Raw genomic sequence first — 70,779 nt, 5'->3', positions numbered from 1 at the left:
TCTTCAGACTAAAGTTTTATACTTTTCAGTTAATAATACAAGAGCCTGTGATTCAATTGACTGTAAGCGGTTTCTAGCCCCATGTGCCACTACCGATTAGTGCGCTACAGTAAGCTCTACGTACAAGCTGAGAAAGGTTTTTAATTTGCAAAATTTGAGTGTCCTGGACACGCTGTATATATCCCCCCCCCCCCCCAAACAAAAAAAAAACGACCTAAATTCATACCGGGAAACTCCTCCCACCAGCAGTGACCGCCATATTGGATGCTCGCGTGCCGTCACAAGAGCGTAACACAGTGCAGTGTCGTCTGCTGTCGTTTCTGCAATGCGCGCAACGAGGTCTTACTTGCGTGTGCGATCGAAATAGCAGTCGTTGCTGTGCGATGTCAGGGCACGTTAAAGAACGACAGGTGGTAGAAATTGACGGAGCCCTTCACTACGGCGTTTCTCAAAGCTTGAGTCGCTTTGGGACGTTAAACCCCAATAAACCAAAATCAAACCCTCATATGAGTGACTCGTGTCGCAATATCGACAACAGTAACGTAGATTTCCGTCGGGATACTAGGGTCCGGTCCCGCCAGGCAGATGCGACGCCGATCTACCCTCGGTGGGCTGTTCGGTACGCAGATAGACGCTGACGCACCGGTCTGCAACACTGGACCGACGACGACGTCAGCATGACCAACTACCCCGTAACGTTGTAAAACGTCACACCGTAAAACAGCGCGCTTACACGGGACGAAGAAAGAAGACACGCACACACACAGCGCTGAACTGCATGGTTTATTGCATTGCTCGCAATAAATACCGGAAAGGAAAACAAAAAACAACCAAAGGAAGGCGAGGAGATATCCTCCTGTCGCATCATGTCGTCAAAGGTTATTCAAGATATTTAATCTCTTTTCTTGTCAGTGCCATCGATGGAGTGCTAACGCATGACGCGCCTTTCCTGTCTATGATGAATGCTTCATATAGTTCACGTTTGTGCTGATGATTGTACCGCCTCAAAATCTGGCTTCGTCCAAGGTTAGGTGTGCAATGACAGGCAGATACGTGTTTTGCCAGCGTGCTGCCGTATCCCGTGCGGATGTTAATGGCGTGCTCTCGTAGACGGTCGTTTATGCAGCGTCCACTTTGGCCCACTTTGGCGTGTCTCTTCGTCCCGTGTAAGCGCGCTGTTTTACGGTGTGATCATGTACCAACTGGCCCGGCAACTATCCTTAATTGTAAAAGGTGTGCGTAACGGGACCTAAGAGCGTGCGATGAGGGACTAGTTGGCATGACATTCTCTAAAGTTAAATATTTTAAAATTTAATCGGAAACCACGACCACATGCTAGCCAAGGTTACACACGAGATGTACGAGCGCCAGCGAAGATGTGCTTTCATCGGGTGCCGGCGCATGGAACCAAGCTGCGAGGCAAGCGACACGGGCAAAACACAGCGCGAAGGCGCTGCTCGTCACTTGCCGCCGTCGCTAGGCCCGCTGCCGAGCGAAGGCATCACTCCCGGTGAGGCGACGGCCTAAAAGACTGCGCCTGAGTCTGCCTTATCCGTGTAGAAAAAAAAATGGCAGTGGCTTAGCTCTGCTATGCCACGATATACGTAATGTGAGCGGCCAACTGTCAACGACAACCTCGGGGTCTGAGGAACTCAGGGTTTCCAGTTTTCTCCGCCGACTGTCAGCGGCTCGACACTCTTTAACTTCCATGAAGAGCGCATTGCATCAACCATATGCCCCGCGTGTTATAAACGCAAGGTGCGCCCTTACCGCGCATGCGCAGTAGCGCGCAGAGCGGCAGTCGTAAACATAGCGGCGGGCGCACGCCGTCTGCCGAGACGGTGACGTCACGCTTCTGGAATGCGTCGACCGGCGGAGCGTCGGAGAGGAGCGCGGCGGCGGCGAGGGGGACGTTGCGCCTCTCGTGACGTCAGGCGGCTTCCGCGTCTGCGCAGTATGGTCGGCGCAGACGGCCCGCGAAGCTCCTGCCATCCCGCGTAGTGTAGCTTACGCTACAAAAAGCTGAACGAGCCACTGCGTTTCATACCTTCACACTTTAACAGTAATCAGCGATTAACTTTTGCCAGATTCTTAAATATCAGTCGGCGGCGTACTGCCGGCCCCTTTAGTAAAGGGCCCGATAGCGAGTACGTAGAATACGTGCGTATGATTTCGGCGATTGCGAAGAACGATTTCACAAGCCTTGGCGCATGCAAATGGCCGTCGAGCGTATAGTTCTGTCTACAGTAACCTCGAACCGACGATTGCTTACATCGCAGGATGCGCGTACAATACTGGAGAAGTGCCGATGTAGCCCTCTCCTCAGAGCTTACGCGGAAGCTAGGCAGCCGGCAGCAGTCGTCGCCGTGCGCTGTGGCCAAAAATAATTGAGCTGTTTTCATTAATTGAAACGGTCGCCGAAAGATTTTCTAAATAAAGTGATTTAAAATCAAGAATTGGTGACATCGGAGGAAGCAGATGCAATAAGGCGGAAGCGGCACGGTGTAATGCAAAGTGTTTGCTAAAAATGATCGCATCACTGGCGCTTATTTCAGTGTTATCGTAGCGTGCAAAGGAGTGAAACTACAAACAAGAGTAGATATTTAGATAGGGACAGCCCATCTTGCTTTTTATGGCATGGAAACGGAGAGTACTGTTTGTCTGAAAATACCGCGGCGCAGCGCGATGACAACACAAGAAAGAAAAAGGCACTTCAAGTGTACACTACCAGCTGTGTACTCGAAGAAAAGGGACATATTTATAACCCTCACTCACCATGTCACAACGCTGTCTCAGCACAGCCAGTAACAAGTAATCTGCAAGTGACAAGGCTAAATAGTTTCGTTTATGGGGTTTAACGTCCCAAAGCGCTATGAGAGACGCCGTAGTGGAGGGCTCTGGAAATTTCGACCACCTGGGGTTCTTCAACGCGCACTGACATCGCACAGTACACGGGTCTCTAGAATTTCTCCTCCAAAGAAATTCAACCTCCGCGGCCGGGATCGAACCCGCGTCTTTTCGGTCAGCAGCCGAACACCATAACCACTGAGGCACCCCGGCGGCGACAAGGCTAAATAAAAATCGCAGAACGCTTCTTCCCTGCACTTAAAGCACTAGCTTATAACAAGCGTTACAAAAAAAAAGAAGATAAGAAGTAAATAAATTTATTTTTTAAACGATGAGTAATTGTGACGTCCAATTCAAGATTGAACTTTTGTTTTCGCACGCCAACTAGGTTTAACTACGTACAACCACTACCCAATTTTTTCTTACGTGTTTGGTGGTCTCGTCTAGTAACCGCATTTTTTTGTAGTAGTAGTTTTGAGCCGTGCTTTTGTTTCACCCTGCCTTCGTTTCTCCTCCAGGTTTATTGCTGGAACGACGTCCATGGCTGCCAGTACGTGGGTTCCCTGCCAAGTTTGCTCCGGCACTACGAGGACGAATGCACCTTCCATGCAGTCGAGTGCCCGCGCTGTGGCAACAGTGTTCCGCATGTGGCCTTAGCGACGCACTACGTGAACGGATGCAGTGACGCCGCCCGCGCTGTTTCCACAACCGACAATCCGCACTCAAGAGGCGACCGCGTCTTAAGAACAAATGACGTCATCGCATCCCTGGAGGAATTCAAGGCGCTCCTTATGGAACCGTTCCAGAACCAGCTGCCCGCAATGGAGAGCCAGGTTAACCGACTCTCAGAGGACATGGCAAACCACGCTGTCCTCATGCGGGAAATCGTGGAAACACTCAGAAGTACGAACGGTAGTTTTAACTTCGGGCGCACACAACCTTCCGAAGGACCTTCAGTGGCAGTGAGGGAACAGGTACAGTCGCAGCCCGAAGACCTCACCCCTCAACTGAGTGTCGGATCCAACGAAGAAGAGCGCGCAGAGGGCGAAGCACCTTTGGAGTGGAGCTTGGAGAAGAGGCACAACCTGCGAAGACTGGAAGTGTTGGCCAGCCAATCACTCGCTTACCTCGAGGACGGGTACCCGACAGTTGTCCAGCATGTGAAGCGGCCTGTTGCTTGGTGGGAAGACATTCCTGATTCATGCAGTAGCAATATCGACGAAGTCTTACATGTCTACTCTTTTGAGAGAAGTGAGGAGAATAGGCGTGTCCTTTACTCCTTGAAAGTGAAAAATGCTCAAGGCCTTTACACCCAGACTCCTGAGTTTAAAACGGTCCTGACAGTGAACAAGTGGCACTGGAAAGACGTTTACCTCAGAGTCGCTGTGGGGGCGTGTGATGAATTCTTGGACCTCCGTTTTAGCTTCGAAGGCACCCTCGATACTTCTCGTTTAGCGTCACATGTCGAGGGCGTTAAAATCTGGAATAAAGACCGGAATAAGAGTGTTTGTTTCTTCGAAGAGGTAGACGTTCGAGAGCTCCTTGTTGAGGGATGGCAGCAAGAATTCTTCCGCAGTTGGTCACACCTCGAATCGAATGGCTTTACCAGTGAGAGCGAGATCAGCTTCGATGTCTTCGTGGTGGACACTTAACACCTATGACCTCGTTAGCACTATATCCACAATCGATGTCTTGAACAACGTGGAACCGTATATGTTTACAAATATTTGTGTTACGTCGGGTTTATAGAGTTATTTACGCGTGCTTGTGCATGTTTCCGTAACTTACGAATATGCCATGTGCGAGGGTCAGCTGGCGACGAATGTATCAAGGGTCCTGCCCCTAAATATCTTCAGCCGTCGCTACATGCTGGAAGAAAAGCAAATAAAGGCAAAGTATTCTGCAAGAACTACTCCAGACAGAGAGCGCGTGAGTTGTTTCACCTGCTAGCGTCTTTTTATTCTGTTTTATGTACACATAAATAGTAAATATGGCCTATCATTACGGCTTGAGGACTTCGTCACGAGTTTTCATTTCACTGTAAAATATCGCTTCTGTTCTGTCTCTTCATCAGTGTGTTGGTGTACAAAGTGGCCTTCTAGAGTTGTGTTCTCTCCGCCTTTCTGATATTTCTCTTTTGTATTTCGAGTATTTCGAGGCTTTGAATTCGTTCTCGCTTCCAAGGCCGATTACCGGTGCATCAGCTCGCCTTGAATTACGCTATCGTAGAAGGAAATAGCCTTTTGTGTATGCTAAATTGTGCCCGTTTATTTTATTATTCTAACCAATGTGACTGCATCTTTTTTCCTGTTGATGATGGTTTTTGCTCTTGTGTTTTAGTGTGATGTTTAAGGTTACGCTTTAGTCTCGACACTGCTTTTGCTACGAGCGTTTGACTCTGCTTTTGATATGATCTTTCTTGAGCAAACATCCCGACTGTGGCGGTTCGGCCTCGGCTTCTTGTGTGTCTGATATACTGGCATGTGCGCGTACGTATCACGTGGTTTCCTTTGACCACGTCATTTTCCATACTGTTGGTGGATGCGCGGTCGGATTTTGCGTTCCCGCGTTTCGTCAAGTGATGTTCTTACCTTGTACAGATTCCGGTCTGTTTGCTGCAATAAAGCACACATCATTGTCAGCGCTGCTCCTATCTTCTGTTTCTTCGTCGCTCTTTATTTAGGGCTGCTTATTTTTCTGGATGAGTTACACCTAGCCCACAAGAAGATATTAATACAACTTGAGATAATACAATTATTTTTTCACGCTGATTGTGGCTGCGGTGAGTAGCCTTATTGGCGAGGACCAGGAAAAGAAACTCGTGGAACGCCTCTGAGCGCGTTCGTTGTGGCTGAGGGGGTTCGGCGCTCTGCTGTTGACTGGTCACGGGCTCCATCGAGCACGCATCGACCGTACATCGATGGAGGTGAACTAAAAAAGCGCCTGTTTTCTGAGCGATGTCTGCGCACGTAATTAATCCCAGGGGGGTCTAAATGTATCCGGAGCCACTGCTACGGCGACTCTCAAAGCCAATGAGTCTCTCCGGGACGATAAACGCCACAATTTACTACCATACAAAGAAACCACGCTTTAAAAGCACGACGATGAAGGCAAATCCTGCCATGCCAAATTGCCTCCTGTGCTGCCCTCCTTTTCAACCTACTTTACTGTTTTTTAGCAGAAGCCAACAGCCACTGAAACCAAGGGGTACAGGAGATTTTTTTTAATTAATACATTTATTTTGTGGTGTTGATCAATTTAGAATATTACTGAATATACTATCGCTTAAAGCTAATTGATTAGAAAAGCAGAAGAAAAAACAATCGCATGCCGCCGGTGGGATCCGAACCCACGACCTCCGAATTACGCGTCCGGTGCTCTACCTCTGAGCTACGGCGACGGCTGTCAAACCTTCTGCTTTCGGGGGTATTTATGTTTACAAGCAACCTAACCTTGAGAGTGTACATCAGCGCCACCCACATTCATGAACACTCTCAAGGTTAGGTTACTTGTAAACATATATACCCGCGAAAGCAGAAGGTTTGAGAGCCGTCGCCGTAGCTCAGAGGTAGAGCACCGGACGCTTAATTCGGAGGTCGTGGGTTCGGATCCCACCGGCGGCATGTGGTTGTTTTTTCTTCTGCTTTTCTATCAATTAGCTTTAAGCGATAACATATTCAGTAATATTCTAAATTGATCAACACCACAAAATGAATATATTAATTAAAAAAATCTCCTGTGCCCCTTGGTTTCTGTGGCTGTTGGCTTCTGCTATACTTATAACGAGCCCCTCATTCCCCTTCCGTTGTTTGCTTATTTACTGTTTTTTAGTCATTTAGTCACCTATATATTGGTGCATGACCATGAAAACTGCCCTGAAATCAGATTTCAGCTGCCAGCTTTTGATCGAGGCTGTAAGGTTACATCACTTCATCTACGATAATAGCTTTCAAAGCCCAAGCAGACGACAAACAGATCATTCCTGCTGCTTCCACCTACGCCGCCACCGCGAAAGCAGACGGCAAAAAGAACCCGTGGCTCATCGTCACGTGACACCAGAGTGATTGGCTAAGCTGGATCACCGGCTGCACGGGCAGACGTTGAATAGATGAAATGCTGATTGTCTTGCCGTGAATACCCTAGCTTTCACCTGGTAATTACTTGCACAATAGTGCGGACGAAACTGAAAAATCTGTATCGACGACGTCATCATACAAACTTTCACAGTCCATATTTTCAAGTAAATATCACCCAATATATAATATTGGAAAAGTTATCAGAATCTAGCCGTCTAGTTATGAGCCGTCTTGATCGTGGTAAGAACAGAAAACTACAACAATGGTCTGTAGTGTTCATCTTACTAGCATCGACGCAGGCGTTCATATCAAGGCTAGAAAAAACGTCATTCTTCCTGACTGATAAGCTAATCCACCAGGTGCACTGATAATGATGTTTTTGATAAAGAAGGATTCGAACAAAATTATTTAACCGTGACCGTCTTGCCTTTCAGATCAATAATGAAGTGCGTAAGAATTTTGGTGCGGAATCACTGAGCTCTTTATGACTTACGCTGCTTTAAATGCGAGTGGCGCAGCAACCTGGAGGGACGCTATCTTTTGGCAATGGTACCCTAGTGTAGCCAGGTATGCAGGGGAAGTCACCTTACTTTATCCAGGTCTCCATTACAGCAGTAAGATCATATTGTAGAGAAGAAGGCTAGGAACTGCCAGAAAGAAAGAGGACAGGAGGTAAAGAAACGAATACGACACCATGGGAGCACCATTGTTTCTGTTTCCCTCTTTGTCGAAAATGAATCAGCTAGCCCGCAAGAATGTTCTTCTAAATGGAAACACTGTTGCCATAAATGTACACGTGCACTAAGCTCGTTTAAATTTTCATTTATGGATTAGATATTTCAATGAAAACGGAAAGGTTATCGCTTTCCTGCCACTGGGCGTTGATTCCTTCTACTGAAGAAAGCCGTGATTCTGGATTAGCTGAGCGAAATCAACGTCACTGATAACACGCAGCACACGCGAGTGTTCCGTCTTTCGCATCAAGATTTCGCTGTCTGACTGCCTCGTGAAATTTTGGTGCTTTTTTTTTCCTTTTTGGCTGTCAACGCTTTACACTGTCGGACCTTGCAACAGTGACAGCGACCACGTCGGCAGTTACCGATACCCAACCCTTCACTCTGCCATGCACTGCACCATGTCGGACGCTAAAACAGGAACGCTGCTGCGGCTGAGTGCCGGAGATTTCATCGGCGTCAAATGGAGGCTAACCCGATCAACCAAGCAAACATTGCATCCTTACGCGTGCTCCTTGTGCGGTCTGATTCCCGAAAGCACCCTGCTACTACCTTGCTGCCACTCCCTTTGCGAAACCTGCAAGAAGGGCAGTGTCCAAGATGGCGTCGGCGGTGTCTGTCCTATGGACCAGGAACGCTTCGACGAAAACGTGTGCCCGAACATTCCTTTGCCGCCGAATGAAGTCCAGAAGCTGAAGGTGAGTGTGCTGCGCCTAATCATTTCTTTCCTTATGATTAAACGTTTCATTTACGAAGCATGTATTCATACGAGCATGAGTCTGAAGGCGTGTTTGTGCGCGGCGTAAGTTCTTTTACCCTAATGTGTACGATGCCTGCAGCCGTAACGTAGAGTATATACGAAGCCTTTTCTTAATTTTTCGGCTTTCACGTCGATTAATTAGGCACTGGTCGAGGTTCGAGCTTTGGTAAGCAGCGCTGTTGCGGCATATTGGTGGCTCGAACCCACGTTATAGCGGCCGCAATGTTGGCGAACAGCTCCACTGTGAAAGTCTGCGCGCACGTTTTATTCGCTTAACAACTGCTACTCCGATGCGCTTTGTGGCAATAGCCCTTGGTTCAGCATAGTGGTGCGCGTAATGTCCTGTGGAATTCATCTATTGATCGATTCATTCACCTATTTTGTTTGTGCAAATTCGGGGTATCTAAAGTGTGCGCGACAGTGAGCCATAGAAAGACAATGAAAAGTACTTGGGCAGGACTTTTCTGTTTCTACTGTTTTCAAACATCGTCAGGTCTTTTTCGGTGCTTAATTTCGAGCCCGATTTTGGTTCTTTTTCGGTTAATATTATCTTTGGCGGATAAATTACTGCTATCCTTCAGCGCTATAACTGTTGTATCCCTGCGCGGTCAACAGTAATGAGGGTTTTTTTTTTGTGTGTGTGCTAGCGGTTGCTTTCCCAGTAGTTAACTCAGAAATAGTGATACTTAGTGAGGTGCAGCGGAAGACTACATTTCCGCTCCCACAAAATGAAACAATGGGAAATCAAATTACCAAACCCTCCCGCAAGAACGTGAGTAGAAGTTCAGTTCCAGAAAAATGGTTTTTCATGTTCACATTGCGCTCTAGGTTGAGCGCAACGTGAACAAGGTCTGCCTTCGTAAAGTGGTCTACCTTGTTCTTTGATGCTCACCTATCTTGGGCACAGTCACAGCTTACGTTTCTCGTAGGAATAATGTTGCGTGGTTTATCATCAAGTAACACAACCTTCAGCAACCGTTGCTGAAAAACTCGTGTCATGATCTATCAGAGGTTGAGGCTCAGAAATATGGCTGCGAATCGGCAACGTCGCCAGATTTGGTGGTACCTGCGTGTATGCCGAGGAAGTTGACAAATCCAGAATAACGATGATTAGAAACATGAACTACAGTCACAGCAGCGTAACCCTCTGCAAGGAGTAATCCGTACGTTGGCTCCTGCCCGGAGTTCTGGAGGCGTACTTCAAGCAAATCAATTCACAATATCGCATTCCCTTACCTACATAAAGCCGCGCTGTTGTGACTTGCGTATGTCATTCGCTGATACATTACGGCACCTTAGGCGCTTGTAAAAAATCCCGATAATGTCATTGCGCAATGATTACCGAATACTTCTTTAGGTCTTCATGTCGTGTTCGCAGTAAATAGAAATTACATAAAAAACAATCTGTTATAAAGAGTACATAGAATGTAAGTGGCGGGTTTATGATTCGGAATGCATGTGGTGTTTTGAAATCCGTTCTTTCCTTTCACATTAAGGCCTCTGATACACTGGTCTTTGTGCGATTATCTCCTTCTGCAGTGTGCTGGTCTTCTTCGTCTCTGGTGGCTTCAACTAGAAATCACCTTTAATTGCAGTGCTGAGGGCTGTATTTAAACCTCGCCTTTTCTATTCTTTTCGAGGTTTACTGCTGGAACCAAGTCCATGGCTGCCGCTTCACGGGCTCCATGCCAAGTGTCCTCTGGCACTACGAGCTTGAGTGCACCTTCCACGCAGTTGAGTGTCACCGCTGTGGCGCCACCGTCCAGCATACGGGCTTCGTGACGCACTACATGACAGCATGTCGCGGCATCCCGTGCCCCGTTTCCACAACCAGCCGTCCGGAATCACGAGACAGCGGGTCTATCGAGGAGACGACGTCAATGCCGCGCTGAAGCAATGGAAGGCACTCCTGCTGGGGTCATACTGCTGGGGTCACACTCCTGCTGGGGTCGTAGGTAGGGGGAGGGGAGGTACAGCGTCAATTCATTGTTCTCAACTCCTCAGCTCCTTGCGTGTCTCTGGCATGTGCGCGCGTGTGCCACCTGGTTTCCATTGGCCGTACCAGTTTTCATGCTGTGGCTGGATGCTGCTCAGGTTTTAACCTGGCCGCGTTTGCTCAAGTGATGTTTCTACCTTGATGAAATTTTGTGCTGCTTGCTCTAGTAAACCAGTTGGCAGTATGCGCTGGTGCTGTCATCTGGTTTCTTCGTCGCTCTCATTTTTAGGGCTGCTTACTGTTTCAAGATATTAGTCAGTTCATTCTGAGCTAAACCTACAGTTCTTTCACGGTGATGGTGGCGGCGAACTTTATAAAGAGAGTGAGATTAGTTAAATGGCATTGTAATTCACTGCAGTCTAGAAATTATATTTATATACAATGTTTACATGTAGCGGTGGTCATTGCATATACTGCCCATCATCAGATGTCCAAAAATTTTATTTTCCTTTGGTACTGTTGCTATAGGAGCTCCGGCTCTCCGAAAGCATGTTTCATGCGTCACATGCGGTATATTCTTTTACATGCACTGAGTACCCGCTACAACTTTCTATTCTCAACCAAACGCATAACACTTGTAAACAAAAACTCTATACACAGCTAGATTTCAGTTAGCTGCTACTAATTAACGCATCTAACCTGTTTTATGACGCACAGCTGCGTCGCCATCATGTTAGTTAAATTTATCATGTTTAAACGCCGATTTGTTTCAAGCACCTGATTTTCCTTTGAACGCTATTCGTCAAAGCGTATGAGACATGCGGTGATATTCACATTTCCCATTTTCACCGTGACGTTCATACGTCGACTGCAGCACAGCCTTAGAGGCGATCACGTATAGATCTTTTATTTTTCGGTTTTGATCATTTCCGCGCGTGAGGCCTCTCTTAGGGAATCTAGCCGAGTCGATTCTGGCTTTGCACTCTCTAAACTTTGATTTTGGGTACGTTTACGATGTTTATTGCAAGAATAAAAACCACTCCTCCGCTACATTGGTGCCTTGTCTTGTGTTCTGCGACATTTTGGAATAAGTGTGCGCCTTCTTCGTGCAGTTGAATGACCGCATTGTGGCGACAACGTCCTCCAAGCAGCATTGGCATTCCACAATTCGACCGGGAATTCAGGGCACTCCATCTTCTATTCCAGCAGTGAAGAGTTCGTGGTCACATCAGCGTCGACATCACCACTGCTTTGAAATAAACGAAGGAATTCCTCTGGGAAATGTTCCGGGATAAGTAGCCAGCTGCCAGCTATTTAGAACCAGGTAAATAAACTCACGGAACGAGTGAGAATTCACGCGCCGTGGTGGCCGAGTGGGTTTGGCGTTCTGCTGCTGACTGGGCGCGGGTTCGGTGGTGTCCGCGGTGGCCATATTTCGATTGAGGTGAAATACAAAAGCGCTTTGTATTGTGCAATGTCGGAATAATCCCAGCTGGTCTAAATTTATCCAGAGCCTCCGCTACGGTGCCTCTCATAACCGTGAGTCGCTCCGGGACGTTAAATCCTTCAATAGACAACCATACATCAACGTGTTTAGCCAATACGTCGACGCAAGCCAACACGTCATCGCAAGCTAGTCGTAGGCTCACGCTGTAACCAAGGGAAAGAAGCGCGTTTGACGAAGCCGTTGAGGGTACTGGTGTTGCGAAACATCAGCTTACGCAGCTTACGCAGAAACTAATGATTTTTTTTTTTCTGGCAAACGTTCGTCTCGTTTATGCTTCTTTGTCACACAAACAACACTGGCTACTGGGTGTATTTCAGGTTCTAATTCTTACCCGCGACTACTGCTTTCTTGCAGTTCAACGTAAAGAAAAAAGTTGTGAATAATCGAACGCTAAATTATGCTACTCCACCATGCAAGCTTTTGTTAACGTATTGCAGAACATGATTTTAACGCGAGAGCCTTCCCACGCAGCACAGGTAGTCGGCCCAATATTGGGAATGTATTGTATTGCATTGTATTGCATTGCATTGCATTGCATTGGCTGGTCCTATAAAGGACCGGAGTAAAAGCATCCACTTGCAATATTGGGTCCGATTACATGTGCTTCTGGGGTTAGTACCCCTATGCCGGAAAAAATGTTCGGCGTCGGCGTCGCCGTTAGGCACCCCTATAATTCGTAACACATTTTTATTGTACGCAAGACGGGGAATTTTCGTCATCTTTGTGGTACGCGTTGAACTTATGAACGTCGCTAGTCCTACCGGACAAACAGACCTAACAAATAAAAATCTCCTTAGTTTCGATTCCCGGGGAAACCCCTGGTCACAAGTGGCTAACGGAGATAGGTCGAGTGGACATAGGCAAGGAATGTTATCGGCCACACACGCGCCTCTAACTGTTCAAAGTTGATGTCGCTTTTATCGCGGCCCAACTGACTGATGGGGACGCAGTTTTTAGGAGCGCATTGAAGCACTTCAAGGGCCTCCTGGGCAGTGTCGGTAGCCTTTGGGCTTACTGCACACTTGCGTATATCACCTAGTCAGGGATCCTTAGAAGAGCACGTCGGAACATCAGAACTATGAAAAATCGGAGTGCACCTTGGAAGCTGCTTGCCGAGCATTCGGTATCCGCCAGCCAGAATACACGGACGTGGGTTTGCAAAGGAAATTAACAATGCATCACGGATCTACCTCTAGCTCCTTATTTTACCGACATCAGCGCATGCGCTCATTAACAACCATGGAAATCTGCCTCCAGTTCACGAAATATGTCCGGGTTGTGTCATGCCCCGTGCTTATGCGACGCTACAGTGTTTAGCCTTGTTTTGAACGCGAGCAGAAAGGTAATTTCAGTTTCGTTGTTGTACGGGCTGTTTATACAGCCATTCTTTTCATCATGAAGTGTTCTTTGTAGAATGGCGATGACCAATATCGATATCGCTTCGCGCATCAGGAAGTGAATGATACCAGTGGGGAGAAGGTGTTGAGCATTCGAGAACTCGGGGTTTAAAGACACGGGATTTTCCATTGCCGTGAATTTCAATTCCATTTCCTTCAGGTTAGCTGGTATCTCCTCCTCCGCATGTCACGTGAGCGTTGTTTCCTCTCCCAGTGGGAGAGGGCGTCCTGGTACGACGTCAGCGTCCACCCTCAACGTAGCCGTGGGAAGTTTCGAAATGCCACTGCGGGTACCGGGTATATAAGGCGCATGCTTTCTCCGCTACGTATTTTTGCCGAGGACACGCCTTTCTTTGCATATCATTGTGAGCGCAGCTCCAGTACTCACAGGCAGATCAGCGATCACCTGTGGTCACTTTGTTCCCTGCTCAGCACTACACATGCAAGGATTCTCTACCTGTTCATCGTTACGCGTAGTTTGTTGTTCTGTGTTTACTCTTCTCTGTGTGAGACTCTAGCTGCTGACAAAAAAAAACGCAATGGTCCGCGCTTCAAGTTCTCAGCAAGAAGTACTCGAGAGCAAAGCTGTTATCCATTTGAGGACCTCTCAGCCCTGGTGCTCCCGGAGCATTGCGGACGCCACCGACGTGACAGACACTCGGCCCGGGTTCGGAATCATATTCAAGTTAGCAGACGACCAATTCGTGCATCGCATTCGAGACGCCATTGCACCTGGAATCATGGTCCTGAAAACAAAGGACAGCGCCATGCACGTCACAGTTTTCCATTCGGTGATTTACTTCGACAAGGCAAAGTACAATCCCGCTTCGCTGCCGAACACGTTGCTGTATTCATTGCGCGAGGAACTCACGGATACTCTTGGCGGAGTCCTCAAGGAGGCGAACGCGGCCTTTCGCCAGGGGACGGTGGCGATGAAAGTGCCTGAGAATCCGTGGATCTTGCTTGGGCACGGCTACCCGTCACACGTGGGCATCGAGGTGAATTACGAGGAGACCGGCGAGATACTGAAAGAGATGCGGAAGGTCGTCGACAAACAGCACATAAGAAAATGGTTCTCCCAGGCTGTCACTGTGATCAGGGATCGTGGATTTAAAGCCACCATCGAAAGAGACGAGCAAGGACTGCAGCTGGTGGGCGAAGGATGGACGCTACGCATAGCTTTTACAGGGAACGCCGACTACAAGTCCCACATCACGCTGGGAATGTTATGCACCAGTGTGCGGATGGACGAGATGATTCGGCAACTCGTACCGAAATTCCCGCAGCGCATCGACTCGGTGCTTTCCAGGAGAAGTCCTAGCAACTGGCTGCCCGAAATCGAAATTCTGGAAAATCTGAAATGGGAGTACGCTGCGAAGTGCTACAACGAAACATCCGACGTGTTCGACCGCCCTGTGGACGCCGTGCGCAACGGACAAGAGGCCCGCACGTTGATTCCACCGTCCTTCGTGTTCAAGTGGGGCTCCTACCTGCTGGAGACAAAGCTGATGAAGATGTTTGAGCAACGACTGCACGACTGCGGTGTTACCATGGGCACTAGAGTCCGGTTGTCAGCGGTGCGCTCGGACGTAGTGGACTTTAACCGCACCCCAAACTACGAACTGGTATAACCGTTCATCGTGTAATTCCTTCCGAGTGAGTGTGAAATGAACAAAAAATGATACACCCACTTTACTACGCGGAGAATAAACTTTACTATAAGTTAAAGTTTTCACATTGCAAAAGGATGTTTTTCGTTTCTATTTTGCTTAGTGTTCGTATTATTGTAATAGTTAATTCCATCTACACTTCCGCTTTGTTTTCCTCATATCTTCCTTTGTGTAACACCCTGTAAACAATTAGCGATCATTATTTCTTCACGTGCTCTAATGTTATACTGCGGAGGTCCCGGTACAGTCATTTTTAAGGCGAAAGCCTTTAATGTCTCATCGTTGTAAGCAGCAGTTGTCGACAGAAATGTCCCGCTTTTCAATTGATCGAAACGGTCGTGACGTCACAGTGCGCGAATTTCAAACGGGGCCAATTGTACTTTCGCTAGTAACCATGCAACCAATTTAAGGGATCATATAGTGATGCTCCAAGTAAGTGGGACTGAGCTTAGTTAATTGCTTAAGTACCCAATTAGCCTAATTAACTTTTCTAGTCAGGTCATATAAATAAATAAAACCGAGTAGGAAATTGGTCGAGCTCGGGAATCGAACCCCGGTCTTCGGAGTGCGAGACGAGCATGCTATCCACTCCGCCATGCCAGCTTTTTTTTTCTTTATTGCCTGGCTTTTGCAAACAGCTCGATGGTTTGGAATGAACAAAGGCGCGTCTAGTGAATACGGTGTCTTCGCTCACTCCCATCCTCCTCCCTTCCCTTCCGGCGAGGTTTAGGTGTCCACCGAGATATGAGAGACAGATACATTTCCTTTCCTCAAAAACGAATTTACCGACGAGCGAGGCGTAGAACCGAATGGGCGATGGCGTTCTATGGACTCCCTGGCAGCGTTGCAAGACGTTGTCGCGTTCCACTCTTAAGAGGCGAAGCTTAACATCTTAACCACACATCAGTGACCGCACTTTAGGTCAAAAAAGTGGCTGAGGCTTAACTTGGTTAAGCCTGGAGAATGCGAAGCATCATCGTGTCGCGTAATTTAGAGGCGCACAACCACAGCGACGGCGCGAGGTGGGCCTCCGTTTCTTAACTGTCGTGACGTCATCGTGTCACGTGGTGTGACGTCATGTATCACGTGATTTGGAGGCGCACAACCACAGCGACGGCGCGAGGTGGGCCCCCGTTTCTCTACTGTTGTGACGTCATCGTGTCACGTGGTGTGACGTCATGTATCACGTGATATGGAGGCGCACAACCACAGCGACGGCGCGAGGTGGGCCCCCGTTTCTCTACTGTCGTGACGTCATCGTGTCACGTGGTGTGACATCATGTATCACGTGATTTGGAGGCGCATAGCCACGGTGAAGGGCTGAAGTGGTAGCTAAAGTAGTATGCTTCGCATAAAAACTGCACCCCCCCCCCCCGGAATTTTGACGGGTGTCCACCGAGATATGTGAGACAGTTACTGCGTAATTTCCTTTCCTCTAGTACAATGTTCAGTTTCTTCATTACGTGCCATCTTTGTCTTTCTTCTTTCACTCCCACTTCCTCCCTTCCTCTACGGTGCGGTTCAGGTGTCCACCGAGATGATAGAGAATTACTTTGCCATTTCCTTTCCTCAAAAAGCGTTGCGTTCAAAGGGCAAGGCATCGCGCCGAACGGGTGGTGGCGTTCCGTGGACTCCCTGGCAGCGCTACAACACGCTGTCCCGTTCCACTCGTAAAGGCGAAGCTTAAGCGTCATTAATTAGCAGTTAATTAGTATTCAGGCATTAATCAGTAATTAACCATTAATTAGTGATTTGCCATCACTTAGTAATCAGTACTCAATTACATGTGACGCTACCAGTGCCACAGAGGCAGTCAAAGCGGTGTGGAAAACGCTTTCGCCTCTACGCACTTTAGACAGTCAAAGTGCCCCCTGAATTTTTCTGTGAGGGCCTTGTCTGTATATATAATATTTTTTATATAGTTTCGGAACCATTTCAGGTTCGCACAAGTCAGAGCCAAAACAGCTGATGGCATTCCTAACGCTTTCTTCCTTCGGTAATCTAAGATAATATCCCATTACGTTCATTCATTTTCAACGCCTCTTTTGAGCACACGTACCTACCTAGTTAATGGTTATCGCCTAAAATATGTACTTGTGTCCAAATCTCCCGAAACATCAGATGCTGGTAACTACTCACCTATTTCGCTAATAAATACGTGTTGCAAGTTGCTCGAGCCCGTAATAGGGTACCATGTATCCAACCACCTTGAATGAGTCAACTTGGTAAGATTTCAGAACCACAGCACAGCTGTTAGCCGTAGTTCATGGCTTTTGCTGGCCGTTGGTAATCGCGAGCATGTGGATGCTGGTTTCTTGGGTTTATAACAGGCTTCCGATTTTAGACCCCGCTAATTCCATATTGGTGAACTGAAAGAAACTGAGACTTTAGACATGCTTATCTGCTTGTTGCTGCCGTGCCTACTAAATGACAGACAGTTGAAAAATGCGAAGGAATTTGGTATAATAATTAGCCCGTTATTTCCAGTGTCCTGTAGGGTCAGTGCTGAGGCTGCTACTGTAAACTGTATATTTTGGGGTTGAACGCCCCGAAGCCACACATGGGATATGAGGGACGCCGTAGCGGAGGGCTCTGTATTTGGAGAGTTTGGGTGCACGCGGACGTTTTGGTTGGTTGGTTTATGGGGTTTAACGTCCCAAAGCGACTAAGGCTATGAGAGACGCCGTAGTGGAGGGCTCCGGAAATTTCGACCGGAGCCCTCCACTACGGCGTCTCTCATAGCCTTAGTCGCTTTGGGACGTTAAACCCCATAAACCAACCAACCAAAACGTCCGCGTGCACCCAAACTCTCCAAATACAGAGCCCTCCACTACGGCGTCCCTCATATCCCATGTGTGGCTTCGGGGCGTTCAACCCCAAAATATACAGTTTACAGTAGCAGCCTCAGCACTGACCCTACAGGACACTGGAAATAACGGGCTAATTATTATACCAAATTCCTTCGCATTTTTCAACTGTCTGTCATTTAGTAGGCACGGCAGCAACAAGCAGATAAGCATGTCTAAAGTCTCAGTTTCTTTCAGTTCACCAATATGGAATTAGCGGGGTCTAAAATCGGAAGCCTGTTATAAACCCAAGGTATTTCACCAGCATTGGATTACATCCACCATGGCCGGGAGTGAACCCACGAACTTCAGATCAGAAGGTGAACGACAAAGCCACGGGGTTACCCGGCGGGGCCCGCTGCTGCTTCTGATTTATGTCAAGGATATCGCTGAACTTGTGTTAATCTGAACTTTTTCACTCACGACTGTGTTGTTTAACTCTGTCACTATATAAAGCTTCTAGCCAGCGATTACACAATATCACTCTTTGAAAGCTCCCGAAGCGGCGCTAACAAAGGGCGAGGAAAATTAGCTTTTCAAAGATGATGCAAATAGTGTTGACCAAATATTTAGGGGAATCCCCCAAGGTGGAGTAGATTTTTAATAAAGGAGTAATTACTCATTGATGCAAATAGCTTTCTACAAAGCAGTATTCGTTACATCATGTTTATAATATTGATGAGGAGCGCATAAAACCATTTCCGCCCAATAAATACACTGGGCTATAGCAACTTCTCGTAATGTGTTGCTCATTCTAATATACATCGACGAAATCATTAATCAAATTATGCTATTTGCCGCCGCGGTGGCTCAGTGGCTATGGCGCTCGGCTGCTGACCCAAAAGACGCGGGTTCGATCCCGGCCGCGGCGGCTGGAATTTCTTTGGAGGAGAAATTCTAGATGCCCGTGTACTGTGCGATGTCAGTGCACGTTAGAGATCCCCAGGTGGTCGAAATTTCCGGAGCCCTCCACTACGGCGTCTCTCATAGCCTTAGTCACTTTGGGACGTTAAACCCCATAAACCAACCAACCAACCAACCAATCAACCAACCAACCAACCAACCAACCAAGTTATGCTATTTCCAGAAGAAATTAAAAACTTCTCCTTCTAGCATGAATCGGGAGCCATACCGCTTTTTCAACCGGCCCTATAATGCGCCTCTGCAGTGTGTGATCCTGCCATGTGAAACAAACGGCGAACAATGCTGTCACAGCCGAAGCTGCAGCCGCTCTAGTTGTGCCTTAATATCGCGAGGTTAAAGATCTTGCTCATGTATGCCCCATCAAAGGAGGGTTCCCGTGTGAATCATACTTATGGTCTCCACCTCACCGCTCATGAAACCTGAACTATAGGAATGTAAAGCGGAAATATTTTGGAAATCTATACAATTTCAATTGTTGTTTCTCTTACGCAATAGAACAATAGAGCCGCCTACCTGCTTTTAAAGTTGGGTGCATTGACGCCAACACTTTCAAGCGTTCTTTGCTTCCTTATTTTTTTTTATTTCCTTCCGCCTAGACCGTATGCTGCCTTTAAGAATTTAGAAATAAGTAATAAAATAAAATTATTCAAGTCTCATATTCCGCTGTGTCGAGTTGATAGATATTCGATGAAATCTTGCTGCACGTACACCGGTGAACGCGGGATTTCAACAAGTGTCCGCGAATAAAGTGGCACCTTTGTTTGTTGGTAAGAAAAGTACGCCAATATTTTTTTATACTCACACGAAATATGAACAAAACTCTATTTTTAATTTTTAATTTTTCCTTTCATTATAAGGGGTAGATGAGGGAAGAGTTTGGATTCTTTGAAGGAGCCCTCAACTCCAGTCTAAAATCCTCAAGACAGTTGTAAAAAATGGCGCTTCTACCTATCGGTTCAGTCAAAATACAGTTGAGTAAAAGGGGGGACGTTTATCTAGATGAAAACATACTGCTGAACCAAAGCACCAAGACGTTATACAACACTAGCTTTTCTGCATAGAGTTCACATAACCTACAACACAATCACAATGTAATCGCAATACGTAGTCACCAAATAAATAAAGCTGGAAAATTCGTCGAACTCGCCCAGCATATGTGAGGAAATCACAGGTGCAATGACTGGAAGTTGAATATTGATACTTCTAGATATTTTTAGTGTTCTAATTGAATCTCCTTGCGGAATAATTAAAATAATTATATGAATATAAATTATTATACGATTTAGGTACCCTGTATCTTAATGTGTGTTTATCGTAACTAGGCCGAAATTAGGCACTAACATTCGTGTATGTCCAACTGGTACGATGTGGAAGAATACTTAAGAGGGGTGGTGTATAGTCTGTTTTCGCGAATATGTTAAAACAATCGAAACAAATACATTCAATCTGTCTTGAGGATGAATAGAGTCAATGTTCGTCGGCTTTTTTCAAGCTGGACGGGATGCTGATGCACGGAGAGCTGTCGGCCATCAGGCTGGAGGCGGCATGGTGCATCCTCGTCCCCGCCGCCCTGGCCGTGAGCTTCGGTCGGATGACTGGTCGGACCTCTGCAGACAGTTCCTCCTCCTCCGCAGGTGAGCATGGCTACGAGCCTGGTGTCCGGCTGCAGCTCCTTCCGCCTGGGCCCCATCCAGTTCCCGGTGCACGTGTGCTACGTCGGCTGGAGCCTCGTCATCGTCGCAGCCCTGCAGGTTCCTCTGTGGGCGGTGCTCGAGGCCATCTGGAGCCAGGCTGTACGTTATCCGCCTCACTGACTTCATTTCGGCCGGCACGCCCTTAGAAAAATTTTATGCAGTCCATAGACTGTCCATAGACTTCTGTCTACAAAGTCCATAGACTCTCTATAGACAAATCCTAAAGAAGTCTATAAACAATACAACTGTTACAGACAGTCTAAAGACAATCTGTAGATTTATGGCCATGTACTTTTAGTATACTTTTGTTTATAGACAGTCTATACGAATGCACAAAAAAATATCTATAGGAAGGCAATATAGTCTATAAGAAGTCTCTAGACTGTCTATAGACCATTTTTATAAGGGCGAAGCACCGGTCGAGTCTTCTCATCCTTTTAGAGCGCAGCTCATTAAACGCCCGTTCCTGCGCTCCGCGTCGTAGTCGGCGTCGGCGTAGTCTTCGGCGTAGTCTTCGGCGTAGTCTTCGGTGTAGTCTTCGGCATTGTCGGCGTAGCCGGTTGTCTAAGTACCAGAGCGAAACGCCACGTGGAAGGTGGCTGCCACGGGTAAGATCCCGGAGGGTGGCTTCCAGCCCAACGCACCAACTGCTAGCGGTGGCGGGTGGCGTGTGAAGAGCTGTGCTCAAATTTCGCATTATCCACTACCGTAATTGTCTGTCAATGTTTTTTCAGTGATTTCAATAGACGTCTTATTGTGCACAGTGCGCTTAGATGCGGAAGTCTCTACCTGCACATATTTTGGTGCATTGCTTTCTCGTAACTGCGAAGAAGGATGTAGAGACTATTATTATTAATAATTTAGAGATTGCTCAGAAGCAAATTTTTGGTTTACCAGTTAAGTCACAATAGATTCCAAGGGAAGGTGTAATCAGATTAGTTGAGCTAGCGTAGCTGCCGCTGACCCTGAACAGAGGTATTCGGATATAATCACTAGAGGCGTTCATTCTGCATTGGACGTAATCCGGCTTTGCGATAATGGCTATCCGTCTATCAGCCAGGGGTCTCTCTTCCCATCAGACAAGTACCACTCACCATTCAAGACACACCCGGACCTGGAAGCATGGGAAGAGGGGGCACCTCAAGATACCGCTAGAGTTGTAGGTGGTCAAGCTCCGGAATTGTTGAAATTAATTACGCTTTTTCTCTCTGTGTATGCCTCCTGCACACTCTTCGGGCGTGCTGACATGTTCTTCCTATACTCTCTTTTTACCACCTTAGAAACTAGACCGGTGCCTGGTTCCCGCCTCCACAGTCGAACTGGGCCTAGAGGCCATGTCTAGCTCGGAACCCCAGCAGCCGATGGTCCCCGCACACCACAGCGTTTGACCTCTACTGCGTATACAAATGTGCACGGCGGAGGCGTACTGGAAAGGGCTGCAGACATTGGGGGTAATTGAGAGAACAACTTTATTTCTTCAGTGTGGACGCTGATCGTGTAATCTTTTTATGTTCCCAAAGTGTTTTTATCACGCGTGATGACAACGCCGTCTCTCTTGAAAGATACCAAGGACGCCAGGATCACGGCTTTCGGTGGCGTCTCACAAGCTGCTGAAAAATGCTGTGCGCATGGACCTTCCGAGAACTGGCGGCTTAAAGTGCGCAAACTGAAGCCAGAACTTTTTGAACTCACGGAAATGTAGACAGCGCGTGGTCACGCCGTCTCGGCATGCCTACACTTAACCTGCTGATTATTATGATGGTCACGGTGTAACACCTCAGTGCAGCTGCGAAGGATGCGTGCAGCGGGGAGGCAGATAAAACCTGCCGAGTAATTTTGTATCGCTCTTTTGGAGTCGCTGAGGACTGTGCGCGTACGTGGGTCAGCGATGGCCAGCGCGATGGCGGTTTCTTCTGCCGCTGTCGGAGAGTGAGCTACTACTGTGGCGGCGGTGACGAGAGTAGATTGTGGCGTGGTTGCACAAGCCACGTATGTGTTTGCACTTTGCCGTGCAGCATCTACGTATATTGCGCGTTCGTCGGCAAGGACTCGAACCCGACCGCGGCGGCCGCGTTTCGATGGAGGTGATACGTAAAGGCGCGCGTGTGCTGTGCAATGCCAGTGCGTGTTAAAGATCCCCAGGTGCTCGAAATTATTCCGGAGCCCTCCACTATGGTACCTCTTTCTGTCTCTCTTCTTTCGCTCCCACCTTCCTTCCCTTACGGCGCAGTTCGGGTGTTCACTGAGATGTGAGGCACTTGCTGCGATTTCCTTTCCTCAAAAACAAATTTTCAGTTTTCAAAAACCAATTTCTAACTCAGAAGCCTATTTTTAATATTTTCATATCATCTTAGGTTAAACGCCCGGCATGGCCTCTCCACCTGTATATACCTCTTGCGAAAGAGCATGCGCTGAGGGAGAGAGGGGTGATAGAGAGAGAAACGAAGGAAAAGGAGAAAAGATACTGAGTAGGCTCCAGCCTCCCCCCCCTCACCCCCCCCCCCCCCTTCCGGCAGATTGAAAACTCGGCGCCTATGGCAAGCGGAGAGACCCTGCAAATCGAATATTGCATTTCACTAACCGTGAGGATATACTATGCAACGGCACACACATTGAACACTGTATAAGGACACAAAATAGGATCCCCACTGCGGCCGCCGCATTTCCATGGAAGTGAAATGCGTAAACTCGTGTGTGCATGCGATGTCAGCGCATGTGCGCTTTTCAATTGGTCGTGACGTCACAGTGCACGAACTTCAAACGGGGCCAATTGTACTTTGGCTAATAACCATGCAACCAATTAAAGGGATATTATAGTGATGCTCCAAGTAAATAAATAAATAAAAACGAGCAGAAATTGGTCGATTTGGGGAATCGAACCAGGGTCTCCGGCGTGCTAGACAAGCATGCTAACCACTCCACCATACCAGCTTTTTTTTCTTTATTGCATGGAAGAATTTCCGTAAAAAGGAGGAAAACTTCAATCAAACTTGTTCGCGTCTCAAGTTACCGGGCTGCTTAATACGAGCCCGCCATAGCCCTAACTCAACACTGCATCCCCATCAAAATATCAAAATTCAGGGAGGCACACACATGCATCTAGGCACGGCAGCCAGCTTGGAGGTTCTTCGCGTGCAGCATATACACTCCTCACCAAAGCACACTGTTCACGAAACACAGATTTGGACGATCTTGGTGGCCCGGCATGTCTGTCCATCGTACCATACCAGCTCGATGGTTTGGAATGAACAAAGGCGCGTCTTCTTCTTCTTCACCATATGAAAATGGCACATACCCACGCGGGGGGGTACGGTGTCTTCTTTCACTCCCATCTTCCTTCCTTCCAGTTACGGCGAAATTCAGGTGTCCACCGAGATATGCGAAACAGATACATCTTTCCTCAAAAAAAACCAATTTACCGACGAGCAAGGCGTACAGCCGAACGGGCGCTGGCGTTCAGTAGAGAGACTGGCAGCTTGGCGGAATGATCACGTGACCAAATATGGCGGCGCCCATGCTCCCGCGCTGTAAAGCGTCTATAAATGCGCGCTTGCCTTGGCGTAAATACATATCTGTGGCATTCGGCTCGCAGCCTTCGGGCTGCGGCCGTGTATCTGTTTTAAGCATGAAATGCTTTTAGACCCCGTTGTCGGCAGTGTGGTGACGTCACGCCGAGACCTAGAGCCATCATCCGGGCACTGAAATCCACTCATTCGGGCACTGAAATCCACTCATCCGGGCACTGAATTCCCGTCATCCGGGCACTGAAATCCACTCATCCGGGCACTGAATTCCAGTCATCCAGGCACTGAAATCCACTCATCCGGGCACTGAATTCCAGTCATCCGGGCTCTGAAACGAGAACATCCGGGCACCGTACGAGACTCAACGAGATTTAACGAGACTCTCTAAGCCCTCCTACGCGACCGGCATGCAAGCACCGGTTGGTCTCCAAACGAGACAAAAAATAACTGCTGCCAGTGCCTTCTCAATGTTTATCAGGATATCAGTGGAGCTGTGGGTTTGATAATGCACAGAATTATAATTTCCGATTTCTAATAAGGCGTGCAAAAAGCACATAAATGCCACGTTACACTTCGTTGTCATACGTGATCCGGGGGAGAAGCGCTGCGTTCAAAGGGCAAGGCATCGCGCCGAACGGGTGGTGGCGTTCCTCCCTTCCTTTACGGTGCGGTTCGGGTGTCCACCGAGATGGCAGAGAATTACTGCGCCATTTCCTTTCCTCAAAAAACCTTGCGTTCAAACGGCAAGGCATCGCGCTGAACGGGTGGTGGCGTTCCTCCCTTCCTGTACGGTGCGGTTCGGGTGTCCACCGAGATGACATTAGGCCCGTAAATATTTCATGCTTACTCTACTCTCGTTTACGGGAGAGGCAGAGATTTTAAGCATGAAATGCTTTTAGCTCCCGTTGTCGGCAGTGTGGTGACGTCACGCCGAGACCCATCATCCGGGCACTGAAACCCACTCATCCGGGCACTAAAATCCACTCATCCGGGCACTAAAATCCACTCATCCGGGCACTGATTTCCAGTCATCCGGGCACTGAAATCCACTCATCCGGGCACTGAATTCCAGTCATCCGGGCTCTGAAACGAGAACATCCGGGCACCGTACGAGACTTAACGAGATTTAACGAGACTCTCTAAGCCCTCCTACGCGACCGGCATGCAAGCGCCGGTTGGTCCCCAAACGAGACAAAAAATAACTGCTGCCAGTGCCTTCTCAATGTTTATCAAGGTATCAGTGGAGCTGTGGGTTTGATAATGCACGGAATTATAATTTCCGATTTCTAATAACGCGTGCAAAAAGCACATAAATGCCACGTTACACTTCGTTGTCATACGTGATCTCTTAGGGGCTTCGCGCATCGAAGCAAAGCCGCGCAGGCGCACAGGGGCCCGGGGGAGAAGCGCTGCGTTCAAAGGGCAAGGCATCGCGCCGAACGGGTGGTGACGTTCCTCCCTTCCTTTACGGTGCGGTTCGGGTGTCCACCGAGATGGCAGAGAATTACTGCGCCATTTCTTTTCCTCAAAAAACCTTGCGTTCAAATGGCAAGGCATCGCGCTGAACGGGTGGTGGCGTTCCTCCCTTCCTGTACGGTGCGGTTCGGGTGTCCACCGAGATGACATTAGGCCCGTAAACATTTCATGCTTACTCTACTCTCGGTTACGGGAGAGGCAGAGATTTTTTAAGCATGAAATGCTTTTAGCCCCCGTTGTCGGCAGTGTGGTGACGTCACGCCGAGACCGAGAGCCATCATCCGGGCACTGAAATCCACTCATCCGGGCACTGAAATCCAGTCATCCGGGCACTGAAATCCAGTCATCCGGGTACTGAAATCCAGTCATCCGGGTACTGAAATCCAGTCATCCGGGCACTGAATTCCAGTCATCCGGGCACTGAAATCCACTCATCCGGGCACTGAATTCCAGTCATCCGGGCTCTGAAACGAGAACATCCGGGCACCGTACGAGACTTAACGAGATTTAACGAGACTCCTACGCGACCGGCATGCAAGCGCCGGTTGGTCTCCAAACGAGACAAAAAATAACTACTGCCAGTGCCTTCTCAATGTTTATCAAGATATCAGTGGAGCTGTGGGTTTGATAATGCACAGAATTATAATTTCCGATTTCTAATAACGCGTGCAAAAAGCACATAAATGCCACGTTACACTTCGTTGTCATACGTGATCTCTTAGGGGCTTCGCGCATCGAAGCAAAGCCGCGCAGGCGCACAGGGGCCCGGGGGAGAAGCGCTGCGTTCAAAGGGCAAGGCATCGCGCCGAACGGGTGGTGGCGTTCCTCCCTTCCTTTACGGTGCGGTTCGGGTGTCCACCGAGATGGCACAGAATTACTGCGCCATTTCCTTTCCTCAAAAAACCTTGCGGTCAAATGGCAAGGCATCGCGCTGAACGGGTGGTGGCGTTCCTCCCTTCGTGTACGGTGCGGTTCGGGTGTCCACCGAGATGACATTAGGCCCGTAAACATTTCATGCTTACTCTACTCTCGTTTACGGGAGAGGCAGAGATTTTTTTAAGCATGAAATGCTTTTAGCTCCCGTTGTCGGCAGTGTGGTGACGTCACGCCGAGACCCATCATCCGGGCACTGAAACCCACTCATCCGGGCACTAAAATCCACTCATCCGGGCACTAAAATCCACTCATCCGGGCACTAAAATCCACTCATCCGGGCACTGATTTCCAGTCATCCGGGCACTGAAATCCACTCATCCGGGCACTGAATTCCAGTCATCCGGGCTCTGAAACGAGAACATCCGGGCACCGTACGAGACTTAACGAGATTTAACGAGACTCTCTAAGCCCTCCTACGCGACCGGCATGCAAGCGCCGGTTGGTCTCCAAACGAGACAAAAAATAACTGCTGCCAGTGCCTTCTCAATGTTTATCAAGGTATCAGTGGAGCTGTGGGTTTGATAATGCACGGAATTATAATTTCCGATTTCTAATAACGCGTGCAAAAAGCACATAAATGCCACGTTACACTTCGTTGTCATACGTGATCTCTTAGGGGCTTCGCGCATCGAAGCAAAGCCGCGCAGGCGCACAGGGGCCCGGGGGAGAAGCGCTGCGTTCAAAGGTCAAGGCATCGCGCCGAACGGGTGGTGACGTTCCTCCCTTCCTTTACGGTGCGGTTCGGGTGTCCACCGAGATGGCAGAGAATTACTGCGCCATTTCTTTTCCTCAAAAAACCTTGCGTTCAAATGGCAAGGCATCGCGCTGAACGGGTGGTGGCGTTCCTCCCTTCCTGTACGGTGCGGTTCGGGTGTCCACCGAGATGACATTAGGCCCGTAAACATTTCATGCTTACTCTGCTCTCGGTTACGGGAGAGGCAGAGATTTTTCAGCCAGCGTCCGTTCCGGCGGACGCGGTTGTTGCGACGCGCGTCTTTACTCTCTCTTTTACTCTGTCCTCTTCTCTTTTCGCGCACTTGCGCGGGACATCACGCTTGCCGCGTGGAATTCCGGCCAATTTTGCAATTCCCGTTTACAATCCTTGGACCCAGACCTGAAGCTCCGGCTACCATCAGGCCTACCACGACGAGAAGAAACTTTGCTGTGTCGCCTCTGGCTTGGTGTAGCGTTCACCAATCACTACTCATTCTTAATCGGTATGGCTGATAGTCCTGCATGTTCCATCTGCGGGCAAGACGAGACCATAACCCACATTCTTTGTGACTGCCCTGCCTACACCACCGAAAGGCAGTCTCTCAGCCGTGCGCTGGAGCGCCTAGATACACGCCCTTTCACGGAAATGAAGATTCTCGGCCCCTGGCCGCGGCGGTCGTCGGCGGAGAAGGCCTGCAAGGCACTGCTCCGCTTCTTGAGAACTTCTGGCCTGCACGATAGGCTGTGACTTTAACGAACAGTGACGTTTTATAGTGACTTCAATTTTCTGTTACTCTCCTTTCTCTTTCTTTTTTTTTATCCCCTCACCCCCTTCCCCCCGTGTAGGGTAGCAAACCGATTATTATTTCGGTTAACCTCCCTGCCTTTCCTCTTCTATATCCTCCTCCTCCCCTTATCTTTGAACTCTCTTCTATCTGCACGTGACAGCGGTGGTGGCTCGGCAGGAGCCAGTTGGCAGGCCCGTGCAATTTTCCTTTTCATCCTTCTCTCAGTCGCAACCAACCAACCAACCAACCGTGAATGCTTATTCAATTTGCGGCGGAGAGGCTACGGCCGCTTATCTGTTTTTTTTTTCAGCCAGCGTCCGCTTCGTTGGACGCGGTTGTTGCAACGCGCGTCTTTTCTCTAATTCACTTTTTCTTATCTTTTCTCTCTCTTCTATCTGCACGTGGCAGCGGTGGTGGCTCGGCTTGAGCCAGTCGGCAGGCCCGTGCAATTTCCTCTTCTTCCTTCTCTCAGTCGCAACAACAACACAACAATGCTTTGCTATGCAGTCCTCTAAGGAGAAATGGCAGTGACAGGAAGAAGCGAGAGAGCGACAACGTGTACAAGAGACGCAAGAACAGCGTGAAGAACGTCTTGCAAAGCGTCGTGTCGGCGCAACGTTCTACCTCGCAGAGTGGTTCCACGTAATCGGTCACCGATGAATCTCAACACCTGACTGCTCAGGAACGCTGCAATGCTACCATGCGAAGGCAGCGCGCCGAAGAATCGCCAGAAGAACGCGCGCACCATTGCTAACACAATTTACCCGGTTTAACCAGAACTAAACCACTGCCAATTTTTCCGCACATGCAGTAAATGCACCTTGATGTCAAAAAAGGTTTACCCATAACTGCTGCTGGTACTCATACTTCAACCGGAAAAGGAATCCTTATTTCTTCCGTGCTACTACTCCCGCTTGACGTAAATAAATTGGTAATTTGGTTTTTGAGGAAAGGAAATGGCGCAGTATTTGTCTCATGTCAGTGGACACCTGAACCGCGCCGTAAGGAAAGGGAGGAAGGTGGGCGTGAAAGAAGAAAGAGAGAAAGAAGTCCCGCTTGGCGTTCTAAGTAGGTTTTGAGACGCGCCTCAGCATCGGGAAGAGCGGACGTGTCTCACGTCGGCTCCGCCGAATTTATATCAATGATCCTATCTCGAAATATTTGCCGAAGCGCGACACCACCGTCTGGCTACGCTTCCAGAACAACGAGGAGGCCATCCACCCTTGTTCAGGTGGGACCGTTTTCTCAAGTCCTACGAGAATTTGAAGTTAAACGGATCGTGCGAGTAGCTAAGCCTTACAGTTAGGCCTCGACTCAGCTGCCCGCAGCGGCTCCGCGGGCAAACTCTGCCGCAAACCATGACAACCCTGACGCGATACGGCCCGGAGGGGATGTAGATCGTCACCATGCCACAGGCGAAAGCGCGTTTTCGAGAAGGTTACGGAAGCGATTAGAACGCGCAGCAGCCCATGACAACCGTTCGGCACGGCAGAAACGTTAAACGCCAGATGGCCGCGTCACCGCGGCAGGGGATACGCAGCTGCAGCGGACGCCCTGCACCCAAGTCAAGTGTTGGAAGCCTCCTCCGCAGCCGCGTCTGGACAAGCAAGATGCAGCGATCATAATCGAGCCAAAAGGAACGCTGGATCTCAGCAAATTCAGGGGAAGCAACGCGGTCGGAAACACCTTGCAGATGGCAGCTGGCGTGGACAATGGCTCAGCCGAGCTCACCGTTTGGCCCATATGGGAACAGAACATCGTCGTCGGGGTGCGCGACGCCCAAATAATGAGAGAGGGAGAGAAAAACTTTACTGTAAGAGGCATTCGGGGCACGCCCCAGGGTCCCCGCACGACCCCACTGCACTTAAGTGTTTATGTTCCTAAGGCCCATAACACTGGCAGCCCGGCCGGTGACGATGGCCTGCACGGCCGGGTCCTCCGAGCGCAGCAGGGTCTCCCATTCCTCCCAGGTCTTGAGGTTCTCTAGGTCTCGCGAGGGAGGGTCCGAGGGCAGAGGGCAGAGGGAAAGGATGTGGAGGGAAGAGGATACGGGTTCTGGGCATAGGGCGCAAGCAGGAGTGGGGAAGGAGGGATGATAGTGGGCTAAAGTAAGGGGTGAGGGGAGTGTGTGTATGTAGTCAGAGCCAGAGTGTTGCGTGTTTGTTATCTAGGGAGTGGTGGGGCGGGGTTGGAGCTGGCGTGAGGCTCTGTATACCTGCGTCAGCTCGCTGAATGAGTGCATGCGCTAATTCGTGAATCCCCGATCCGAGGCCACCCGAGCCCACCCGAGCCTGGCTTAAAGAACCTCGGGCTGAAAGGTTGGCGGCCTCGTTTCCGGGATTCCTGGAGTGCGCAGGCACCCATATCAGCTCCACTTGGCGGGGTGGGGGTGCATCGGACGAGTCCAGTATGCCAAAAGCAGGGACATGGACTCGGTTTCGAGCAAAATTTAGAATCGCTGTTTTAGAGTCACTTAAAATGTACCGGGCTTCCATGCGTGTGATAGCAAGTTCAATGGCGGCTTCCTCTGCAGCCTCTGGGGAGGTGTCTGGAGGGAGAGGTAGTGTGAGGAGGGTGGATGAAGAGGAGTCCACCACAGCTGTTGTCGCTTCATCACCCGTGCAGGCAGCGTCCACACATACGGCGTGGGACGGGTGCATATTCCTCGGGAGCGGCTTGATGAGGAGCTCCCGGTGAATTGGTCGTGGGATGGCGAGGAGGGTTGGATCGTTGGCCGGTATTCTTATTCCGAGGGTGTCCAGGATATACCGACCTGTGGCGGTTTGTGTGAGCCTGATGTATTGGGCCTGTCGGTGGGCCTCCACCGGTTCCCCGATCGGGTTGTAGAGGCCCAGGCCTAGTAATCTGTCTGTGGGCGTGTTGAGGGGAAGATGAAGTGCTACCTTGAATGCTTTGCGAATCAAAGCATCCAAAGCGTTCATATCGTGTTTGGATAGTTTTAGGTATGGGGTAGTGTGCTGCACAGGACTGAGGACAAAGGCACGAATGAGGCGACATAGGTCGCGCTCCTTCATGCCTCTGTGATGTCCCGAAACCCTTCGGATGAGGTGCGATATCGAGCCTACAACCTGATTGAGTTTCTTGGGGGTGGTGGTGTTTTTTCTATCGTTCTGGATGTGCAGGCCCAATACACGGATGGTGTCAACCTCAGGTACCGGGCCACCATTCAGTTCAATGGCAATGGGGGAGCGGGAAGAGCGGCGGTTCTTAGGCCGGATGAGAAGCAGTTCGGACTTCTCTGGGGAGCAAGACAGTCCGATGGTCCATGCGTAATTTTGGGTCAGGGTGGCTGCTTCCTGTAAGGTGTTCTCTATGCCGCCGTCACTGCCGTGGGTGGTCCACAGGGTGATATCGTCGGCATAAAGAGTGTGCTTCAGGTGGGGAATATTTGCCAATTTTCGGGCGAGGGGGATGAGGGTAATGTTAAACAGAAAGGGTAAAGGACGGGCCCTTGAGGGGTGCCGATACTCTGAAGCGTATAGGAGGGGAAGACAGAGGGCCGAAGGGTATCTCAGCCGTGCGGCCGGTGAGGAATGCTTGAATGTAGGCGTTCGTTCGCACACCCACATTCAATGGGGATAGGGCAGTCATGACCGCCTGATGTTAAATGCGATCAAAAGCTTTGGAGAGATCCAAAGCTAAGACTGCCTTAGTGTGACCTGGAAGAAGCGGGTCGAAAATGTCGTGTGTGAGTTGCAGCATGGCGTCCCGTGCAGATGGGGGCGAAATCCCACCATGCTATGCGGGTAAAGATTATTGTCCGCCATGTGACTTGAGTCTCGCTAACACAAGAAGCTCGAGGAGCTTCCCGAGGCATGAGGTTAGCGAAATCGGGCGAAGGTTTTGGAGTGTGAGTGGTTTGTTTGGTTTGGGCATGAATGTTACCTTCGCGTGGCACCAGGACTGCGGTAGGTCACCCTCCCTCGAGCACTGGTTGAAGTATTTCGCAATGTGGGTGATCGATTGGTCGTCCAGATTACGGAGCATGAAATTTGTGATTTGGTCTGCACCAGGTGCGGAGTTAGCGCGGAGAATCAGGAGGGCCGCTCTGACTTCTGTCTCCGTGATGTCGGTGTCGAGTGTGAGATTTGCTTGGCCTGTGTAGTGGGGTAGAGGTGTGCATGGTTTGAAGTGTGTCTAGAAGGGTGTCGGGATCGTCAGTGTGTTCGTGTGTGAGGCGTGTCACGTGGTCTTGTGTGATTTGGTGCGTGTGGGGTCAATGGGGTGTCGGAGGATATGCCATGCGCGTTTGCTGGACAGGCTTCCGGCGATGCCGTCACATATCTGTTCCCAGTTGGATCGGCAGAGTTCCTCAGAGTGGTGTTGGGTTTGTGTCTGCAGCGCAGCCAGCCGCTTTTTAAGTGTCCTGTTATGTTTGTTGCTTTTCCAGCGTTCCAGGAGGCTGTGATAAGCCTCCTGGAGGTGGGCTAGGCGTGTGTCGAGGGTAGGGGTTTCGGTTGTAGTTTCAATGTGTCGCGTGTTGTGGTGAACGTCATGCTTGAGTGATTGCACCCATGCGTCGACGTCTGCTATGGGAGTGTCCGGGAGGTCGGTGCGTGCAGCGCGAAGGCATTCCCAGTTAAGGAGGTTGTGTTGTATTTTGCGTGACAGGGTGGTTTGTATGGGACAGTGATCTGTATAATGTAATGATCACTGCCGAGTGTATGTTGTGTTATGTTCCAGGTAACACCGCGGATGTTGCGGCTCAGAGTCAAGTGCGGACTGGAGTCCATGCTGACACTGTTGCCTATCCGCGTAGGTGTCTGAAACGTGTTGTGCTCAGTGAGTTCGAGGTTATGCAGGAGCAGCCACAGCCTGCGACCTCGATGTGTCGTGGTTGTGTATCCCCTGTCAGTATGCTGCAGCTGTTGAAGTCCCCACCAATGAGTAGGAGATGTTTCCCTGCTACACGGTGTAGCTTTCGCAGAAGTGATTCTAGCAAGGCCATCGGCTGGGACGGGGGGTGGTATATGTTTGCTATAAATATAGAAGGAAGTGAATGTGTGTGATGTATGATCACGCAGGGCGTCTCAGACGTGATGTGATGAGTTTTGTAGGTGAGGCTGCGGTGGATGTGTGTGGACACCCTGGGTGTGTGAGTGATATCTGAGTGTGTAGATGTGTAGCTGGGGATGGTTGCCCGGTGTGCAGTCTCCTGGAGAAGAGGTATGTGGGGCGTGGGTGTGATGTTGGGAAGAAGTTGCAGAGGTGCGCGCTTGGCCCGGAAGCCGCGGCAGTTCCAAGTTAAAATGGGGAGATAATTAATGCTCCAGCCCGCCATATTGGATAGTGGGGGGATTGATGAGGGCAGTAAGACGGGTGTCAATTGGTATGTGTTGCTCAGGAAAGGTGGTTTGTGCTTGCAGAGGTAGGATGGAGGCAGTGGAGGGGGTTTGAAGTTGGTTGAAGCGATGGGTAAGATTATGTTCCATGAGCTCCACCATCTTGGTAAGCATAGCGTCTATGCGCTGCTCAAGCTTTTCGGTGAGGGTGGCGGCAAGGTGATTGAATCTGGCCTCGAGGCGGGCGTCTAGCTCTTTTAGTTTGTGGTCAAATTTGGTTTCGAGTGCTGCTAATATAGCGTCTATTTCTGGGGTCACAGGAGTGGGTGTGGCGTCTGACGTGCGCTTCTGCTTTGCAGGAGGGGTGCTCGAAGTGTCTGTGGATGATGAGGTCGAGTTAATCACAGGGGGTGCGGGTTGAGGGGGCATAGAGGGGGCGTGGGTGCTTAGGAGAGAGGAAATGCAGCTTACCTCGTCACGCAAGGCCCTGAGTTCCTGGTCTCTCGGATCTTCTTGGGAGGACTGGGGTGTTGGGGGATGACGAGTGGCGTTGCTGGAAACGCGGTCTGCCCAGGTGAGACGCGAGAAGTTCTTACTGCCATTCTGTCGGGTTCTGGAAGATGGCCGGGAAGCCGTCGAGCTGCGTCCGTTGGCTGTGCTGGGTTGATCGCAGCGGGAAAGCCGCGATGTAGACGGAGGAGAGAGAACGTTCCTTGGCGACGCTAGTTTACGGCCCCGTGTCTTGAAGTTTCCAGTTCCTGTCATATGAGGGTCTCCGCAGAGAATGCAGCTGGGGGTGCATGAGGGCACATCTTCCTTGGGATGGGACTGCCTGCAGCGGCGGCACTTATGAAGTCTTGGGTGGACACACACATCCGCCCGGTGGCCTGGGACGCGGCAGTTCGTGCAGGCGTCTATATGCCCTCGGTACGGTGTGCATCGGTGGAGGGCTCCTCCATAAAGAACGGCGCGGGGGAATGAGATTAAAATAGAACGCGTGGCGCGATGAGCTGCGGTCCCGGTTCTGTGATTCTCTTCGTTCCCCCTCCGAGCTCAGTCACCTGGGTCGGCGCCTGCGGCTGCAAACAGCGGCGACAACAGTTCAAAATTATGCACGGACGTGTGGACTAGTGCTCTGAACTCAGTCTTCCGTCAACGCAAGAATCAGGACACCATCGACATCCGCGTTGACAACTCTCTCATCAAGGATGTTGAGATCCTCAAGATACTGGGTCTGTACATGAATAACTACGGCAACAACCTCCTCACCCTCCAAAAACAACGGCTCGTGAGAGGGCAAGTCACCAGGATGATCGCCAGGATAACAACGCGGAAATCAGGGATGCAAGCAGATACTCTGCGACTGGTGCAGGCTTTTGTCGTAAGCCGCGTCGTCTACGCAGAGCCCTACCTCCGCCTCAAGAAACGTGACATTAAAAACCTCGACGTCATAATCAGAACAGCCTACAAGAATGCCCTGGGCTTCCTCCTTGCGACATCGACGGACCAGCTCTTACGACTGGGTGTGCACAACACGATAGATGAGCTGATAGAGGCACACCTCACGGCGCAGGTGGTACGGCTCTCCACTACTCGGACTGGCCGACAAGTCCTCAGTGATTTAAACATCAATTGGCCCCGGCAGCTAGACACCAAAACCGACATCCCAGCCTCATGGAGAGGACAATTCAAGGCAGCTTCACTACCCAGGAATATGCACCCCGATTTTCACCACTCAAGACGACAAACACAAGCCGAAGCCATGAAAAGACACTACGGCGGGCGCGCGGGCGTATTCTACGTCGATGCTGCGGGACCCGAGCAGGGAATGACGGCCGTCGCGGTAGTGCACCGAAATAAAACAACGGAAGGCCCACCGACAGGCACTATACATACGTCTCACGAAAACCACCACCGGCAGGCACATCCTACACACCCTCGGTGTCCGCCTACCAGCCACGGATCCTACACAGCTCCAGGTCCCCCGCCACATTCACTGCGAATTACTTATTCAACCTCTCCCCAAAACCTCCCCCCCTTCACACCCCCCTACCACGAACCCCGCCGCAGAGCTCGCGCACGGGCACTCCACAAACACTATGGCACGGAACCGTATGCCGTTTGGGTGGATGCCGCATGCATGGGCGAGGACGCGGTTGTAGCCATCAGGAACCCCTCCCTCCAACTGATTGCCACCCTTCACATATCCCCCGCTGCCACTTCCGAGGAGGCCGAAGAGGCCGCCATTGCCCTGGCCATCACACGCACGGAGGCTCGATATATACTGTCAGATTCTAAAACTGCCATACTAGATTTTGCTCGTGGGAGAGCTCACGTCCCTGCATTTCGCATACTGGACTCCCTCGCCGCGCGCCCGCCCCGCCATGTGGAGCTGATATGGGTGCCTGCCCACTCCGGGAATCCCGGAAACGAGGCCGCCAACGCCCGAGGTTCTCTCAACCGGGCACCGGCGACCTCCGACCTGGGGTTCTCGCGGGAGCGCATGCACTCATTCAGTGAAATGACGCAGGCCTGCAAAGCCGAGCGTCGGCTCTACCCTCCACTCCATCCCTCCCTCGACAATTATCATCAGACACTTTGGAGGCGGCTCCAAACACGTTGTTGTTGTTGCGACTGAGATAAGAATGAAAAGGAAATTGCACGGGCCTGCCAACTGGCTCAAGCCGAACCACCACCGCTGCCCCGTGCAGATAGAGGAGAGAGAAAAGATCAGAGGAAAGAAAAAGAAAAAAAATGGCTGAGGCTTAGCTAAGGTTAAGCCTAGTCAGATGCGAAGCATATTGATGGCTAGGCTTGGTAAAGTTCCTCGCTTTGTTCTTCAGTTGTTGTAGAACGTTGTCGCCGAGCCGCATATTGAGCACGCCGCTTAGCCAGACGTTCATCCCGCTCTTCATCGGTCTCTGTGGCACGCTGAAGCTTTCGCTTCTCGTTCAAATCAGCCCTGCTTCTAGGCGGCATCCCAACACCTGGCCGCCTCTAAGTGCCCGGAGAGCGAGGCAAGCTCAGCTTTATACCGCTGCTGTAGCGTCACGTGGTCAGCTGCAGCGCCTCTGATGTGGAGAGAGAGAGAGAGAGAAAACTTTATTTAGAAATGAATTCGGGGCACGCCCCAGGGTCCCCGCACGACCCCACTGCACTCAAGTGTTTATGTTCCTGAGGTCCATAACACTGGCAGCACGGCCGGTGGCGATGGTCTGCACGGCCGGGTCCTCCGAGCGCAGCAGGGTCTCCCAGTCCTCCCAGGTCTTGAGGTTCTCTAGGTCCCGCGGGGGAGGGTCCGCCGGGCAGAGGGAAAGGATGTGGAGGGAAGAAGCGAAGGGTTCTGGGCATAGGGCGCAAGCAGGAGTGGGGAAGGAGGGATGATAGTGGGTTAGGGTAAGGGGCGAGAGGAGAGTATGTGTTTGTAATCTGCGCCAGAGTGTTGCGTGTCTGTTATCTAGGGAGGGGTGGGGCGGGGGGTAGAGCTGGCGAGAGGCTCTGTATGCCTGGGTCAGCTCACTGAATGAGTGCATGCGATCCTTCGTGAATCCCCGATCCGAGGCCACCTGAGCCCGGTTTAAAGAACCTCGGGCTAAAAGGTTGGCGGCCTCGTTTCCGGGATTCCCGGAGTGCGCAGGCACCCATATCAGCTCCACTTGGCGGGGCGGGGGTGCATCGGGCGAGTCCAGTATGCCAAAAGCAGGGACATGAACTCGGCCTCGAGCGAAATTTAGAATCGCAGTTTTAGAGTCAGTTAAAATATACCGGGCTTCCGTGCGGGTTATAGCAAGTGCAATGGCGGCTTCCTCTGCAGCCTCTGGGGACGTATCTGGAGGGAGAGGTAGTGTGAGGAGGGTGGATGAAGAGGAGCCTCCACCGCCGCGGCCGACCGCGCGAGCCGGCAGCCCATCTCTCCTCTGCTGTGACGTCATGTTGTCACGTGGTCAGCCGCCGCGCCTCTGATGTGGAGCCTCCACCACCGCGGCCGACCGCGCGAGCCGGCAGCCCATCTCTCCTCTGCTGTGACGTCATGTTGTCACGTGGTGTCACGTGGTCACGCTAAAGGTCAATGGTAGCTCCACCGCCGCGCTCGACGGGCTGTAGTGTAGCTCTAGTAATATGCTTCGCATAAAAAGACGCGCGTCGCAGCAACAACCGCGTCCTCCGGAGCGGACGCTGGCTGAAAAAACAGATAAGCGGCCGTAGCCGCTCTTCGTCACCTCCCCCTCAAACACGCACTTTACCCTCCCCTTATATATATGCTCGCGCTATCACCAAGTCTACACAAACCCCTCCTGTACCCTCTGCCACCACCCCAAAGCCACTCTCGACCATATCATTTTCCTCTGCCCAGCGGATCCTCCCCCGCGGGGCCTGGAGCACCTTACCACTTGGGAGGCTTGGGAGACCCTACTGCGTTGAGGACCCGGCCAAGCAAGCCATCGCCGTAGGCCGGACTGCCAGCGTCATGAGCCTCCGGGACATGAACGTTTGAGTGCAGTCGGGCCGTGCGGGGGCCCACGGACCTGTGTCCCAAACTCCCGTGTTGCAAGTGAAGTTTTCAGCACCATCGGACTAGTAGCCAGGACATACTGGCTGCGGAAGTGGTGATTGCTCTAGCTGCAACACACACTAGCTCGGAATACCTTCTTACAGATTCACACACAGCGTATCGCAGTTACCTTAGGGGCAGGGTCGCACCTCTAGCAGCTAAAATCCTGCAAGACCAACCCACACAAAAAATTAGGCAGTGGCTTAGCTCTGGTTAAGCCTGGATATACAAGCGAAAAGCTGCAGTTGTGCTTGGTTTGACGTCATGGCTGTCGCAGTTGGCGCACAATGCACTGGGAGCACCACGATAACGGTGGAGGCGTTCGGTCGTCCACACACTGCCTGTACGGAGGCGGGGGAGGAGACGCGCGTATAGTGAATACGGTGCTGTCTTAGGAGGTTGCTCTACGGTGCTGTCTTAGAAGGTTGCTTTAGAGACATGTACTGTGGTGTACATTCCTTTCGGGTGTACACCAAGATATGAGAGACAGGCATTTCCTTTCCTTAAAACCAATTTCCCTTAAGACCCTTACGGCGCGGTTCGGGTATCCGCCGAGATATGAGAGAGCAGGCTTCGTTTCCTTTCCTTAAAACCAAGTTTCTTTTCATTTTCCTTCCCTTACGGCGCGGTTCGGGTGTCCACCGAGATAGAGAGCTTCCTGGCGCACTGTTTGTCTTTTATTTATTTTTTTTATTTGTGCCGGGTGTGACGTCACTCGGTTTCACGCATGCGCAGCTGTGGCAAATCTTGGCTCTGACGGCTCACGCGAAGCGCGGCTGTGGTGCGGGTAGTGAAGCTTTTCGCTTCAAAACACTTAATATGGGTACTCGGTCATCAGGGCATCCCAGGGAACGAGAGCGCACATGCCCCAGCCCGAACATTTCTCCCCCGGGCACCCAGTACGGATGCCGTGGAACCTCCTACCCCACTACTAACTTACAATGACATACTTCAGCACTTAAGATTATGCCGTCGGGTCTACCCTCCGCCAGCTAAGACACTAGACAGAGGGGCGGAACGACACCTCCAAACGCTACAGACCAACACTTACAACAACCCACGAAGACTACACGCAATAGACCCACAGTCATTTGACTCACAATGCAAATTCTGCTGGGAGAAGGCGGGTCTGTACCATACGGTACGGGCCTGTCAACGAAATCAGGCGATCACTACTAATAGCCAGCCAACGCAGGAGGGGTGGGAGGAAGCTCTGACCAGCTCGGAAGAAACGAGTCAAAAGCAACTCATCGAAAGAGCCCGGACAGCAGCCTACGCCAATGGGGTTCCGGACTGAGTTCTCAAACCGCCGCTACAACCTCCTAACCTATTTCATTAAAATATTTTCACCACCTTGTTGACAAAGAATGACCTCTCTTCGCAGCTGTAGCTCGACTGCCCTTGCCGGCTTATTGAAGCGACGTGGCTCTGTGGGCCTTCACCCTTCTCCTCAGGTCCCTCAGGCATCTTCGTTCCGCTCTAGGCTTTGTTTTCCCCTTCCTCGTACATCCCCTACAACACACTCCGTCCACGTATTATAATATTGCGTCGTTCCTCTTGTCAGTATCCTTTTCTTCTTCTCCCTGCCCTCTTCTCTTCGTGTCTCTAAAGTTCTGAAAAAAAAAAAACAGCGCCACAGGTAAAGAGTATATTCAGTGTACTGCTGGAAAATAACTGAAATGAGCATTGTCCATGCTTGCTGCAGTTGAAGTTCGCGGTTTTTTTTTTTGTATATAGTGGGCCATTTCAATGTTATAGTCTGGGAAGAGCAGCGCATCGTTGATGCTTACCGCAACAATTTTAATAGCGCGCTCATCGCTTGCGACTTAACAAAGTAGCATTTTTAATTGTTAAGTAATGTTTATGCTTTTTAGAGGCTATGCGTTCTGTTATATTTCAATAAGTACTTATTTTTAATTTTTTAATTGTTAAGGTGTTCATTGATGTAAAATGACCAGTAGCGCCGTTGTCGCAGAGCGGCAAAGTTAGAAAGCCGCATTGGGCGCGCACGCTCGATGTGTTGTTGTTTTGTTTCGACAATGATTACAAATACACGGTTGGCTACCAGACTGCTTGGAACTGCGCCGGAGCGGTCTAAGTTGTTCAGCGTCACTCATCAGGCGCTCTGGTGGCTCGTGAAGCAATAAAAGAAAGACAAAGATGGGGCACGCCCATGTTCGTCGTGTGTTTTCGAACTCCATGACAGTAAACAAAATGGCCGCCAGTCGGTTGTGAACAGCGTGAATAAGCGCATGTGCAGCTCTGACGGGACTTCTGCCGAGGCCTAGAAATAAACGCCGCCCTCCGCCCATCTCAGTTACATTGTATTTTTTGCCGACATGAGTGCTTTACATGGCTGTGGACTGCAGTAAATTGCCGTTTCGCCGCTACCTACTGAACTTCGTACTTTTCGTTGCCGACTTCATTCAGACGAGTGTCCGCCACAGTAGCAAGATGCTCTACCTCGAAGACTACCTCGAAAGTGAGTAATTCAGGAGTTTTTACTGCTGCTAGTGTAAACATTCTTTGTTTTTGACCACCGAATTACTTGATTGTGTGAATGAAATGCGAGTGGCTGTCGTCGTTCCGAGCGCGCGCGCTCGTTCGATCTGCGCGACTGCAGTAGAGTCGTAGCAACTATGAACTCATGTTTTGTACTCATGTTTCTTTCTCTTCGTAGTGATCGAGCATCTCCCGCAGGAACTTCGAGACAGGTTCACAGAAATGCGTGAAATGGATCTACAAGTCCAGAGTAAGTTGTTTTTGAACTACCTGCACAACCATTCGAACGTCGGCTAGTATTGAGAGCTCACTTCAAAGTGCGTTGACGAGTTACGTCATAGCTGCATTAAAAAAATGTGCATCGTACTGTAGCAATAAAGTGTTTTCAAGTTAGAAACTTAACTTGAGTAAAGAATGGAAACCGGTGTGTGAGCTTAATGAAGTACTGCCCACCTCAGATGCATTAGATATCTCACGTGAACTGCAGTTATATTAGTATGGCTGTGCACATTAACTTGTTAATGCATATTTACCTGCGGATGCTAGGCACCTTGTTTTCAGGCAATTCCTGCAGTACATAGAGCACTTATCTCTGGCATGAAGTTTGAGCTCATTATTTCATTGAAGAAATTGTTCTTGTGTGAGTCGCGCGTAACTGGAATTTCATTACAGGGAGCAAATCTTGTAACATCCTTGCCAGGATGTAAAATTCATCATGGAATGAACTGCATTTACATGCAAGTTTTCCGCTGGCAGAGATTGCCTGATTTTTTAAGATGTGCGTTCATACATCAGGTGGTTTTTTGTTAAGTGGCACACTGAAATGAACATGATAGGCTTGTGTGACGAGCGAAGCCTGTTTCAAAAGTAACGTAAGCTCAGTGTTTGACTCTGCAAATCTTTTTTCGTTGTTGTTCTCTTTCAGATGCCATGGACAGCTTGGACGAGCGAGTAAAGCAATTCTTTGCGAACGCCCGAAAGATGAAGCCCGAGCAACGAGACATGGACTTCGACAAGATCCGAAAGGTGGCCTCTGCACCTCAGAGCAGTGCTATCTTGCAGCTCAGTGCATAAAAAGCTGCACCGTCGCATTGCTCTTTGAAAGGCTTTTCACATGAGAAGTGTGGTAGTACTTGCCTTGGTTCGTCTTCGCACTTTTTACGCTGCTTGTGCCTGACGGACGTGCTTGGTGTCGATGTGCAGTGGAGCACCGGTGTGCTTGTTGCATGTCCTTCTTGCAGGACTATTACAAGGCGCTTGAGGATGCAGATGAGAAAGTGCAAATAGCAAACCAGATTTACGACCTGGTAAGTTGGCAGCCTTTGTTTATAAAACTCTGCAAACGTGTACCCGCTTTGGATCATTTCCCATATTTGCATACATGCCATTCTGGAGTTGCAAAACGCTTGAAGTTTTTACATTGTAAAGACACTGACGAGAGCTACATCGGATTTTCGTTCTCTGTAAAATTTGGTTGACTGGCAAATGTCGTTTTATCTCTTCCACTCGATTCAAGATCGCGATGTTGATAGTGATGTCTAAAGCGTTATAGATACTGCAGTTGGTTGGTGGGGATGAATTGCGGGTAATGTGTAGCCTCAGAGATCCAGACACAAGAGTTCTTGGGGCCATTTCGGCTTGCTCGTGAAAACGGCTTTGGGAGTCAATACTTGTAGTTCACTTTCTGGCCTTTTCTGTCTCGCAAAGCTTTTTGCCGTTAAAAATAGAGGAATCAGTTTACTGAGTAATCAGTTTGCTTGTTTAAAGACTGGCTTCATTATTCTTTGCAGCACATTTGTGCCTGTGCATAAACTGTGCCAAGTTTTGCAGCTACTTGTTCCTGTGGTAGAGGAATCAGTAGGGCATAGTGCTCTGTCAAAGAAAGTCAACTCCGCTTTTATGTCTTTGTTTAGTCTGGTATACATCTGTTTTTCTCCTGGCAGACAACACAACTTGTGAGAGGTGGGAACCGAGCCAGACAAGCGACCCCCTAATACTTTGTTTCAGTGTTGTGTGACTGCAGAGCTGTGAATCTGCGCTTGCTGCACTATTGCGTGTTTTGATAGTTTTGTCTTCGTTGCACCAACCATCAGGTGGACCGTTACTTGCGGCGCCTGGACCAGGAGCTTCAGAAGTTCAAGATGGAGCTAGAGGCGGACAATGCGGGCATCACAGAAGTCCTCGAGAGGAGTAAGGGCACCAGTCCCACTTTCTTCATTTTTCTTCGTTTGTTTGTTTGCATGCTCCATTAATTCTCTTTTTTTTTTTTGTCTTGAAGCCGTAACGCACAGAAAACCATATTCCTACTGACACAGAGTTCACCTATGTATCAGGATGAAAAAGAAGCGTTCAGATTCTCTCACCATGTGTATCAGATTAAGACGCAATGCTGTGTGGTGCAAAAGGAATGAGATGTGGGAGTAGTGTACTAGTCAGGCTTCAATGAGGGCTTTAATGGTCTACCTGGGTGTCTGTAACGGCTTCAGTCCTTACTTGGTTCCCACGATGAAACCGCACATCTGACTACAATAAGTGCACACTAGACAATTGCTGTACAGATTTTATCGGTGGGTTTCGTATTGACTACACTTATGCTGTTAACTTTGTTCCACATCTCCATCTTTCATTCGGAACTCACACCTAGTAGCACAGGTGTTGAATAAAAAAAAATTGGCTCTGGTTTAACTACTGCTGAACCTGGTAGAGAGCGAAAGCTATGGGGTATGGTACAGGGCTTGGCATCCGTAAGGTTGAGTGGGTTCTGGACACTGGATAGGTAGCGTGCCCACCCTGCCACCTTGGCAGGTGACAGTTAATGGTTCATCGCGAGAGTTTGCTCCTCCAATGAACACTGCATCCTAGCATGTCTGCCCCTAATACATGCAGCCCTCTCTCTCACCACCCCACGTACCTTGAAGTGGGAGTCAGGGGTCCACTGACCCAGGGAGCCAGTTATGTGCACTTCCTTCCCTTAAAATCATCAGAGTCGCTGGCCTCTTAGCTGCATTTCTGCCACAGCATTGTCAATGCCAAGGCATGCAGTGCCTTCATCGGTTTTGTAGTTTTGTAGCTTAAAGCGCCACTAAGGTGTCTACTGTCCCAGGGGGCCAGTTAGGCACCTTTCCTTTGCTTTGGAAGCTCCTGCTCTTCATTGTTTTCAAAGGGCGACTAAGGTGTCCACTGCCCCAGGGGGCCAGTTATGCACTTTCCTTTCCTTTGCTTTATCTGAAGGTCAAATGAAGGTGAAAACCACGCTGTGAGCAAGCTTTCCCTTCAAAAAAAAATGGTATCACTTATACCACCCACCTTGGTATTCTGGACACGTGCACTTGCAGTGCTTACTGCAGTCAAATGTGCACTTGCAGGACCCACTGTAGTCGAAAGTAGCCCTAGAGAAGTCATGTTTATTGGTGGAATTCCTGCACATTTGGAAGAATGACAACTTCTAGTGTTTGTATTAGTCAAAGGTGTCCCTCAGTCACTGTTGTGAACCCACCTTTCCAACCAGACACCCTGGGTGCACACAAGGCAATGGGTGGCCTATGTTTTCATTTTCTCTCTCTCTTTGTTTGTTCTTTTTTGCCCCTTGCAACATGGTTCAGGTTCACACTCAGAGTAAGGCAGTTAGTGCACTTTTCCTTTCCTCGTAACTTCTTTGACCTCTTCATTGGGCGGTGATGTAAGAAGCTTACCTCATTACTGCAGAGCAACATACAAGTTGTTTTGAGTGTCATCCGGCCGATGATGTGGCAGTATTTCCGAATGGTTCCTTCATAGCTTTCTGTGGTTAGATGTCATGCTGCAGCCTTGCTCTGGTGCATTCACTGGTCCGGTCGACTGATGCTTAATGTGTTCTCTTCCAATAGGGTCCCTAGAGCTGGACAAGCCACCACCATCATCTGTGAAGGCTGAGAGTAAGTGGACCTTTGATACCACTGGTTGCTTGTCAAGTGACTGCATGTATATCTTGATACCAATTACAACTTTATCTTACACATTGCTTGCTTATCTTGTATGTTCTTGATGTCTTACAAAAGCAGTGCACATTCTATGCTGCTGGTATAGCTCGCTCTTTCAGTCATGAGAGAACACTTAAACACTTGGGCTGTTGCTAAGATATATTTAGGGCTTATTTTTTCAGGTCAGCAGGCAGGCATGCTGCCACTGACTATTAGAATGGTTGCAACAGTTATGAGTGGAGTGCGAGCCTAGCCTAACAGTTTTGTTGTGTGCTCACCTGCAGCATTACTTTCACGAATCCATTTCTGGGATGATAATGAACCTTTCAGATGAGTTGAAAAACGCAGTGTGGCTGTGTGGATATGGTGCCCTGATACTGAGCAGGTTTGAGCCTTGCAGTGGCAGCCATAGTTCAATGAGCCTAAAATATGAAAACACTTGCATGCCAGAATTTTGGTGCATAATAACCATCCCCAAAATGTTGGAATCGCTGCTGAGCTCTCCGTTACGTTGTGCCTCATAATTGCTCAGTTGGCTTTGGCACGTAAAAATCCATATATTTATTCTCAGTGCCTCAAAGGCCCCTGTAATGATCCTTTGCGCGAGGAGTGAGCACATCTGTTTACAGACAACTTGTTCGATGATGCGCTTGAGAAGTCGCCATGATTACAGTTGATGACAGAAGTAACGGGAATCATTAAGAATGTTTGACAGTCACGCCAAGCTGCGTGTTGATAGCTTGGCGACCGAAAACAACCCCGCCGCACTTTGCCCAGAGCGCAAGCACGTGGCGACCTCTCTGGGTGGCTCGTCGATGAGTGGCAGCGGGCAGCAGCCGGAGAAGCGCCAGGCCACGGAGCGGGTCCTCCCGTTGGCCGGCGAGGTGTCGGGCGGCCGGCCGATGGCCGCCGCGGTGGGCGCTGCGGCGGGCACCGCAGCACTGGCACCCGCAGACAGGCTCCTCATTCCACCCTCGGCCCTCACCTATGGTCTGGGCAGTAACGCCATTGCTGCAGCTGCGTCACAGGCCATTGCTGCCACCCAGCAGGCAAGCATTGTCACTCTTCGCTTTTCTGGAACGACCACGTTCACTATATCGCTGCTAAAGCTAGCCGTGTATTAAATTTTTGAATGCTCAGTTTCAGGCAGACGCCCGCCAAATTGAAAGAAACACTGTTTTTGACAGAATATGCCGCTGCAGTGGCTTAGTGATTATGGCGCTCGGCTGCTGACCCGAAAGACGTGGGTTCGATCCCGGCCGCTGCGGTCGAATTTCAATGGAGATGAACTTCTAGACGCTTGGGTACTGTGCGATGTCAGTGCATGTTAAAGAACCCGGGGTGGTCAAACCGGAGCCCTTCACTACGGCGTCCCTCATAGCCTGAGTCGCTTTGGGACAAAAACCCCCATAAACCAAATAAAACCATCTTAGAATATGGTTGTGCGACTTGGGATCCTGAAACTAAACCACTTATTAGCAAACTTGAACAGATTCAGAAACGTGCGGTGGGATTTGTATCCGCTAACTATGGTTTTACCCAAAGCTCCTCTGGGATGTGTAGGAATCTTGGGTGACCTCTCATAAAAGACGGAAGTATCTACATCTGGAGCTGTTCTATAATATCTATATAGGTGCAACAGGTTTGATAAAAGATGCATACCTTAAATTTTCCAGCTATGTATCCTCCCATTTAGACCATACTTGTAAAGTTCAAGAATACATGTGCCGTGTAAATATATTAAGAAAACTCATTCTTTCCGAAAACAGTCCGCAATTAGAATAAATTTTCAGAGGAGGTCGTTTCAGCCCTGCCATCTTCTTTTGGAAATACTTTGGCGCGTCTTTTTCTAAAGTAATATTTCTGTTCATCGCTTTGCTTTTTCTCTTTCTGTGAAATTCCTGAACGCAGTTTTCATTTATGGGTGGCATAGTATATTTTCCCATTTGTAGTTGACTATTTTCGGATAAGTATGTACCATGTCTGAGTTCCATTACAGTGTGCTTTCTGTATGTCAATTTTATTTTACCTTGCCTTCCTGTGTTTGTTTACTCTTCCTTAGTACTCATTTGTTTTTGTGTTTTTTAGTGCCCCTTAGTGCTAGAGTGTTTTTGTGTTTTTTTTACTCTCCCTTAGTACTCGTTTGTTTTCAGATTAAGATGCGTAGTATTTTTTGTTTATATTGTTTACTTGTGTTTTTTTTCCCCTTTTCTATATAGTTTGTCTTATGTATGGAAAGGTATTTTGCCCCCTGTAAAACACCCCTTTACAATAATGCCTACAATGGGTGCCATAGGTATAAGAACACTTTTCGTTCTTAGTGAAAATCAGTTGTTTTACTCTTTTGTCTCTGTTCAGGTTTTTTGAGCAGCAAAACACACATTTATTGCTTAGAAGATTGGATTTGAACGGGAAGCACTTTTTTTTACTGTCACTCGATGCAAACTTGGGATGTCAGTGCACAAAACGGGCTCTGTGATCACTGTATGGAAGTGAATCACAGTGCGGCCTGTCCTCAGAGATCTGCAACAGAAGTATTGAAGGCAAGTCCCAAATATTGTATAAAACAAAACTTACTGCCGGATGTTACCTCTGGCCGAAATTTGAGCGCAAACAAGCCAACGGTTAGGCTCAGTAGCTGTAGTGTCTTACCGCCAAGAATGTGGCCACGAATTCTGCACCCAGTTCGGGCAGCTGCATTTTAAAGGGAGTAAAGTGCAGAACACTCGTGGCAAACGCAGGAGAGGTGGCCAAAAGTTAAGTAAATACCATTTCCAATCTCGTGATGTGTGGTTCCATCATGCCATCACTCTTTTCAATTATCTCTGCACTGCACAGGCGTTTTTTTTTTTTCGTTTTTTTTTTTTTTTCATGTAACGGAGGATGTTTTTATGTAACAAATATTGGGGGCACACCTGACATCCTCGTTCATGCTTTCGGGGGGCGCTCATAATAAGATCATCAAACTTTCATGGTTCATTCGTATCTCTTTTCTTATTTCTTTTGGAGGAAGTGTACTGTAAACAAGTAAGAGACAGGAGCAGTAGTTCACATAAAAGAATGCAGAATTGCTGGAAAATGATTGGCAGTTTCAATCAAAACTACGGGAACATGCACTGAGATCAAAATGACCTCCCTATGTATCAAAACAAGCTTAAAACCAATGCTTTACAATACTCCTTGGCATAATCTGTGCTAGTGAACGTTCTGTGTTTAGAACTGCACAAAAAGAATGTTAAAACTCAGCTGGCATTTGGTTCTTTTTAACGCAGAGTCAATAATTGCAGGTTGCCAGCTTGGCACTGTGGGTATTTTGTAGGCCATTTTATGAAAGCTGTGATGTGAAAGCTTTTAAGTCGCAACCATATGTACTTTTGATTGTGAAGTTCTTTTTATAAATTTTGTGCTGCACACTTGTTTCTGTGTGCTGCTGCTGAGAGCTAAGATATTGCTGCTGCAGTATGGTCGTTCGTGCGTCACTTGTACAGCCTGTAAGAAGACGACGATCATTCTGCACGCAGACCAAGCATGAAAAAACGCATCTTTCCAGGCATGATCACTACAGGCTTTCCACCATAAGTGGCTGCGATGGGTAGAGCAACCACGGTGCTAGCTGTGCTCACGTTGCATTTTGGTTGTTTGGTTTATTGGGATTTAACGTCCCAAAGCGACTCAGGCTATGAGGGACGCCGTAGTGAAGGGCTCCAGAAATTTCGACCCCCTGGGGTTCTTTGATGTGCACTGACATCGCACAGTGCACGGGCCACTAGAATTTCGCCTCCATCGAAATTCAACCGCAGTGGCCGGGATCGAACCTGCGTCTTTCGGGTCAGCAGCCGAGCGCCGTAACCATTGAGCCACTGCGGCGGGTCGTTCGTTTCGTCTTTTTGAAAAAACAGGCTGCAGTAGAACACTTTATTAGCTGAGTAGCCAAAGATCAGCAGGATCGCTTTAATGCGGATTCTCACTGTACCGTCAGCATACCCTCCCCTGTTATGGCTTTCTTTCATTCCCTCTCCAATGGCACCTCGTGCAGATGCAGCAGGGCCGGCGCACGGCCAGCCTCAAGGCCAGCTACGAGGCCATCAATGCTTCGCTGCAGAGCCTCACCTCCCGGGAGTTCACCATGGGCTCGAAGGACATTGGCTCCCTGACCTCCCTGACCCCCCCGCCAGCCCCGACCCCGCCCCAGGTCATGGCCAACCCCACACCGGCCGCCGCTGCCGTGGTGCCCCCCGCAGCTGCCCCCGAACCAAAGCGATCCTCGTCCAAGAAGTGAGACATGTTTCAAAGCTTATCCACGCAGCGTACTGTACCTCACTGTCTTCATGCAGTACAGTTGAACCCACACATATACAGTAAAAGCTCATTAATTCGACACTGACGGGACCGCGAAAAATTGTTGAATTATCTGAATGTCAAGATATCGAATGAACAACAAAAAACAATGTTTGCGGCAACAGTACGTACCTTTATTTGGCAAAGAAATCTGTTATCGTCGTCTGCTTTTTCGAGCGAATTTGAGCGACTACGATAGCTCTAACAGCTGCCAGGTGCTCCGCGGCACACGCACCGTCAGGGATTTGTTCACAGAAGTCCTCCCACACGGACAAGGCTTCTGCGGCTTCTTTCACCGTGCACTTCGGTATTTGGGACAACTGCTCACAATCGTCACCTTCCGACGAATCGTCGTTGTCAGCGCCTGTCACTTCAATCATTTCATCCTCGGTCAGCTGACAGGGCACAAAGGCGAGGTGCGCAGGCACTGTGCGCTACCCACTCCAAAGCAGCATGGGGAGGAGCTGAAGCAAGAGCGGCTTCTGCCGCTTATCTGTTTTTTCAGCCAGCAGACTTATCTTTTCTCTTTATCTTTCCTCTGATCTTTCAACTCTCCTTTATCTGCACATGGCACAGCGGTGGTGGTGGCTGGGCTGAGCCAGTAGGCAGGCCATTGCAATTTTCTTTCATCCTTCTCTCAGTCGCTACAACAACAACAAGCAGCGCAGTAAACACGCTGACAAAGCGCGCAATTACCAATAAAAGGCGCCGCCTTATGGTTAAATAACCGCGATCATAGCAGCAAGAACACGTGGAAACGACTACACATGCCAAAACGAGACTTGCTGTCGATAGGGTTAAGCGGACCACACCAACACGACTACTGCGACACAACAGCACAAAGAATAGACGCCACACGTTTCGGCCGCCGCTAACCTTGCTTCCCTCGCCCTCTGGATGGATGGATGATAACGGCTTTACCCTTTGTATCGGGCGGTAGCTTTTGCCACCTAGCCTATACTTCCCCCATTGTTAATTTATTTTTCTTTTCCCTTTCTTTCACTTTCGCTCTTACGATGTCTAGTCTGGCTATCCTTTTCCCCTCCAAATTCACCCCTCCCTTGATTTGCGCCACCAATCCTCCAACCTCCCCTTCGTCAATGTCACGCCTTTCCCATCCACTCACCCGTCCTCCCCAGTAAATCTCTCGCGCTGCTGATGACGATGACCATACGGATGGCCTATCAGCCGTGCAGTAGCACCGCTCGTGGCAGTGTTTTTTTCTTTGTGCTCCCGGCGTACTGGCTTGGCGGGCTGCGGAGTGAAGTTGAATTAACCGACACACAGCAAAATTTGTTAAAATTAATGAGAGTTTCGCCCCATAGACTCCTATGTATAATTGTAGGGACATCGCGTGCGTGCTGAATTATTCGATTTCCCGAATTAACGGGGGTCAAATTAACGAGCTTTCACTGTATTGAACTCACAGGGCAATACCTGTGAGTTCGATATAACATGTAATTCAGTAAGTACTAGTACTACCAGTAAATTTAGCAGCTTACAAACACATTGAGAGAGAGAGAAAAATTATTTCTATGATAGCACTTACTGTTCTCAGATTGTCAAACATTTTTTTTTTTTTTTTCGGTTCTTTCATCTCTATTGCCTTGGAGAGAACACATTTTTCACTATTACTGATGGACCCTGAGCAGTTGCAGCTTTTATCGACCTATCAACATGCAACAACAACGAATGATGCTGAGTGCATGGAGCATGTCGAAGCATGTGGGCACAGGTTCTCTCAAGTCCTTCTCGCAGTTCACATCTGTGTTGTCCTGGTTATCCACGACGCGTCAGCAATGATATCTTCATCCCTAAGCCCTTGGTCTCAACATTATCCGCGGAGACAAAGTTGCCTGTGGCCGCCTCATCACAAATAGACCAGGAAATTCGGACTGCTAGTCCCACAAATCAAGACCCACAATGGCTTCATCGAGCTCACCCAGCGAAGAACTTGCTTCGTCATCTCGAGAAAACAGAGACCAGAGTGCTAGAAGCAGTTCCGTTGAGTTTCGTTTTTTGACATCATTCCACGAGCCACTCAGCATAGATGGAGCACCTAAGAGGTTGATTTTTAGGTCTCTTCCACTCCTCAGGTTCTGTAGGAGCTCTTCAATCGGACGTTTCTTATAACCATCCTTCACCGTGTGGTTTATCCCCTGGTCCAAGGGTTGAAGCACCAACATAGCAGTGTTTCTGCACTGCTGCACTTGCACTGCAGCGGTGTGCAGATGAGTTGTCTACGATGAGGCAGAAATGTTCTCGGTGTACTAGGTCATCGTTCCGAGGCAGACTTGATCTTGATGTTCTAGGTCATACCGAGGCAGACATGTTCTCGGTGTACTAGGTCGTCATTCCAGGCAGACTTGATCTTGGTGTGCGAGGTCATACCGAGGCAGACATGATCTTGGTGTACTAGGTCGTCATTCCGGGGCAGACAGGATCTTGGTGCACTAAGTCGTCATTCCAAGACTTCAACCACTTGGCAAAAAGTTCACAGGTCGTCCGCACTCTTCGATTGGACCTGTAGGTTACCGGAACCGAAAGCGCATTCTGCAAGCATCGTGGAGACTTGCTTTTTCCGATTATGAGTGGGCAAAGCTTCGTCGATCCATCCATGTTTGTGGCGAGCAACTGTCTTATTTTAGTTTTGTTAGTTTTAGTGTGAAAGCACTAGTTCGTAAGGTTCAGAGCCTAGCAGAATAGTCTAGTGTATGTTTGTGCAGCAGGCTGGCCTAGCGCGAGTGCTCTGGCCCGCGGCTCTGCTCACTCATCGTCATCTGTGCGGAGCACAAATCCATGTTTTCACACTGATTCGAATGTAGTTCACTGCAGGTTTGTACATTCACCTGTTAGCTGACAAAACCAATAGTTTCTACTTTGCCATGTGCACAATTTCAAATAGGGTACGGACTTCTAGTGTGTTGTGATTTACTGTTGAAAATGATTTACTCTTTCATCTTGTCTGTTTGGTTTATTTTGGGCATCACATTAGAGCAACATATGCACATAATGGGACTAATATTAACAATTTCAATAAAAATCTGCATGGGACAGCGGTAAACAGTGCTGAAGCAAAGTACAGCCTTTGTCAAAAGTTTGGAGCCCAGGGGGTTTTCTTTTGAGCCACACTGTGTCGTTCTTAATGGATCTGTAGCGCTCCATATTTCCTGAACGGGAGAAGATTTCTGGTACTGCCTCCCGCAATAGGTAGGACTTGCACGAATGCTCCTGGAGTCCCAATATAAAGCTCAGAAGTGGACCCCCTGGGCTCTGAACTTTTGACAAAGACTGTACATCGTTGTGTGCATGTCAGCACAGCATAATCGCATAGTTTCACAGCTCATCATGTTCGGCGATTACAAAATTTTAAGCCCTTGAGTAAATGATTAGTAATCAAAACAAAGGGATTTTGGTAAAATATTGTACTCGTCAATTGCAAGGTCATGAAATGAAAGCCACAATAAACTGGTGCATGCAGATGTAGGTTCTGCTTTTTGTTAGCGATTGAATTGAGGAAATATGCGTTCGGGAGTTTCGGCATGCTCGAATAGGATTATTGAAATCTGGAAGCATGTGGCATTTTGTAGCAGCAAGCTAGTTCGCCATTCCAAGGTGTTTGAGAGGACAGCAGCTGCTGCAGTCTGTTGAAGTCGAATGGCTGGTGATGAGTGCTTGGAATTGGTTGACAATCTCGCTGTGCAATGTGCAGGCAAGGCCGGGCATCAAGCCAGCAGCAGCAGCCTGCTTTGGCACCGGCGAGCGAGGACTCTGGGGACTCCCTGCTGCTCCTGGGTGGGGGTGCGGATGAGGCGAGCCTTGACTGGGGCTGCGACCCCAACGAACCCCGCTACTGCATCTGCAACCAGGTGTCGTACGGCGACATGGTGGCCTGCGACAACGATGACGTGAGTAGACGCACGCAGTGCGCCCCCAGCACATTGTCGCCTCAGTTAGCGGTGCTCGGGGCCTAATGAGAAAATACAAGGGAGGTCGATGGTGGTGTTGCAATGTTAAGGGGCAGGCAGGATTAGCCTTACATTTAACAGGTAACACCCTGATTCCGCAATGCCTGCATGACTGCTGAGGTGTCTACTGAGTCGAATGCTTTCTCGGAATCAGTGAATGCTATATATAGGGGCTGGTTATATGCTGTGCATTTCTCTATCACCTGATTGATAGCGTGAATGTGGTCAATTATCCAGTATCCTTTACGAAAGCCTGACTGATCATTTGGTTGATTGAAGTCTAAGGTTGTCCTGACCCTATTAGCGATTAGTACTTGAGTAAATACTTTGTAGGCAACAGACAATAAGCTGATCAGTCTGTAATTCTTCAAGTCTTTGACGTCTTCTTTCTTATGAATTATTATAAGATAAATATATATATATGAGATCAAGAAGTTTGCAGGGATACAGTGGCCGCAGCTGGCGAAGGACAGGATTAATTTGAGAGACATGGAAGAGGCCTTTGCCCTGCAGAGGGCGTAGTCGGGCTGGTGACAGTGGTGATGATGAACAGGTCAGCAATTGCTTCACGTGTGTCGCCCGTGGTCTAAACTACATGCAATCCTACCACTGCTCGAGAAGGCCAGTGTGTTCTAAGAACTTCAAAAGCAGCCTTGCGAATGTGCGTCTCTAAGTTTGTAGACCTTCAGGGAACATGATGTTAGTGGCACTGTCTAGAGACATTCTGTCTCCTCGGTCTGTGCAGTAATATAGTGCTCCTGAGAAAAACACAGGCACTATGCAAAATGGAAGGGAGGTCGATGTCATTGTTGTGAAGCGCTGCGTAATGCAATGGTGCAGTGTTGTGAAATGAGCATAATGAAATAAGGGCTAAGCATGCGGGCCAGTGCTTTACAACAGTGCGCTGTGTCGCCGTCAGAACCACTTCAGCATTCTTTTTTTACCACGAAACACACACAGTGTTGCTGCATTAACTGTATACTGCCCCAACTCATAGACCTCGCTAGCCAAAAAAAGTTGAGCCTCTTGAGCTTCCTTGTCAGTGTCGCTTGCGTTGGATGTTTCGCCATGTGATGAAGGCACTTCACTACATTGTGCAGTCCAGGCAGAATTGTCAAAGACAATGCTTCAGCCAACACAACTGATCAAAACTGTCCTGGCTTACAAGGAGATGGAGGGATGGGGCTACTGCACTCGCGAGTATATATGCATAGTATGTGCCCTTCAGGTAAACATTGCTCTTCAGTGCTCTTCAGGCAAATGCATACCACAGACCATAGAATGATGCTCGTTGAAATAGCTTCACCACCAAGCTCAGAAGCTGTGAGAAGAAGCCAACTTTTTAAAGTTCATGGGGCTGTGAGTCAAAGCATGCGATGTGCACACGAAAAAAATAAAATAGAGCTGGCTATGAACGTAGAAAGAAGGAGGCATCAGCCGCTGAAAAAGAAGTGTAAAAATGCAGTGAAGAGTAGGGAAGGGAAGAAAAGGGCGAACATTCACAGCACGGCAGCGTGAAGCACACGGAAGGGGCACTGCATGAGCGGTAACCACCGCTCTATTGTCTCTTAAACGACGCTGAGGCCGCGGCAAATGATGCCGTGCGCAGGCAAAACTTTGGTTTTCAGATGAAATCAAACTTGCGTTATATTCATAGCCGCATTGTCTTTGTGCAAATGCGGTACTTCCTCAAGGCCTAAACAAAATCGAAAACGTGATGACTGAAAATAAATAAATATCACATAAAGGGACAATAAGAGCCAGATGGGAGGTATTTGTGAGTGTTTCTTTTCTAAACCAACTCTGTGTTTAGTAAGTAGCCAATTAATTACTAGAGTGCATCCTCAGAGCCATGCCATCACCAACAACTGATATGGGAAAGACCTTGATGTAGTCAAGATTTTTGCTTGTCTGAGTCACACTACTATAGAGGGGTTCTACTGTAGCATCACTGTAACTGTATTATTTTTTTTATATAGCTTTTAAAAGCTTCATTTAAGTGAATGTCACATCTTTATCAGTTGAACAGGGTAATCTTGTCAATACAGGCCAGCTCAGTTTGTCCGCATTGTCCCTTGAAGGATGGTCTGTATCTATAGATTATACGACATTCAAACGACAAGGAGGCTACATTCACTGAAAATAAAGCTTCTATAAATTACTAAAGGTGATTCAGTTCCGTGATTCAGTTCCACCTAGTAATCACAGATTCTTTTTCAATACTGACGTCACAAGTTTGAAACTAGTGGCAGGAAAGGAAAAAAAGGTATTCATTTTGAAATCGCATTTTCTCGGAAATGTAAACGCATCTTTTTGTTGTGGAAAAAACATGACTCAGCCAGAAAAAGCCACAAAATGGATTTTTACTAGGAGCAAAGATAGGAGTTGTCCTACAAGTTGTGGCCTTGGCGGATTTCATACCTCCACAACAGACTGCACAGCGCTGTTACATTCCACTAGATTGTTGCACACTTATCAGTATTGTGCTGTGTGTCTGCTGGTGAAAGAACACATAGTAATGATAAATTCTCCGGGGTTGGTGATGTTCAGTTCTTTGTAGAGCTGCCCCCATTGTGTACATGATGTATGCGATGATGACTTCATTATATTAGTGCAAAAGCACCTATACGCTCACCCACACCAGCCAAGAATCTTGTCATCTTTGGGTCTTGAATCTTGTCCATGTCCATGACTGGGAGTCTGAACTCTCGGCGGTGTGAACAGATCAGTTTCGCAGGCCGCTGCACGAGAGCACTAGGCTATCGACGCAGCTGAACACGCCTTGTGTTAAACTGTTAAACTGCAACCCACTCTCGCCCTGTGCATTGTTCACCAGCTTCTTCATCCACTAATATGGCTTCAGGGCTTCAGATCTGTGCTTTCGCTCTATAATCGGTGTAACCAAGTGAATACCCTGGCACTTTTTAAAACTGTGATCAAATACCACTTCGTTAAATACTGTGCGAAGAAGCACTGAATCTTTTTTCACTCACCTCACTGCACAAGGTGCATTAGTGCACGCTTTTCACTTAATGAATTCATCTGGATGCATGCACTGTTCAGTTGTGCACAAAATTTCACTAAACCGCGCCTGGTGAAAAACATCAGTTTCTCAAAGTTAAACAGAGACACGATTTTCCTCCAGAATGGTTACACCACTATTGAAGCAACTTCAAATAGCTTGACATTCTTTCTTCACAGCTGTTTCAGGAGCTGCTACGTGCAGCTAAGAATTCTTTCATTTAAGCAAACACCCACTCTAGTAAAGAACGTTTTAAAGAAAAAAAAGGTGTGGTGATTTTTTAATTAGCATAGCTTAAAATGCAGTGACGAACGTGCATTTGACTGTGCTCGTTTTTTTTCTGGGCTTTCTTGCAGTGTCCGTTCGAGTGGTTCCACTACCAGTGCGTGGGAATCACACAGCCGCCGAAGGGCAAGTGGTTCTGCCCCCAGTGCACTTCGGCCATGAAGCGGAGGGGGCGCAAGGACCGCTGAGTACTTTGCAGAAATAAAGGACACATTGTCAGTGTTGCTCTCATTTGTACACTGCTTTCACGCCTCTTCGTCCGCTGTGGTCACAAGTACTAGTTGATGTGTCTGTTCTGGGGTCTACTGGCAGCTGTAAGGGCTTGTGGTGGTCGTATGGCTTCACTAGATCTGCTAAAAAGTTAGAAACTATGCTCAATCTGCCAGGGTCCTGATCTTGCATCACTGTGGCAGTAATGGCTTGGATTCCCCGAGCATCAATTTATACCACTGTCACACGGGCATTTCGAAGGCCCTCGAACCGATAGTCTATCGACTCAAAGGCGATCGAGCGCTACTACACAAGTTTGAATGGCCATCTAATCAGTAGTCTATCGAGTCAACAGAGGAGCCAGGATTTCGAGGGCCTTTGAGCATTGCCCAAGGTTGCTAGCATTGCTTTGAACAGCACCAACGCGCACTTTCGTGCACGATATATACGCATGAGCAATTATTCTCTCAAACTTTAATGCAAGCAGTAAACTATTAGTCTGCACAGTAATTTAAACATTGTATCGGTCTGGTTTAAAGCGCATTATCTTTATGCTGTCCATAGCAGAAGCCGACCGGCCCAGACCAATTTCTGCACGCGGCGACAAACATGGCGGCACCCTTCAAAGCCGGACCCCTCGCTACGGACTGAATTCTCATTGTTGCTGCCTTTTTCAGTCTGTTCACTGGTCATAAATGGGGCACCGGTCTTTCGCTTCCTCTCACCTTGCCTATAAGAAAACGTATAAGTGATAAATTTGCTTTATTTTTTATTTAGAGTGACGATTCTGCCGCTGCTAGGCTTAAGAGGGGAGTCTGTTTGTTGACAGTAAGGTTCCCGCCCTGACAACCAGATGGTGCCACTCTAGGCTGAGTTTATTTTTGCGTCTGTGCTAGCATATGCTGAACTAAAAGTGGGAGTACACCTGTGTTTAGCATACATAAGCATGCATACGCTTGTGGTACTTAGACTGTAAATTTATGCTCTTTTCTCACTGTATCTGTGTACTCTGCGAGCGGCGACGTAGTGTGCAAAAGCGAGAAACAGCAGCGGCGCAGCAGTTCCACCTCGCCAGGGCGTCAACAGATGAGAGCAGGTTGTAGCTTTCGCGGCAAGCAAATCCACTTCGCGTGCCGGATTTTCGGACAAGTGTGAACACGCGTTATAACAGCAAAAACAGTGTATTTCAACATTTAGTTAGGTTTTATAAAAATATTTTTGTTATTTGTGTGAAACCAAACAAAGCGATTATGGCGCCACACGAGCTTAGCGTAAGACGTGAGAACCATTTTAATGGCCATTGAGATTTGCCGTGCTGCAGCACCACAACTCCCTCGAGTTCGATGGCGATTGAAAATCTCGAAGGCCCTTGACTCGATGGCCATTGAAACTGGCCATGTGACAGGGGTATTAGGTGGCTAAGGATAACCAGTACGTTTGCAGGTGCTGATTGCTGTTATAGTATGCATCGCATGGAAATCGAAACAAGGAAACACTCAAGTAAGCCCCAATTGTGCACGAAAAAAGCTTGCACTGGTGTACTGATATTCAGGTACACACTGCACCCTTGGTCCCCTTGTCTTGGCTAAACAAGACATAGTATTTATGAGTGCATGCTCAAATGTGCATATTTATGGGAAGATTCATTTGGCAGCTGTCTAGCTAGTGTATGCCCCAGATGCGAGTACTTGCCTTCTTTTGAACTGTGCTGCATCGTAGCAAAATAAGATCAGAAGATGCACAAAATCTATGAAGTATTCCTAATTACCTATTTACAAAAGCACGCTATTTACTTTTGTTGTACGATGGAGAAGCCCAGAAGGTGTAAACAGTTAAGGACGTGGAACCGAAACTGGATTGGAGTTGTCTTAACGTGATGCTGTTTAGGGTTCTGTGTCTAAGAAAAGCTGGCAGCAGCATTGGTGGCAGCGTCAGTGAAAAATCCTCAAAAAATCTCCAGGGAAGCAACCTAGGAGGTGGCAGGTGGGCCACCTAGGTCACATGTCCTTGTGATGTCATCACAACCTGCCCACTGTGGCAGGTGGCTTTCAATGATTAAATCACGAAGAGGAAGAGAAACTAGGGTCTCGCAAGCCGCACCAGTGGCGCATCATCGCTTAGCTGCTGCACCACTACACCAGTATTAGACACCTTTAGCATACCGCGTACCGTGCTACAGTTACCGGTACCGGAGTATCGGGAGCCGGTGCGCAGCCAATGAGCATGCGCAAATCACTTTGGCGGCGCCAGATGGCGCCACGTACCCGGCAGCTACGCGCGCGCGCCTGCAGCATCGGGACCAATCAGCGCGTGCTCAGCGGCGGTGGGCGGGCTCCCGGTACTCCGGTACCGGTAACGGTAGCACGGTACGCGGTATGCTAAAGGTGTCTATTGGTATGACTCCCAGGGATCTATGAATGTAAAGTAGAGAATGATCAATAACGCAGATATGAGCATTAACCATCATGTTGTATCCTTATGGCAGACCGGGAGTGTTCCCTACAGTTTTTCTAATGTGCACCAAATGCACAAATTCATTTCACTTGTTTGTTCATGTATTGTGCAGCTATAAAAAATTTAAGCCATTGCTTTAGAAATACACGCCCCCGGCATCTGTATAGGCACTTGTCAAGTTGTCACCCAGCCAATGATTGTCACTGATTCATTGAACAGCTGAAGCTTTGCATACAACCCTAGAAATTTCTTCACAGTCTGCCGTTTAAGCTGCTCTGTTCAAAATGAGTCAGAGTGCGAACGAGCTCCAGCACCTTGCTACCGCGCCTTTCCGCTCCTTTCAGGCAATCACAAGGCGTTCTGTGGCTCTGGGCGACAAACCGCCTCGGTGGCTCAATGGGTGCTTGGCTAAATGAGCCGGTGGACCCGGGTTGAACGCTGCGGCCGCGTTTCTTTCAATGGAGGCGGAACATGAAAGCATCTTAGTGTGCTGTGCGATGTCACTGTACCCAGGTGGTCGAAATTCTGGATTAATTCCGAAGGCTTTCACTATTTCATTCAAGCACTTCTCGTCCATTCCCCGCGGCACGGTTGAGGTGTCCACCGAGAAGTAAGACGGTTATTGAGATCTTTCCTTTCCTCGAAGAGAACGTTTTTTTATGCGAAGCATACTACTTTAGCTACCACTTCAGCCCTTCACCGTGGTTATGCGCCTACAAATCACGTGATACATGACGTCACACCACGTGACACGATGACGTCACGTCAGTAGAGAAACGGGTGCCCACCTCGCGCCGTCGCTGTGGTTGTCCGCCTCCAAATCACGTGATACATGACGTCACGACAGTTGTGGAGAACAAGCCATCCGCCTGGCGGCTGAGGCCGTGAAGAGACAATGTGTCTTCACCAGACCTTAGTTTGCGAGGCTCCTAAGTAGGGCTCCCTTAGGCCTGCGTGCCGGGGGGTCCAAAAAGGAGTCATTTCGGTGGAAATAAACGTTTTGATGATGATGATGAAACGGGGGCCCACCTCGCGCCGTCGCTGTGGTTGTGCGCCTCCAAATTACGCGACACGATGATGCTTCGCATTCTCCAGGCTTAACCAAGTTAAAGGGCCACTGCCCAGGGTCCGGAGATTTTTGAAAAACAAGCCCACTGCATAAATGAGGCATCGAAGATAACCTCTGCAAAATACTAGAGCCATGCGCGCCCCGAAAAGCTGCGAAAATTCAAATCAAAGCCCGTTCATTCTTTCCTTCCTTCAAAAACGGGCCCGGCCCACTACTCTGCACCCCGCTGACGTCAAGGGGGGCTACTTTCGCTAAAGGCACTCCATTGGTGCATCGTTCTGACTGACGGGAGAAGGTTGGGCGTAGCCTTGGCGTCGCGTCGTCTGCACAAGGCTTTCCGCAGCGCCTTCTGTTCTGGCTCATGCCTACAAACCCGCATGAAGGAACAAAAAAAAAAACTGCGGAGGGAGCGTGCGGCGACAGCCTTGAACCCTAGCCATAAAAAGTAAAAAAATAGTAAAACTGAGGGAGTTGGTTCGCCCCCCCCCCCCCCCCCCCCCGCCGTGATCACGTCACGAGACGCTCTGCGTGCGCGCTCCCTTCTTAGTTTCTTTTCTTCTATGCGAGCCCCCCAAAACAAGGTTTTAATTAGTAGTGCAGCAGAGCCTTTCCCTCGCTCGCCCACTTCACCGCTCCACACACACACCGCTTATCTTTCGTGCATCTTGCGTACGCCTTGACTCCAATGAATGACATATGCTTTGGAGCGGAGAAAAGACACAAACACACAGAACACAAACACGCATGGAGAAAAGCAAACGGGCGGTTGCCGGGTCCGCGCTTCGCCGTGTGTTTCGACCACAACCGACTTCCGCCCCTCCGCTCGTGAAACGGTGGGGAGGCCTAAAAGAAAATGAAAAGGTGGCTCGTTAACTGGGAATGACAAGCAGATGTATGAAAGGATGCGCTCGCTAACAAGTCTAGGTGGTCGAGCCGATCGCGCCTCTCGATCGTTCAGTGCGCGGAGAAAATGCAAAAACCAAGAAAAGAATTCTATTGAAGGCGGGGCCATGACGTCGCCCTGTGACGCACTCCACAGACACCACGCCTCCGGCTTACACCGGAGAAGAAAGGGGTGATTTTGCCTTGTCGAGCCTACTTGACGAGGAGCGGAAGAGAAGAATTTCGAGGAGGGAATGGAAGGAGAGGAGGCTCGCTCAAAGAGAGGTAGAGAGTGTCTGCTGCGCTGGGGTGGTGGTGGTGAAAACTTTTATATTGTAAAAAAGAGTTTGGGAGCCACAGAGTGGCCCCGCTACATGGTCGGCGTCCCTAGTCCGGGACACCGCACGACGAGGCCCCGTCTCTCGCCCGTTTCACCAGAGCCCTTTGGGACTCAAGCGAGGAGCAGTTGAGGAGGGCAGTCTCCCATGCCTCTCTGGAAGGGGTAGGGGAGGGGGGGAGGTGGGGATTTTGAGTACATGCCCACACCATGTGGAAGATATCACAGGTCTCCCCACAGTGTGGGCATCGCCCATCCGTGTTAGGATCGTAATGTTTTATTATTGCAGGACAGAGTAGAGTACCTGTCTGCAGGCGCCTTAAAGTTCGCTCCTCCGTCTTACTCAGCCCTTTTGCAGGGGCCGGGAAAAGGCGGTGGTTGTCGCTATAATGTGTTAATATTTCTCTGAATCGCAGCAGCGGCTGGTTAGTCTCCGAGCCAGAAGAGCTGGGATGAGGAGCCCGGTGAGTAAGCGCTCGGGCAGCCGCGTCAGCGGCCTCATTACTCGTAAGCCCTGGTGGCCAGGAGCCCAAATGATTCGTTTGGGTGTTGGATCAGTGGCAGTCCGTCGTAGAATACAAGCAGCTAAGGGGGAGATCTCCCCTGCCAAGTAATGTTCACATGCTTTTCGGGAGTCCGTGATGATTATTCTCGAATTGGCGTGGGCGGCAGCAAGCGCTATCGCTACTTCCTCGGCCCGCATTGAATTCGGGGCTCGAAAGGAGAGTCCATCAACGTGCATTTCCTGGTGAACGACAGCGGCCGAGTAAAATCCCGTGGGCGATGGCCCTGCTACGTCTACATAATATACACCGGGTCGGGAGCCGTGTTGTCTCTCAAGAGCCCGAGCCCGCGCTTGTCGTCTGTTTTCATGCATGTCGGTGTCCATGTTACGGGGGAGCGGGGAGACCCAGAGCATATGGCGCCACAGTACTGGGATACGCTCCGCCTCCTCTGGAGTGCAGTCGTGTTGGATGTGTAAGCGGTTTAGCAGGCGGCGCCCAGGAGCCGTCTGCGTGAGCCGCGTGTATTGGTTCACGAGGTGGGCCTCCCGCAGCTCCTGGTAGGAGTTTAGCACCCCCAATGCCTTGAGTTTGGCATTAGAGGTAGCCACCGGGAGATCCAGGGCTCGCTTAGTTGCCTTGCGAATGATATCGTCTATTCGCGCCTCGTCTTGCTTGGCACGGGCCCTTTAAGCCTCAGCCATTTTTTTTTCTTTTTTTGGAACGACAACCGACTTTTCCGCGCCGGTTGAAGTACTTTTAACTGCCTGTCGCAAGTAAAAGCAGTAAAAGTGGTAAGTTTTCATACACATATGAAACAATGAAATGAATGACATCTAGGATCGAAAAGTTACTTCCAAGCCTTCAACCCCCCCCCCCCCCCCCCTTTTTTTTTACCTAAAACAATGCCCATTCACCCTCAAACGATTCATAAGATGTTTGTTTCTTCGTTCCAGCTGAAAACTCAAGTATGGCAGTTCCGTTTCGGCTATAGCGAAGTAGCACAAGTAACAAAATAAAGTAACGCCGCTTTTCTGCAGCATTAAGATTTTAGTTCAGCAATCCTGAACGCAAAAAGCAAAATTACAGCGAAGATCTCTGCACCCATCAAGAAATCGACGCTTTTATTAGCCTTCTCTGACAACGTTCGCCGTCCGGCGCACGCTTTTGTCGATGATTACCGTTCGTTGCGCCGGCAAAACAAAACGCAACATTGCGCATGTCCGGCGGAGCGCATGTGGCTTGCTACGGAGCGCGCGGCTCGTTTCCGACACGCCCCGGCGGCCCGCCCGTGACGACAGCAATGCACGTGACGCTTGTCCGACCACTGAGCGTGCGACCGCACAGCGCGTCGTCCTCCCGCAAAAGCCTAGACGAGCGCCATATTGCTCGCGAGGAGAGGTCGAAGGGCTCTCGTTTTTCGGACCGCCGGCGCGCTGCAGACGCTTCGTCTGAAGGCGATCTTCAAAGACCGGATCTGTCATCGCCGTGAACCGTGATGGAAAACAACGGTAACGCCAACAACGGCGCTCAGCAGGCTGCGGTCCAGCTCGAAGTCGGCGGCCCTATGCGGCCTTTCGACCCGGCATCGCATGACTTGGACCCCGGTTTCAGGCTGACGCGGTTCGCCGATTTGAAAGGATGAGGGTGTAAAGTCCCCCAGGATTCGCAAATTAAACTCCTGGAGGGACTCTTACAACTCGGAAACGGCGACGGGTCATGTCAGCAGCGACAGTATTTTCAAATTCAGGGCATGCCACGTTCAGGTGAGCGCCAAAAGTGGCACGATCTCGATAGTTGCTCGGACGTGGTGCGATGGGCACTCCATCATCTGCTGTTCACACGCCGCTGTGTAGTGCAGCTGTCGTTGAGGTCACGTGGTTGAAGCATCCTTTTGATCATCGCAGGTTCGGGTATCGAATGCAGCTTGACACCGCTTCGGCATGGTGGACTATCTCTGGTCCAGAGCGTTGACTACTTGTACCCGCTCGTCGAAGACCCCTATGTCATGGTGAGCTATTTGTCCACTCTGTCAGCGTTGCTACGAATCGATGTTCACTTCTGTTCTGCTCTGAATTTTCTTTTCATTATGATTTTATTACTTGCTAAACTTCCGCCTAGTCAAGACCGTTTGTAAATTTCAAAAACAAAACTATGACCCGATTGTGTGTTCCGATTATGTTTCGATTGTATTTCTTTGGCTGAACAAATGCATGTTTTGTCCCGTAACGGGTTAGTATTGGACGCGACGCTTTTTAGCGCCAGCAACGCGCATGAGGAGACGGGGGGGGGGGGGGGTAACGACCAACCAGTTGCCTAGCTGCACGCTTACCTGTAGCTCACATCTCCAAGTTCCCCGCGCTAATGGCTGTAGAGAACAGTGGTAAACAGGTATATAGCCTTCTCATCGCTGGTTGATTATTGTGCTACAGTGACATGTTCGTGACGACCCCTTTCAGCATTCCCTGATCAAAATTCTCTTCTGAAGTGACACATTATTAACCCCTTCACCGTTTTGTTATATCAATGAATTTCTTAACAAAACTGCTTATTTCTTTTATTCCTGATTTCGATTATTATTGGAATAAAAAGCATGCATTCGATCTTTAAAAAAATATTTGAAGCAAACACGAAGTCAAATTAACATATTCAAATTCGTTAATACTCACAATACAGAAAACCAACTTACTGCTGGTAATAAGCGATAAATATATTCAAGCAAGTCATCAGGCAAGCGTATAGTGGTCTAACCGGGAACTGCCATAAAAGGAAACCGAGGGGCTTGCATAGGGATGTTGCTGACATCGATCTTCATCCACTGACGTGCACTCGTGAAGTTTTCTTCCGAGCTGTCCTCTCTTTATCGGAAGAACTGATCAGCACGTCATCACTGTCAACCTCGCTGCCTGAAACAATGCACACTTCGGTGTCTGAATCACCATCATGTGGAGAAGATGGCGATAAAGAAAAGCGTCTTTTCCGAGAAGACAGCTCAGCAAAACACGCGTCGCCTCTGCCGGATGCCATTTTTAGAACCCAAGTTGCCATAAGGAAAAAAACGTTTATGCGGTAGAAGAAAACGAAATTAGCAGATCAGTGCTGCCATCTGTCGAGCAAAATGCCATCTAAGCCACACACGAGCGCTGTTCGTCCGAAACACTGAAGGGAAGAACCTGTTCAGCGAGGAGACGAGCTACAGTCGTCCATAACAGTTTGGGGACGGCTTGGCAAGGACGAGCGCTGCTCGTCCGAAACGGTTAAGGGGTTAAGCAGTTAACTGCAAAGACTGAATTCGGCGCTTGATTTTGAATCAACTTCGTTGTGCTGATGCAGCGTCGGTGCATTTGCTTTAGGTGCAGGTTTCAAATATTTGTTTTTGTGTGAAAAATGGATTTAAATTATTTGTTCAAATAAATGCCACTATAAAGAAGTACCGTATTTACTCGCATATAGGTCGACCCCTATACATTGGGCTCGCCGAGAAATAAAAAAAAAATTATTCGAATATAAGTCGACCCATTGAACTAGCACTTTTGCTAGATTTTAACTGACGTAAATTATTCATTTTTAATATATGTGTTATGCGCGACTGCGGCTTCGACATGCATGCCGGAGCTTGTGTTTTGATCACGACCCCTCTATAAACTATAATACACTGGCTATGATGAAGACTGCGACTTCGGGCGCCATCCATGGGCGGCACTGGGAAGCTCCTGTGTTCCTACGTGGCCTCCGCGATCAAGCACACCGTTGCTCGAAGCGGGATCGCAGAGGACATGGCGCGTGCATTTAGAAGGTTATTCCCTCCTGGGTCATGGAAAGTTCGGGTGCGGTGCTTACAAGGATTTATTTTTTTAAACATTTCCTTCGGGAAAACGGGGAGCGGTCCAAACACGGGCGCAGGCCCTTACACGCGTTTATACCGTAGTTCTGAACGTTTTTATTAGACTTGCGAACACTAATTTTTCCTTTATTTTTTATGTGTATTTACTGCGACAATACAAAGCATAGTGCCAGTGTAGCCGGCGCTGCTTGAAACGGCGGGCGTGACAACAGAACTCCATTAGCTTGCTACTTTTGCTCTCTTTGGTCACGAATATAGGTCGAGGTTCTTTGGTCACGAATATAGGTCGATAACTAATTATGGGCAACATTACAGAAAAAAAAGGTCGACCTAAATGCGAGTAAATACAGTAGGGTATCTGGCCTTTATCCAGTAATGCTGGTGGTAGTGTCATACTGCTTTTGCTCTATAACAGCTGCATATTGTGCCTGAATCCTTAGTTTCCTTAGTTCCTATGTTATACCGTGATGTTATACAGCTGTATTGTTGAATTGCAGCAGCAGTGAAAAAGCTGCCAGGTTCTCCGATTCTTCTGTCATAAAATCCCATGCTGACTCATGAGATGCGCTACAGCACAACATTCAAGGCAGACATGTCTTCAGCTGTTCACATAATAAATGTGAGGCGGCTTCTTGGTGCGGTCTCTTGCTGCATTGGTTGTCCCACCTTGCTAGGCTGAAATCCTTCTCACAAGGGAATGAAAAATTATGCAGAAATTCATGAGGGATGTTGCGGTAACTCTCATGATTGACGCCTGAACCACACTATGGTTAAAGCGAGCAATGAGGGAGAGAGGCACATTCTAGTGGAGGACTCTTAATTAGTTTCGATTACCTAGGGTTCTTTAACATGCACTGACATTGCATAGCATGTAGTCATCAGTGCATTTTGCCTGCATTGAAATGTGGCCGTCATCACTTGGATTTGACCCCGCGGTTTCAGGCTCAACAGATGACCTTATAGCTGGCGAAATCACTGTTAGGAACACAAGTGCTCAAAGCATATTAGCTCATGTAGAAATAGTGGAGCTTTGTAATAATGACTGCTCACGAGATCGCTTATTGCTCATGCAGTGACTGCTTGGGTGCAGAGCGAAATGCACATGGTAAAGCAGGGATAGAAACCAGGCATGCAATTCATTCGGAGTCTGGTCGTCACAATGCACTCTGTGCAACTGGGGAGGTATTGTGCCGCCTCTCTTGCATCATTGTAATGATCCGGCCCTGGATGTCCACGTTTTGGTTGTCTCTGGTGAGCTTCCGGTCAGTGAGCCTATGGTGCGGAACAATGCAACGTATGCTCAGGCCGTGACTGAAGGCTTGCTGCAAGTCACCATGGTCATTCTCATATCTTTTCATTGTCACAAAATGCAGGGAGCACACAAGAATTCTCAAATGCTTTTACAACTCCATTATAACTCCATGTTTTATGCTTTTATTTTTACGTAGAGCATTAATATGGAAGCTACAGTTACTTTCTGGGACCATCCTTCTCTTGTACAAGCACATGCTTTATGTCTGATTTTAAAATGGTGGTAATTATCCACTGCTTATAATGCAACACCATTTCTTCAGTGCATGGGAGCACCAAAAGGACATTTGTAGCTGAATTTTTTTTAATCTCCGTTTGTTGTCTCTGGACCACCGCTTTATAAATGTGGTGTCAATGGGGGGTTGGGGGCAGGGTATGTTGTCATCATCAGTGCTGGCTTCACATGTAATAATTGCAGCCGTGCATTCAACTTGCATCTTTGACAGCAGTAGTAGTATGTGGGCTTGTAAGGCAGATTACAATAAAGTAAAATAAAAGTGAGTGTAATAATCTGGACCTGCCAGAACAGGCGCAGATTGTCGCAGCAGTGTTGCTGTCATAGCAAAAATAAGTGTCTGTTTTCGTAGTGTCGTAAAATATGGTTAAATATTTTACGCATTGGTGTGCATACTTGGTGGGGGTCGCTCGGTTATGATGTTGAGCTCCCTCTGCTCACTGTTCGCCAATCTTCTTTCCTCCTCTGCAGGGCAAGATAGCCTGTGCCAGCATCCTCAGCGGGCTGTATGCACACGGTGTGACTGAGTGTGACAATGTGCTCCTAGTGTTGGGAGTGAGCAGTAAGCTGACGGACAAGGAGCGGGATGTGGTGTTGCCTCTGCTGGTGCACGGCTTTCGGGACGCAGCTGCGCTGGCGGGCACCAGCGTGACTGGGGGACAGACGGCCCTCAACCCTTGGCTCATCATAGGAGGCTGCGCAACGAGCTGCTGCCATCCGGCCGAGTTCATCTCGTGAGTGTGCCTCGGTCATAACGAACAGCCACGCAGTTGAATGCACAAGAAGGCTGTTGGCACACAGCGCATGCAAGATGAAGCACGGAATGGCCTCCTTCTGTGCCAATAGTCCTCTTGTTCATTCAGCAGTGCTGACGTTCACTGTACTCCGCCCCGCCGCGGTGGCTCAGTGGTTACAGCGCTCAGCTGCTGACCCGAAAGACGCAGGTTCGATCCTGGCCGCAGCAGCTGAATTTCGATGAAGGCGAAATTCTAGAGGCCCATGTACTGTGCGATGTCGGTGCACGTTGAAGAACCCCAGGTGGTTGAAATTTCCGGAGCCCTTCACTACGGCGTCCCTCATAGCCTGAGTTGCTTTGGGACATTAAACCCCAATAGACCAAACCAAACCAATGTTCACTGCAAACCAACACCAACTGGAATATTCAAGACTTCTTTGTGTTTTTCTCGTCTTTTCACTGGCTTTGAGAGCACCACCATTAATATATAAACCCCCTGTACACAGAGGTGTGAAATTTGAAAGTTGAAAATCAGTCTAGGCATTGTTGCAAATGTTTGGCAAGGGCAGATGTTTAGGCGTTTCTGTATTTTGTAGCATGTACGTTGCAGTAAATTGTGAGACTTTTTTTTTTCATCCTAAACATAATTTACTGTTATTCCAAACCGGACAAGCGATTCTGTTGAAATAAGTGGTTTTTTTTATATGCATATGTTATGTGCATAGTTCGGCACAAAGTGCCTTTAAAGTGTTAAAAGGATCACCAGCTGTAAGGCACTCCGGAGCCTCTAAAACAAAAACTGCAGTCTTTGTGTGGATAAAAGTTGTATATGAAGAACCCAGAAAGAAGAAAAAGGGAGGAAATTTTGCAAGCAAGACTTCAACATTTTTGTTTTTGGAAGAGGCATAAAAAGTGAAACCCTAATTCAGAAGGGCGATTTTTCAGGATATTTGCCCTTTGTTTTGTAAAAATTGAAAGTGTCTTTAGGAAATCAGTGCACAGCATTTCCTCCCCTTAAAGATGAAGAGTTGCTGCAGACCCTCATGAGAATTGGCCAGATTTAGGCACACTACAGTTTCTGATAATCTGTCGATCACACTGGTGAACCTTCTTAAATGACAAAAGTTGTCATGAAAAATTGACGACTACTTACCCTCGGGATATGATGAGTGATCAGTGGTAGCTGGAGCGGGAACACAATACTAACACTGCCACTGGTGAGGCTCCAATAGCTGTTATAGCCTATGAATGATTGAGCGAATTCGTAGCTACCATATTTACTCGCATAATGATCGCACCCCCGAATTTTGTTGGCAAAATTCAGTTTTTTTTATTCCCCGCCTAATGATCACACCCCGAACTTGCCGCGGCAATTGGTCGACGATGTCAAGTCTAACCGACGATGATCGTATTTGCTTATCTGTCTGACAGGTGGCACATGCAGATTACCATCTTGCTCTGTCAGCATTGCAGCGGCAGCCGCCTGTTGGTTCACCTGCGGTCACACGGGAAGTCTAAATGCGGTTATGCTTAACCGTGGATACCACACTTTACTGCGGTTATCTCGAATCATGGTTCGCCGTTGTCGCAAGTCTCGCCACCGTTCTGGGTTGTGGTGCAACGAAGTGACGTGGTGATCCAGCTAAACTTTATTGTTCTCGTAAATAATAAGCCCTGGGATACGGGAACGTCAAAAAGGAATCCTCCTTGAGGATCGCAGGCCTGTACCGAGTTGCTGGTAGGAGTAATAACTGCGATACAAGCTAGTTTTACGTTCGCAGCCGCTTAGCAGCTGCCCAATCTTCATGCATGCCAGCACCGCTGCGAAGGTGTCACTGAAATCAATCGTATATATTTCTTTTAATATGAAACAATGAGGTAGTGAGTAAGGCAGCACCATAAGTAGAACATTCATTACAGCGTTGTAATTCAAAACATTCAACATTCAAAAGCGCCGTCCACTGTGACTTCGATACGAAACAAGTTAGGCCTAGCGACGACTAGAAAGTACAGAGTGCTGTCGTCCGCCGCGCTCGTGGGCGGCACCATTGCGGTAAGCGCGCGGAATCCAGTGCTCCGAGCGTTGCGAACGTGTCACCTACCGATGCGGCAGGGACCGGACATTTTCGGCGGTAAAATGCGTAGCTTGAGCGCCGCGGGACGTTGCTGTTGTACGCTGTTGTATGCTTTTGCCGCGCTATCGGATGAGATCGAAGGCCGCATAAAAGCGCCGTCGCGCAGCACTATACACACTGCCTATTTTGATGCGTTGCTCTTGGAATGTGATTTAGTGCGAAGAAAGTACGTTCTTGAAGTGGGCCAGCCCTTGCGCTTTTCTCCGTACATAACAACGTAAGTCGAGATCGCCAAGATCGGTTCGCGATAACCGCGGGTAGCGCACACGTGTGATAAGGGTTGTCTGCCTGCAACTTGTTTGCGTTTGCGGTGCTCAAAAATTCTTTTTTTTTAAATTTACCCCGCGTAATGATCGCACCCCTAAATTTGCGTCAATTTTTTGAAAAAAAAAGTGCAATCATTATGTGAGTAAATACGGTAAGTAGTAGTGCACTCAGCATCACGGTTTCCGTCGGGGCTTCCAGTTGAAATTTCATCACCCATGTTGGCCTTCACCGGAGGGTGCAGACCAGGGGAGGGTGCCCCTGAGCCCACTACTTTTTATCTTTTTGCTCTGATTCCTCCTGCACCGGTTCAAATGAGGCATTGTGGACTGGACAACGAAATGCGAAACTGGGGGAACTAACCTAATACAGCTAGCACTTCAGAATAGTGAGCACGAGCTTCCTCTGCTGGAATCTGGCGTCTGCCCTTTTGTGAACGCTCGGGTGACCTGCGTGCGTGTTGTCATCCCAGGGCGGACAATGCTGTGGTGGGTGACGTGCTGGTGCTGACCAAGCCCTTGGGCAGTCAGGTGGCGGTGAGCGCCCTCCAGTGGCTGGAGCAGCCGGAACGGTGGAACAGGGTCCGCCTGGTCGTGGGCGAGGACGACGTCCACAAGGCGTGCCACCGGGCCCGCGATTCCATGGCACGTCTGAACCGCACAGGTATACTGTGCTGTTCGAGACTACCACCGTAAAAACACAATTGTAGTCGACCCCCCTCCACCCCTCTTATATCGCATGACAAGAAAGAAAGGCATGCCTGAGCACATTTCAAATTGAATTATTGGTCACTGGATTATTCGTCTACACTTGCGCCATTGTCCTCATTAGTGCTGCCGTCATCGTCGCTGCTGCAGTCCCACAGCACGTTGTTCTAACATCGTCATCCAGCAAAATCCTCCACTTCACAAGCATGTGTAGCACGTCACCGTTCCACGAAATCTCTCACTTCGCAAACAGCCGCACCACGACATCGTGTGGAACAGCTGAAAATTTTCCCTCGCTGCAGCTGCTGCACCTGTATTGCCTGTTCTGAAGCGT

At 49.0% G+C, this 70,779-nt stretch overlaps 3 protein-coding genes across 4 annotated transcripts in view; all 3 read left to right on the top strand.

The window, feature by feature from the left end:
- Nucleotides 1-20,198: 20,198 nt before the first annotated feature.
- LOC149335105 (uncharacterized) lies at nucleotides 20,199-21,779 on the top strand. The gene is made up of 3 exons (XM_089553874.1): nucleotides 20,199-20,273; nucleotides 20,332-20,490; nucleotides 21,672-21,779. The coding sequence occupies exons 1-3, from the start codon at nucleotides 20,199-20,201 to the stop codon at nucleotides 21,777-21,779; spliced, it is 342 nt and encodes a 113-aa protein (XP_089410000.1).
- A 7,146-nt stretch (nucleotides 21,780-28,925) lies between these two features.
- Ing3 (Inhibitor of growth family, member 3) lies at nucleotides 28,926-55,989 on the top strand. Of its 2 annotated transcripts, XM_089551793.1 has the most exons (11): nucleotides 28,926-29,060; nucleotides 40,115-40,166; nucleotides 40,365-40,436; nucleotides 41,112-41,212; nucleotides 41,428-41,493; nucleotides 42,280-42,376; nucleotides 44,053-44,100; nucleotides 44,923-45,194; nucleotides 48,182-48,420; nucleotides 52,196-52,391; nucleotides 55,830-55,989. In XM_089551793.1, the coding sequence occupies exons 1-11, from the start codon at nucleotides 28,971-28,973 to the stop codon at nucleotides 55,944-55,946; spliced, it is 1,350 nt and encodes a 449-aa protein (XP_089407919.1). In that variant the 5' UTR covers nucleotides 28,926-28,970; the 3' UTR covers nucleotides 55,947-55,989. The 2 variants fall into 2 exon arrangements, with proteins under 2 accessions (XP_089407919.1, XP_089407920.1); XM_089551794.1 differs by lacking the exon at nucleotides 28,926-29,060 and having other exon boundaries at nucleotides 39,655-40,166.
- A 6,566-nt stretch (nucleotides 55,990-62,555) lies between these two features.
- Nucleotides 62,556-70,779, top strand: part of Sps1 (inactive selenide, water dikinase) — a 15,779-nt gene continuing 7,555 nt past the window's right edge. The window contains exons 1-4 of the mRNA XM_089551792.1: nucleotides 62,556-62,979; nucleotides 63,121-63,224; nucleotides 67,075-67,337; nucleotides 70,211-70,401. Coding sequence (XP_089407918.1) covers nucleotides 62,712-62,979; nucleotides 63,121-63,224; nucleotides 67,075-67,337; nucleotides 70,211-70,401 — 826 coding nt within the window. The 5' untranslated portion in view covers nucleotides 62,556-62,711. The remainder of the gene's footprint in view (nucleotides 62,980-63,120; nucleotides 63,225-67,074; nucleotides 67,338-70,210; nucleotides 70,402-70,779) is intronic.

Source organism: Amblyomma mixtum, chromosome 7 (genome assembly GCF_055824585.1).
Source record: "Amblyomma mixtum isolate Tamu chromosome 7, ASM5582458v1, whole genome shotgun sequence".
Lineage (NCBI taxonomy): Eukaryota > Metazoa > Arthropoda > Arachnida > Ixodida > Ixodidae > Amblyomma > Amblyomma mixtum.
This window is presented reverse-complemented; position numbering and strand designations above follow the sequence as displayed.

Coding starts and splice junctions, on each gene's coding strand:
- Ing3 (XM_089551793.1), top strand. CDS start 28,971: ATGATCCTATCTCGAAATATTTGCCGAAGCGCGACACCACCGTCTGGC. Junction 40,437..41,111: donor AATGGATCTACAAGTCCAGA/GTAAGTTGTTTT, acceptor GTTCTCTTTCAG/ATGCCATGGACAGCTTGGAC. Junction 48,421..52,195: donor AAGCGATCCTCGTCCAAGAA/GTGAGACATGTT, acceptor TGCAATGTGCAG/GCAAGGCCGGGCATCAAGCC.
- LOC149335105 (XM_089553874.1), top strand. CDS start 20,199: ATGCTGATGCACGGAGAGCTGTCGGCCATCAGGCTGGAGGCGGCATGG. Junction 20,274..20,331: donor TCGTCCCCGCCGCCCTGGCC/GTGAGCTTCGGT, acceptor CCTCCTCCGCAG/GTGAGCATGGCTACGAGCCT. Junction 20,491..21,671: donor AGGCCATCTGGAGCCAGGCT/GTACGTTATCCG, acceptor TTACCACCTTAG/AAACTAGACCGGTGCCTGGT.